The 72,089-nt window shown below is 36.2% G+C and overlaps 2 protein-coding genes across 4 annotated transcripts; both read left to right on the top strand.

The window, feature by feature from the left end:
• Positions 1 to 16,600: 16,600 nt before the first annotated feature.
• On the top strand, positions 16,601 to 32,710 carry LOC123640606 (natural killer cells antigen CD94-like). The gene is made up of 7 exons (XM_045555197.1): positions 16,601 to 16,672; positions 27,048 to 27,147; positions 28,412 to 28,558; positions 28,705 to 28,776; positions 30,510 to 30,661; positions 31,558 to 31,661; positions 32,470 to 32,710. Exons 1-7 carry the CDS (start codon positions 16,601 to 16,603, stop codon positions 32,588 to 32,590), a joined length of 768 nt encoding a protein of 255 aa, XP_045411153.1. The 3' UTR covers positions 32,591 to 32,710.
• A 22,287-nt stretch (positions 32,711 to 54,997) lies between these two features.
• On the top strand, positions 54,998 to 58,996 carry LOC123640015 (natural killer cells antigen CD94-like). 3 transcript variants are annotated; one of them, XM_045554339.1, is made up of 5 exons: positions 54,998 to 55,142; positions 56,464 to 56,556; positions 56,710 to 56,772; positions 57,927 to 58,137; positions 58,893 to 58,996. In XM_045554339.1, the coding sequence occupies exons 1-4, from the start codon at positions 55,136 to 55,138 to the stop codon at positions 58,088 to 58,090; spliced, it is 327 nt and encodes a 108-aa protein (XP_045410295.1). In that variant the 5' UTR covers positions 54,998 to 55,135; the 3' UTR covers positions 58,091 to 58,137; positions 58,893 to 58,996. The 3 variants fall into 3 exon arrangements, with proteins under 3 accessions (XP_045410295.1, XP_045410294.1, XP_045410296.1); XM_045554338.1 differs by lacking the exon at positions 58,893 to 58,996 and having other exon boundaries at positions 57,927 to 58,484; XM_045554340.1 differs by lacking the exons at positions 56,710 to 56,772; positions 58,893 to 58,996 and having other exon boundaries at positions 57,927 to 58,484.
• Positions 58,997 to 72,089: the final 13,093 nt, after the last annotated feature.

Genomic DNA, 72,089 nt, shown 5'->3' with positions numbered 1-72,089 from the left:
AAATTCACATGAAACCTGGCTCCAGGGCTACTATTTCAAGAAAAAGATGTTCTTGTCAGTCATCAGGGAGAAGTTTAAGTTCATTCTCTCCTAAGAATGTAGTTAAGAGTTGGGTGTTGTGGGAATTAATTGATACATGAGAAATCAGGTATTTAGACTTCAAAGTCATAGTGGTATGCTCTTTTAGTCACAGTTCTAATATCAAGTGAGATAAATGTGAAACATGGCATTTGTATATTCTCCATTCTTTTTAAGATAAGCTTTTATGATAAAAATTATAAGTTAAATAAGGTAACTAATTAGAATTATTTTCCTCTGAAATATGACAAGCATATAGAAAATTGCAGAAAACACATATGTAGAGGTCAATGAGTAATGATAAAATAAATGCTAGATGAAATTAGATATTACTACATTTCAGAGTGTCTCCAACATTGAACCTCTTCCTTACTGCAGCACTTCCAGAGCTAACCATTCTTCGGATTTTCTCGCTGCTTATGCCTGCTCACCTGCCATAGGAAAGATGGTTTAAGGACAGTGATGAAAATTTGCAAAGACCAAACCAAAACAAAACAAAAAGCCAACCTGCTCTTGAAAATGGCAAAATTTAACCAAGAATAAGTAAAATAATTATCAATTGCCACTGATAAGGTGACATTTGAGAGCCTGGTGTGAATTAGCACCAGGCAGTTTGACCTTCGTCATCAGATATATGCAATATGGGCGCAGAAAGGGAGGAGATGGAATCAAATTTAGCTAAGAGCAACAGTTAATTAGACATATATAATGGAAAATTGCCAGTTAGTGGCATTAAAATCAATTAAGTGACTCACCGGTAGGTCTAGGTTTGTGTGGTTAGAGCATGGCAGTAATGATGAGTAAGAAGATAAAAGTCAAGAGACAGTGCTTTAATGATATTGAACACAAAATTAAGCAGAATGAATAAAGTTGATAGGAAAGATAAATGTTGTCGTCACAGATTTTTAAAAAAATAGTTGATAATGTGAAGGTGGGGTTGCTTTTCATCTTCTGTCTCAAACGTGTACTGTACAGGGGACAAAGGCTCATTTTTCTGTACCCACACTACTGGTTCTAAACCTTGGGTGAAATATTTAGAACTTTCATACATTCGCTGAGTTAAAGGAGGGAGGCAGGGAATGGGAAAGGGAAAAAATAAACAAATGTTATTGTTTGACCCCCTAATTAATATAGTCACTTTTCATTTTAAAGGAGAGCTCAGTACCTAAACAAATCAATTGCCATTGGGGTTTTGCATAGTTTGTGTTTTTTTTTTTTTGTAACTCAGTTCATTATTATTTCTCCCACCTTATGGTGGAAAGGAAAGAGAGTAGAATTTGGAAGCTGAATTTGTGAATTAGGGACTCAGTTCTAATTAGCTAAGTGCAATTAATCATTAATTGATTATGTTATCATATGCAGTCTGTAAAAATGGTTTTCTTAATTCACTTTTCAAATTATTTTCTAAAATTGGGTAAAATTTCACAGGTGGTTGTGAGAATCATGATAAAAATGTGTTTAAATGCATTCTTTACAGTAATATGCTCTATAAACGTTACATTTATTTGTTCTACAATTTTGCTTCAACTAGTCCTTCTGCTTTTTTTTTTTAATAGACTTTGTTTTTTTAGAAAAGTTTTAGATTACAGAAACAATTGAGCAGAAATTTTTAGTTCTATAAGTATAAACAGTTCCTTACATGCTTCCAAGTTTTGGCAATTATAAATAAAAGTGCTATGAACATTTGTGTGTTTTATAGCGTTTTGTCCTGCCAAACCTGCTGCTGGAATTGCCCCAAAAGCAGCAGCAGCAGGGGGGTTCCCGCCCACAAGGGGGTGCCCAAACCGGCCCCAGATGAAAGGAGCAGTAAACGCCAGGGTGATGAGTCTAAGGCAGCGGTCCCCAATCTTTTGGGTACCAGGGGCCGGTTTCATGGAGGGCAATTTTTCCACAGACGGGGGGGAGGGGAAGGGGGTGGGGAAGGGGGAAGGGGGAGGAGGAGGGGGAGGGGGAGGGGAAGGCCGGGCCGTGGGGGAGAGGAGCGTGGTGGTGGAGGCAGCCCAGCTCTGTGGCCTGGTCTGCGGGCTGGGGGACCGCAGGTATGGCATTTATTTTAGGAACTTCCTTAAACAGGGTTGCAGCAATCCTTTCAACAGAAAGAGAAAAGGGGTGTGTTCTACCTAGGTATATCCCAGACAGAGGGGCAGGGTATGGAGTTGACGTGATTGTTTAAGGAATTTGGCTCAGGGGTGGGGCCAGTTTCTTTCAGTGTTTTGAGAAACAACCTATGTGCCTTCATCAGGGTCTGGGGTTTGGGTTGAAGCCTGCTGAGAAAAACCGGCAGCTGGTTGGGTCACAGAGTGGTCAAGGTACTCTGGATTTTCGGTCAGGACACAAGAGAGAAGGGGGGATTGGTGATCCCTACATATAGCTTAATGTCTTATGCTGCAAAGATGTTCATTATTTTATAAACTCCACAAGCATAAAGCCTTCTATATGCGAAAGACTCTAGTATATATTAAGAAGCTACTCTAGTAGCTATTCTATGTTATAGAAGATATAAAACTATAAATAAGACGTGGTCCAGCTATTAAATAACTTATGTTCTAATTGGATAGAATTTTGTATAACTGATTTAACTACAATGTAAGAATACAGAGGTAAACTCTTCTTAAGGATGCATGTATAGTTCCACAGATTTTTAGAAGAGTAGAATGAATTATCACTGCAGGCCATCTGTGATTTGAGAGAAGACTAAAAACAAATGTTTTAATTTCCAATTCATAATTTAATTGCAACTCATTTTTGTCATTTTAGATAATGTTACATAAAGACCAAAATTATACCCGTTTGCAAAGTTAGACTTGGGAATCTATTTAATGCAATGACAGAGAACCTTGCCTAGGATTTAATTGTCATTCTTATCCAAAGTATTGGGTTTGGTCAGTATTTTGTTTTTGGTGACTTGGGGCTTCATTTGGCAGCCCTACTTGTAGGGCCAGATTTGCAGATGCGAAGATCTGTTCTCTACCACCTTCATGGATTTCAGTTAGGTTTTTCTGCAGTGACATTTACCCTGGTTTGATAGAGGATAAAACTTTAACATTTTAGGATCTTCATGACTTGAGCCTTCTCTGAGAGCCAGGTCTTATGAGCAGAATTGACAGTGAGAATCTGGAAGTAGAGCAGCAGGGTGAAGGACGTCAAAAGAATTAAAGCAGCAAACTGAGTTTAGAATCATAAAAGTTCTCCCTCCAGTCCACAGGGGGTTCCAGAGAGCAAAACAAGAGATTAAACACAGCAGCAAAGGCAAGATGTCCACACAGATAGTTGTTGATTCTTCTGTAGCTAACTTTGTACTTAATTCCAATAAGCCTGAGTGGTGTCATGTTAGAAACTTCTGTTTAAGTTAATTTTACACAGGTGATAGTTTATGAAAGCCGAAGAGTGCTTTTCTACCTCAATTTTTGTTAGGAATTTCCTGTGTTGCCTGCCCCAAAACTCAGATTCCCATGTTCCCCCCCCAAAATTGGATGATATCTGACCCTCACTTGTAGCTATCAGCTGAGCCTCACTGCTGACAGCACTTTCCCAGGTGAGGTGATGGTATTGCTAGCCCAGTGTGATCAGCAAACTCCAGCCGTACCATTCGAACTGTGAAAATAATCTGTGTCAGGTTTTGAGCTTTCCAAACCATTTACAGTCTGACAGTGGTGCACATCTTAATACAAAAGTTGCTCAAAGGCTAATATTGAAAGTATCTGATGGACTTCCATCCTCTCTGTGGTCCATAGGCATCTGGTACTATTGAGCTTTGGTATGGCCTCCTCAAAAATGAAAGCAATTTCTGACTTTGCCTTCCTCTCACACTGTGTATTCAAGAACAGTCCCTGAAGTAGTGCTGTCTTGATTCCTCTTTATTTTTTGACAATCTTGCTTCTCTTGAACATCCTATATGGCCTGTGTTTAATGGTAACCATGGATTTAAAAACCCTTAGTTTTATTTATAAAATAAGTCCTCAGTTTTAAATTATATTCTTCCAGAAACTGCCATTTTAGTATAGAGTTTTTGCCACTTATTACTAAGGATAGGTTGCTTTTTTCAATATGTTCTGCAAATCTTGGATGTTTTATTCACTTATTTCAGGAATTATTTTTATCATGGTCCAGCTTTCTGTTTCTCTGACATAAATGTTTGAATGTGTCTTCCAGAAGCCTTATTATCAAATCACATTTTCTTTTTCTTTTTTTTTTTTTGAGGCAGGGTTTTGTTCTGTTGCCGGGACTAGAGTACCATGGCGTCAGCCTAGCTCACAGCAACCTCAAACTCCTGGGATCAAGTGATGCTCCTGCCTCAGCCTCCCTAGTAGCTGGGACTACAGGCACTCACCACCACACCGGGCTAATTTTTTTGTTTGTTTCTATTTTTAGTTGCCTGGCTAATGTTTTCTGTTTTTAGTAGAGACAGGGTCTCGCTTTTGCTCAGGCTGATCTTGAACTCGTGTCCTCAACTGATCCTCCGGTCTTGGCCTCCCAGAGTGCTTGGATTACAGGTGTGAGCCACCATACTAGGCCTCATATTATATTTTTCAAGGAAGGATGAATTCAAAATTTAAAAAGATTTGGATTTATATAAATAAGCAGTATGGAAGGTAGTCAGGGGTTTTCTACATATGCATACACTCACCCATTTATTCCTGTTACAAAATATGTTACCTAAATACACCCAATTGAGATGAAATTTCAAAGAAATGCATATTTAGAACATGGCTATAACATTTATATAGTCGTACGTATGACTTACATCAATTTTTCCATCCTCGTATTATTTCTCATTCTCATTACGGCAATGATTTTCCAGCCTCATGTTATTTCATGTTATCTGTCTCTTCATTCCTCCCTTGTTCCTCTTTCTACAAAAAATCCTTTCATGATTCTGAAGCTAATGTTACTTGTGGTCATGCTTGTCCAAATGACACTAATGTGACAGAATGGTAGTGGTCACTCACATCCAGTCTTGTAAATGTCAATTTTAATTTCACTCCCTGTTAAGCTAAACCTATTATTTCTTTGTCCTGATACACATATTTGATTTCTAATATCTCATGTAGTAGAATTTTATTATTTTTCATCAGAGGTGGCTTTCTGTTTTCCCAGAATCTGTAAGAATCATTATAAAAACAACAAAAGTGGTCTGGGTGCTAAATGCTCTTTCAGGTACTGGCAGCACTGTGGTTGGAAATATTCTGTACAGAGGAGGGTACAGTGGATGTGTCAGCCACACCTTTTACACAATTACAGTGTATTGACCAGATGTGTGATGCTACTGTTAAAATTAATCACTGGATTAAGTGCAGAAGAAAATCTATTATTCTTTCTGAAAAAAAAAAATTCAACACAGGCCATATTGGAGCAGAGATGGTATATTTATTTAATAATTATATGGTAAACATTTTTTTAGCAGTTGATATTCTTAAAAAAAAGAGTACTTTATCAGAACCTATTTTTTATTTCCTTATTATTAATGAAAAATAGATTTTTTATCTACCTATACTCTAGACAACGTTGTTGTAGGGCAGCAGGGTAATGACCACACTGTGTTCCACGGTTGAGTGTCAGAAGATGCCAAGAGATTCTAGCACAGATTCTAGCCTTTTCCAGGAGCTGATCAAATAAGGAGACTTAAAGAACTGTTGTGTGTCAACAGGCACCATAGTGATTTTTTACGTGGTGTTATTTAATGTCTTCCTCCACGGTAGAGTAAGGGTTTTTCATTTTTTTCTGTCCTTCTGTCCATTATTTCCATCTACCAAGTACACTAATCACTCTATCAGAAGAAAACCCCAGGTAAAAATAGTCTCATGGAAAATATGACTCTGGTATGTGTAGTCCAATCAATGCTGCTTTATGATCTTTATTTCATTTTTCGCTGTGTTTGACTCTTTCCTCTTCTGTCCCTTCTCTTCATAGGTAAATATTGTCATGGCTCTGAGTTTAGTGTTGTTTCCTGTGGTCACACTTGCCGGAATAACAAAAATAATGCTTGCAGACCTCAGTTCTGGTCCCCTTCTCTCCTCCCTAAGCTGTGTCTTCTTCTGCTTCAACTCCCAATATCCTCTGCAGTAGCATCTTACTCTTTCCATCAGACACGCTGTTCCTCTGCCCCTTACCCACCCACTTCATCCCCGAGATGGTGAGGTCACATCAGGACTAGTGTAGGCGTTAACTGGTATTTCAAGCAGCAACTCTGCGCTTGGAAATCTGTACTGTACAGCGTCATGTGTCAGCTGCACCTTTCACACACAGAGTGTACTGAGCTGATGGCTGAGGTCTGACCGAACGGTGGGCAGGGGTCATATCAGAATCCAGAGATTTCCATTAAAGTTTAAAGTTCAATCCCCAAATTGACTGTAACTAATGATTAATGACCTCTATCCTAGGGCACCAACATATTTATGTGTATGTTTTTGAGCATTCGTTAGGTGTCGAACACATTTAAACCATTTTCACAAACATATTTCCAATAAACTATTTAGTTGCATTTTACCTTTTTACACATGATAGAAATGAATCTCAAAGGAATTCCGTAACCTACTCTAGTTTACAGATCTACCAACAGCAGACTCAAACACCTGAAACTACTGACTTTTGACACCTCAGATTTAGCAGGTTAAGGAAAGAATGATCACCTGATCAGGATTGATTAGAAATTAGTTTGGAATGCTAAATAGCCTATCTTTGAATCATCATTTTATATAGATTTGTGCTACTATTTTTCTAGATCTCTGTGTGCTTGGTTCTCGTTAGATTGCCCCACTGATCCCATAATCATCACATTGCTGAGAGAGTTGTGTTGATTCTGACTTTAGATCATTTTTAAGTGTCACTAATTTTTATAAATTACCTATTGCTTGGCTTCATTTATATATTCACCTATTCATTCATTACATGCATAATTATTTTAAAAAATTCGCTATGTTTTAGGCATAGTTTTAGGAGCTATAGATACAGGAGTAAACCAAGACAGCTTAAATTCCTGCCCTCAGGTTACTTTTTCTGGTAGGTGTGACAGAGCTAGATAATGACAAGGCAGGCCCTATTTTAGAGTCAGAGTTCAGTAGAATGCATGTGTATGTTCCTCACTTCTCCATCTTTTCCATACACATGGAACTATATTGATAGAAATTCAATTTGTCACACAGTAGAGGGTGTAGCAATTCCTTCATCTGAGCATGCTTTTGTCTTTTTCTGTGTTTTAGCTTCTGGTTTCCATGACTGTTTACAAACAGCTTTGTTTTTATGATGAGCCCCACTGGAGTTTTCTTTGATGATTAAAAATCTTGGAGAGACTGTATCTAAATAGATATGCATTGTGGGGCACAGGTTTGAAGTTAGATTAGAGAGCCATTGGGAGAATAGTATGTAAGAGATTAGCACATTTATTAAATGAGATGTTATTTATAAAATACTTTGAAGAGTGCATGGCATACAATAAGTATTTGTTGGTGCTTGTTACATATATGAACACATGCGTAAATGCAAATCACTGAAAAGGCTTTTTGACTTACATTTATACTTCTCACAATAAGTCGCAAAAAATGTTTTACAAATTATGAGAACATTTGCCCTTTCTGTTCCATGGTACAATAAACACACAAAATGTCAGAAGCATTTTTTCCAACAGTTTCTTTAGCAAATAGAAGCCTTATTGGCATTTTCTGAACAAGGAAATATCTTTTCTACAAAAGGATGCAATTCCCAGCATTCTCATGTCAGTTGTAAATTTCCCTCAGCAGCAGCAGTGGTGCCTTAGACAGGATCTGGCAACGAAGCTTTCGATAGCAGATGTGATTAAATACTACTTCAGCAGCCAACCAAGGGAGATAATTTGTAAGAGAGTCAAAAGACCTATTTTGAGGTGAAGATACAGATTTTATTAACAATAATATAAATTAAAAAACATATTTTTTAATATATCTAATTTAGGACTACTGACTGAATTTTGGCCATTCTTTTTTAGTATGGCTAGATTTAGTATAAGGAAGCACTTCTAGGATTGGATTATACGTCTTAGTAACAGTTTGAGGTCTATTCCAAAAAATAAACAAGAAAGGAACCAAATGAGTATTTGTCCCTCAGCTGTGGACAGCAAGGGCGTGCTTGCACACTGCCTCCTTCCGTGCCTTTGCACAGAGAGTTCCCTCGCAGGTGGCCTTTCCCGACCATCTGATGTAAAGTTTTATCATCACACTTCATACCTGTCCCAGCTTTTCCAATCCCCACTCTTTGTTGTATATTTCTCCACCTGACAAACTCTTTTATGCATGTGTGTTCTTATTGTCAGACTCCTGTAATGGAGTTAAAATACTTCAAAACAGGGATTTTTTGTGTGTGTGTGTGGATGCTTTATCCATAGCATCCAGAAGGGTACCCAGCACTTAGTAAGTACCCACTATTCATTTCTTAAATAAATAAATTGATTGTAGCCTGAAGTATGTTCAAAACCAGTTTTGATGCTTGTTGTTATAATAGCTGGGAAACATCTTAATAATCTGATTATAACATATCTTTCAAAAAGTTATTTATTTTTAAAATGTGGATTTTAAGCCATTCTAATGTCAGCCTTACTTTTTTATTACAGCTGTTTCTGATTTGTATTGATGCAAGTCTTATAATTTTAATACAAGGGAAAATATTCTGTTCTTTATAGAGTGTTGAAGGGGAACAGTGAAAATCATTCAGATTAACTAGTGGCAGATTTCAAATATTTAGCATATCATTTTAAAGACATGACCAAGTAAATTGCACAGATGTGACTTCTTCGGTACCTCCACATGTTGATAAACATTCTTGCAGTTTTTCATAGAGGAATAACAACACCCCAAACTCACTTTCTTCTCCTGTCAGTCACTGAAAAGAGTCAAGAGAGCCAACTACATTTAAAGGACCTGGGATAGAGTATAACGAGATACAGGCCATTTCTTTTTTTCTTTTTTGGTTGTCAGAACTCTGAAGAGTTCAATAACCAAGAAAAAAGTCACATTAAGCAGGTAAATTACAAAACTTAGTAGATAGGATTTACTTTTTTGACTATCCTAAGGTAATGTTACTGAAAGCTCAACCACTTGTCCATGACGCTGAATCAGAAGAACGAGGAAGGAAAAAGAAGGGTTTACTTTGTTGACAAAGGAGGAAATATGGTAGACCTTCTCATCTCAAAATCCCAAATTTTCTGAACATAGGCAGAAATACAGAGCTGTTAAAGGGAGGGTTCTCTGCTTCAGGCAATTATTGTGGTTAACTATTCTAATCATCCCATCTCTGCCAAAGACAAAGGCTGTGAACTCTCCCAGTGCCCAACTGGGGGCTGGCCCCACCTGGGAATTTTAACTAAAGACTTAACCTGTCTCAGGGATGCAGGCCAGAATGCAGGTCCCAGAAGAGTGGGGGAATTTTTCCAGGCCATTCCTTCTGTTACAGTAACAGTATAAAATAAAACTCTTTAGTATGACAAAGAAAGTTTTTCTCAGCTGAGACATAATTTATACTTTGTCTCATGAAGCTGACTTATGGTACCTAACTCTACTGTCTTGGAATGTGAACATGTTGTATGTATCTCCATTATGTTATTAATAAATTGAACTGTAATAAACTTTTTCATTAGACAGAGATTTTAAAATAAGAGATTTTAAAATAAGAGATAACATTTATTCACATCATTCTATCCCTCAATGTCTGCCTGGGACATTGTAAACATGACAACCACATATAGTGAATAGTGAATATGCTTCAATGTACTTCAGTCAAATTATAATGCTTACGTTGTACTTACATCTTTCTCATCAAAGATTTCTCATCTCTCCCACCACACACATACACACTCATAATAAAAGGAAGAAGCAAGTTAGAATTACTTTCCCCCATGAAACCTAACTTCAAACAAATTTGAATAAGTTCTAAATTCTAAATTTTAAGAAGGACCATCCACCTTGGTGTCAACATCCTCTTCAAGTGGATTATTTTATATCCTGAAGTATCAAAATATTTACAAAGAAATATAGGTGTATATAGATACTTTTTAAAATTAAATTATGCTTCTTTGAAGGCAAAAGGCATGAGAATAAGGAAACCAGGAAATAAAATATATAACTAAAAGCTTACTAGGACTTTAAAACCCATCCCTAGATTATACAAAATTATAGTGACAATTTAGTTTAATTATATGTCTAAATATGGAAGTCTATAAGAAAGATCAGATAGTACATGGTCAAGTGTGTGTGCATGTATATATGCATATACATACATATGCAAATATATGTTATTATATTACAAATATTCATTCAATACATCGGTGGTAATTTATGTGTCTGAATTTAAACAAAGACTAAAAATTCCTAGGATAATTGAGACAAAATAAAATTTAATTTCTTCAACTGTGCAAAATGACTCTCTACATTTTAATCTGTTAGAGGTAGGCAGAGGTTAGTGAGATTCAGCTCAGCCATTGCTAGCTTAGTTGACTTTGAGCATGTTTCCTTGATAATCCTCCATGTCTTCAACTATGAAATTTAAGAAATAGAACTGTCAATATCATGGGGTTGATGAAGATTGGATGAGGTAGATCTAACAAAAGAATCAAACACAAAGCCTGACATACAGTAAACTCAAAAATTGTTAACTGTTTTATAGACAATTATTAAATACAATCAATTATATAGACTACTTCCCTATTAAAGAATTAGAGGGGAATTATAATATGTTAACAACAATCCTTTGTATAACACTTTTTCTCAGATTTCTTTCAGGCTACTGGAGCTTGGGAATGTATAAATTGTTTAACACTCCCTGAATGAGAGACTAGTCACAAAAGTTAAAAGGTGAGTTGGTGAGACTGACAGATTTTAACTGTTTTGATTCTTCATCTGCTCGGGCACTGGTGTGTCTTACTGTTCTTAGGAAATCCTTTATTACTTCCTGCCTCTTTTTTTCTTTATACTCAAATTACAGCAGCAAATTTTGACCACAGAGCTTTGCAATGTAGATATTTTTGCCTAAAGGCCAAGAAAGAGCCTCAATGCAGCTTCGCTGATAGTGAAACTATTTGGGCTTTGAACTTCAAGAAGTGATCAATCTGTCCACTTTGGTTTGTTATTTCAGAACCGGAACCCAAAAGGCCACCCAACACCTCACCACAGAGAAACTGTTTCCAGCTGCATAGAAGTTGACAGGCCACAGCTCTAGCCGAGCTCTTTGCAACAGTTTCATGAGGTTCTTACACCTTCCTTAAGTCCCATGTGGTGCACAAACCTATTATTTAGAAAAGATGTACAGTAAGGACTAAAATTAAGAAATTTTGAAACAAGTTATATGTTTTTTCCATTCTGGCTTTATAAACCTCTTTCTACCCTAAACAATCTGGGATAATGCCAGTTTTATTCAAAATATATATTACCAATATGTCACACCATTTGGATGCTTCTTTTACTGGGTAGACATGTCATTTAGTAAAATAGTTATTAGACAATGTCAAGTGCCATGAAAGATCTATGTATATTCATTCATAGCTTGCCCTTCATTTTGTTTCTTCTTGAGTCTGAATAAACAATTCCTGAACCACATGCAGACTTTGTTCCTGCTTTGTTTTTGTTGTTTGTCTATATGCTTATTTGTTTTGGTGAGAAGCTGTTCTCTTGGTACTTTTAACTTGATGCAGATGCAAAAAAGTGGAAACTTGTCAAATGACTCTGGTCAGTCTCCATGAGTGATTTTGTAACTTTCAGTTACAATTGCAACTGTAAAATGATACCATATTTGTAACAACAGTAGCAGCAAAGCAGTATCCAAAGCCCAAAATATCCAAGCCCAATGCAAAGACATTGGATAGCATGTCACAGATCAAATTAAAACGGTGTGTTGAATAAGAACTACAAGTTAACTTTCTACTGTGGCAAATATTTTCTCACTTGGATTGGAGCTACAAGGTGGTCCTTGCTACTCCTTAGAAAAGGCCAGAGCAATACTTATAAAGTCAACTCTTGGAAAAGTTCCATGGGTGGAATGAACGACCAATAAAAAACTGGCTACTTAATTTAAAATGATGTCAGGATCTTTAACTCTGGGACAAGAATATTCAGAGGTTAGGCAGACTCTAAATGATTTCCTTTTGCTAGGTATATCTGGGTGATTTTATTTACATTAAAGAAAGTATTGAACATAACAATTTCTGACATACACACACATACACATTGAAATGAGACATGCACATCAAGCACTAGAATTGGCATGTAATGTGTGCTCAATAAATGTTAAAATTCTCCCACACAGAACAAACTTATTAAAATGAAATAGGTAAATAAAGGAAAAGTTTCAGTATTTATCTCACCCATTCCTTAATAACCATACTTCAGAGTAATAAAATAATTGGTGGTAATTATTTTCTAGAATACAAAATCAGAAGTTATGTGGTAGTGGTTATGTAAACTTACATATTATAAAATCGCACAAAATTACCTATGAACACACACACAAGCAAATGAATGCATATAAAACTAGTAAAAACTGAATAAGTTCTATGTACAATACCAATATCCATATGTTGGTTTTCATATTCTACTCTAGTTGTGTAAAATACAAGCGTACCTTGGAGATATTTCAGGCTGTGATCTAGACCATTGCAATAAAGCTACTGTTGCAATAAAGTAAGTAACAAAAATTATTTTTGGTTTCCCAGTGCATATAAAAGTTATATTTACACTATTTTGTAGCCTAAAAGTATGCAATAGCATTATGTCTAAAAAACCCAATGTACATACTTTAATTAAAAATATGTTATTGCAAAAAAAGCTAATAATCAGCTAAGTTTTCAGGAAACCCTAATCATTTGCTGGTGGAGGGTCTTGCCGCAATGTTGATGGCTGATGACTGATCAGAGTGGTAGCTACTGTAGGTAGGGATGGCTGTAGAAATTTCTTAAAATAAGAAAACAGTGAAGCTTGCCACATCAATTGACTCTTTTTCATAAAAGATTTCTCTGTAACATATGATGCTGTTTGATAGCATTTTAACCACAGCAGAACTTCTTTCAAAGCTAGAGTCAATCCTCTCAAACCTTGCTACTGCTTTATGAACTAAATATATGGAATGTTCTAAATTCTTTTGTTGTCATTTAAAAAGTGTTCACAGCATGTTCACCAGGAGTAGATTCCATCTTAAGAAACCACTCTCTGCCCATCCATAAGAAGCAACTCCTCATCCATTCAAGTTTTATCATGAGATTACAGAAATTCAGTCACATCTTCGGGCTTCGCTTCTAATTCTAGTTCTTTTGCTGTTTCTACCACATCTGCATTTACTTCTTCCATGAAGTCTTAAACCCCTCAAAGTCATTCCTAAGGGCTGGAATCAACTTCTTCCAAATTTATGTTAATATTGATATTTTGACCTCCTTTCATAAATCACAAATATTGTTAATGGGATCTAGAATAGTGAAAACTTTCCAGAGGGTTTTCAATTTCCTTTGCCCCAATCCATCAGAGGAATCACTATGGATGGCAGCTGTAGCCTTATAAAATGTATTTGTTAAATAATGAGTTGAAAGTTGAAATGATTCCTTGATCCATGGGTTGCAGAATGAATGTTGTGTTAGGAGGCATAAAAACATCATTAATCTCATTGTACATCTCAAGGAGTTTAGAGTTTTTGGATGACCAGGTGTATCATCAATGAGCAGTAGTAAAGTTTTTGGTATAAATGTCTATATTTTAATTATTATATTTTATGTGTTGATGCATATATTTAGATATGATATATATTTCTTTATATATTTAATAGTACTCATAAAAATGAGCAGCAGTATTTTAAAATAAATCTTTTTTCTGAGCACTATGTCTAAACATTGGTCTTAAATATTTAGTAAACGATACTGTAAACAGTTGTGCCATCATCTAGGCTTTGTTGTTTCATTTATAGAGCACAGGCAAAGAATATTTATCATAGTTCTTAAGGGCCCTCAGGTTTTCAGAACAGTAAGTGAGCATTGGCTTCAACTTAAGTCAGCAGTTGCACTAGCCCTTAACATGAGAGTCAGTCTGTCCTTTGAAGCTTTGAAGCTTTGAAGCCTGGCATTGATTTCTGCTTTCTAGCTATGAAAGTCCTAGATGGCATCATCTCCAAATTTAGGCTTTTTTGTCTACACTGAAAATATGTTATTTAGTGTTGCCAGCTTTATCTAGATCTTCTGGATGACTTGCTCCAGCTTCTGTATCAGCACTTGCTACTCACCTTGCACTTTCATGTTATGGAGGTGGCTTCTTTTCTTAAACCTCATGAACCAACCTCTGTTAGCTTCCAACTTTTCTTCTGTGGTTTGCTTTCCTCTGTCAGCCTTCATGGAGTTGAAGAGTTAGGGCCTTGCTACGGATTAGGCTTTCGCTTAAGGGAATGTTGTGGCTGGTTTGATCTTCTATCCAAACCACTAAAACTTTCTCTACCTCAGCAATAAGGATGTTTCCTTTCTTATCATTTTTGTGTTTGCTGCAGTAGCACTTTTAATTTCCTTCAAAAACTTTTCTTTGCATTCACAACTTGGCTAGCTGTTTTGTGAAAAAGGCCTAGTTTTCAGCCTATCAGAGCCTTCAACATGCCTTCCTCACTAAGCTTAATCACGTCTAGCTTTTGATGTAAAGATAAAGATATGTGACTCTTTCTTTCTCTTGTACAGGTAGAGGCCACTGTTGGGTTATTAATTGGCCTAAGAAGAGGGACAGACGGTGGGGAATGGTTGGTCAGTGAAGTGGTCAGAACACACACAAGGTCATCTTCTATGAGTATGGTTCTTGGCACCTCAGAACTATTGCAATAGTAACATCAAAGACCAGTGATTACAGATGTTAACAAAAGACCAATGAGATTTGCACAGGGAGGTGAAAAGAGAACTTTATTTTCTAAAAGCAATTTGCAGATTTAGAGATTACTAAGGTAATTACAGGGCAGGGGAGGGGTGTCAGGGGCCTGAGGAACAGAGTCCTGATTGGATGACATTTGAGCCCCAGTTTACCAGTCTCTCTTAATTGGCTTCTTCCAAATGGTGGGTTGGTTGACACCAGGTGGTCTGTTGGTGGTCATTTGGGGAATTTCCAGCTGCAGTCAACAAATAACAGGAACTGGTTTGGCTTGATTGTGGAAAGGGAGGTCCTGTGACACTTTTGCAGCATTTTTCTGAGAACAGCAAGTAAGTGACCACTTTCACCCCCAGCCATGGCCACTTCCTTCTGTTGTAACTTTGAGACCCTCAGTTAGCCACGGGGAGTCCATTTTGTCTGTGAGCTGGGGCATACTTTAACACCGATCAGCGTAACTGGCATAATAATATGAAAAAGCTTGAAATATTGTGAGAATTACAAATGTGACAGAGAGACGTGCAGTGAGCACATGTTGTCAGGCAAATGGTGCTGAGAGACTTGCTGGCTGCAGGGTTGCCACAAACCTTCAGTGTGTAGAAAACACTGACTGGGAAGCACAACAAAGCGAGGGCAATAGAACGAGGAAGCTTCTATTCATCCACATAGAGGGTGGATTGTCTTCAGATGTTTACTCCACTCCCACAGTGATTCAGGACATGGATGGAGGGAAGTGCTAGTCTCAGTGGCACATGAGTGTCATCCAGTGCACCTCTCATTCTCCTTCCTGTCAGAGCCATGCTGTCCTGGTTCTCTGATGTCTCCCTGTCACCTGCCTGCCCTCATCCACCACTGCACTTTTATGCTTCTTCTCCTTCCTCTCATATAAGGGGAGTTTTTCTTAGTCTTGGGGATGGGGAACAACTTTTTCACTTTGTAAGGGAGGGAGAAATGGCTTCTCTTCAGCTTCACAGATTCCTTGGCAAGACTACAAATTAAGTTGACATAAAATAGATCAACAGCGAGAAAGCCACCAGGGTCCCACAGAAATAGGAGACTCTTAGACGGGCTAAGTGATGGAAGCTTCTACAGCATCCTGAGCTACTGGAAGGAACAGGGATTCTGGGGTAGGGAGGGGAGACCAGTTGTGGGAAGGGGTGGAGAGAAAATGCTTGGTCAATAAAGGTTTCCTTGTTATGCAGGTGAGAATCTCTCAGGCCATGAAGGTGGTCTAGGAGCAGTCCTGTTCTGAATATAGATCAATTTGCTAACATAAATTTCCTTTATAGATGTAAATTTCCTTACAAAACAGCGTTTTTTTTGTTTGTTTGTTTCTTTGTTTTTATATAAGCTACTCCTGTGCCATAATGTCTCATAAGAACCAGCTTGAAATATGCCAAAGAAGAGCATCATGGGGTGGCATATTCTGGTCTCCTCCAGTCATATTTTGGAGTGGTGTGTTCTGAGCTGCAACGATGCCTTTCTTTTTTAAAACATGAATCTCCAAGCAGCCCTTGCATCTTAGAGAAGGAAAAGTGCTAAAATGTTTATCTATCAAGTCCTGAGATTCCTTGATGTGAGGGCAGCAAAGCTGTCATCAGCTCCAGGGGAAAAGAAGGCTCTAGTCCTAGAGATGCAGAAGTTTGCCAAGTACAACAAAAGTTTCGAGGGGTATGAGAGGGGCAATGGCAACTTCTGCTGTCCGAGAAGATGAAGAGGCATTTCATATGTTTGAATGCGTGTTTGATTGTATACATGTAACTATGTGCATATTTCTCATTATCCATCCAGACAAAACTTACCATTTTCTCAAGAAGTTATCACCAAAGACTAGTCAAGTCAGATTCACAAGTGTCACTAGAGATTCACCCAGTATCAAGCTTTACTAATAATCTCAGTGCTATGATAGCTGCAAGATGCAGGAAAAAAACAATGAAAAGTGCAGGCCTGCCAATGCAGCTACTCAGGTCCCCTGTCTTTCCTCTTAGGACATTCTCTGGCCAAGAGTAACAGATTAATACATGAGGTCTCTAAATGGGGTTTGTGACAGCATCCCTTACACAAAAGGAGATGTTTGGTCAAGTCACATCTTCATTTTATGCTCCGATGGTTATATACCTTATGTGACATTTTTAGGAAGCCCTGTACCATAAATCCATAGATTCTAGTTTTATCTTTTGTTTTGTTTTCACCATAAACAATCTAGATGGTCTAATATATCCTGCTAATAATATTTCATAGGTAAGTATTTTGGCAAGTGAAACCCACTATTGTTTGCTAGTTAGCATGTTTACCAGGAGACTTAATCAGGTCAGAATCATTTTCTTCCTTTTCAGGGATTCCTGTCTCGCTCTTAAGAAGAGACTAATTTGTAGCATGATGTTAGCAATTTTCTTTCCACTCAGAATATGCACACATTTTCCTAACCCAATGAGATCAAAATAAATTTCTCATTCATGGCTACTGGAATGTATACTGTGTGAACTGAAAGTAAAATCCTAAGTCCCCGTTGACTGAATGGACACCTCTTGGCCAAGGAGACCCCAGAGAATTTCCAGCCATGTGGGGATGGGAGATATAAAGCACAACTGCATATGCGCTTTTTTTCTCTTTTATAAATATCCATAACTTATAAAATATGTATACTTAGCCATCCTGCGAAGTAAAAATTCTTGTTCCCGTTGTCCCTGCCTCAGAGCATGTGTTCCTGGCTTGTGGCGGGGAACCCTGCTGTGCAGCCCTCTGGAATAGCCGTCCTAGGCTGTTACCCTTTATAAAACATAAAGCTGTCCTTTCCAAGTTATAAACTTCATTATTTGTTTCAGTTAACAAATTGGTAACCGAGAAGGGATCCAGGAAGATCCCTGGTTTCCTCCAGCATGATTGGAAGTCCATGTACCAACCTCTGGACAAGCCAGTTAATAGCTCAGTTGTCCCTCCAACCTCGCTGGGAGGAACTTGGAGAGCTCACCCAGACCAAGATCTCCTGCTTTTAGGATAAAGATCTCCAAGCCTTTATTTCTCTCCACCCCTTCTCTTTATTTCTTCCCATTTCCAGCTACCTCCCTTCTAGACCCAGGAAGGAATGCCTTTGTTGGCCATGGGTTTGTGGGGGGCAGATCTAGTTGCACTCAGCTGGTCCATAATGTTTGTGGGGACCCTCACATTAAGGGTACAGGGGTGATGCTGATAAGGAAAACCCCCATCTATTACCTGGCCCATCAGCCCCCTGAGACCCCACCCCTCAGACCATCCCAACCTAATGAAAGTGGGAAAAATCAGGTAGGCAGTGCTCAGAATTTGGTGATGAGACCCCTCTGAGCTCGCTGGCAAATAAACCTTGATTCTCCTACTCTCCCTGTGCCGCTTGGTTTGTCGTTGGAACCACCTGCTGTAACAATGCCTTCATAAGGTAAGTACAGTTATAAAAAACCTTAGTTCTAAGGGGATAGTCTCTGATCCACCACCATCAGACACTGCAGTGGCTAACATCCCTAAGAACTATGGGAAAATTCTTGAAAATATTTGGGAACCTATATAGGGCTAACATATAAGGATTGAAAGTTTTGCTGGCAACAATAAAAATGTTAGGAGACCTCTAGTTGATCTATGTGCTCAATTCAAATAAATAGACTATCCAACCTTATAAAACAATGAATACTCTATAAGTAGTATTTCAGGTCTTCTAAGTAAAGTCAGGAGTCTAGATAGCCTCCCTTAATGAAAATAATTTAAAATTTAAAGAGACTCCATAAACTAAAATTTTGAAAATGGCACATGTGAAATATTTAAAGTTTAGTCTTTCTTTATTCCAATACTGCCTCCCCTTCTTCTCTCTTTCACCCCTCCTTTCATCTCTGCTCCTAAAACTATTGTTTTTCTACCCAGCTAATTTAGTACTTGCTGCGAATGCTAACCTTTGTTGTTTAAAAGCTCCTGTACAATCCCAGCTCCTCAGATGGGACACAGCTGCTTAACTGATTTATGCACAGAACTAAGAGACTGACTAAAGAAGATATGGAACAAAATGTTGAAATTTACTTTTTGTTCCTTGTTCATCCCGGTTTGTTTTCTTTTTCCCTCCTCAGTCCTTTTTCTGTCTCTAACAACCTCTACCCAAATTTCTCCAATACTATCAGCCTATCTTTTAATATGTAAAACTTTTCAGTTTGAAAATAGAGAGTAAAGGACATTAGAAATCTTTTACCCCAAAATATTAAATATATTTCTTTGGCATATTTTAAAATAGCTGCCATGAGCCTCACAGATAAAAGTAACATTGCAAAGCTGCCTTTTGTGGGGGAAAATGTACATCTCTTTAAAAATGCAGCCAGGACTATCCTTTCGTCATCTAGAAAAGATTCACTTTGAGTCTGAAACCTTTAAAGGTATAGAAAAAAACACTTGCCATCTGTTCTCTCTGAGGGCTTCTACCCACAAGGCTTCGTTTGCATAACAGGACCATCTTCTGACTAGTCAAGAAAGCTTTTCTCATCTCTCTCCCAAAACCTTTTTTTCTGTTTTCAAGCCATAAACAACCTTTAATTTCCTGTTTTCTTCCACCTATGAGAGGCACAAGAGCCCTTTAGACTTCTGTATGCTAAGGGTCCTGTTACAGCCCAGCTGGGTCCCCTGCCCACTGCCCAGTGGAGGCCAATGGACTGAGACAGCAGGGGTCACAGCAGAGAAAGAGTTTATCTCCCAAGGTACCAGGTGAGGAGATGGGAGTACTTTCTCAAACCCATCTCCCTGAGAATTTGGGAGAAAGGGCTTTTAAGGATAGTTTAGTGGGAAAAGGGCCAGGCTATTGGGTCTGTTCATTGGTGGGGGAATGAACTCAGAGAGATTATCTTCTCCTGTGGCAGATTGCGTCGATAGGGGGTCACCAGGCTGTTGGATCCATGTCCACACCTATCCACAGGTCCCCTTGGTGTCAGTGGGTCCCCCCAGAATGCAGAGTCTGAAAAATACTTCAAAGACCAGTCTTAGGCTCTACAATAGCAATGTTATCTGCAGAAGTAGTGGGGGAGTCACAAATCTTGTACCTATCAGGGAGGACAGTGCCATGAGGCAGTAACCTGTTACAGCAGTAAGGAAGTTAGGGAACAATGGGTGGTTAATTTCTGGCTATATCTATACTTTTATAAAAATCTGACTTTGATTACCATTTATACTTTATGACTCTACCTTATTTTAATATAGACAGTTTTGTCAGGTTTCAATCTGAAATGTCGGTTCTTTGTGCGCTCATAGCTGAAGAATGACCAGACACGCCAAAGTAAGGCAAGCACTGAAATGAGGTTTATTGAGGAGAGAAAGATGGGATTATAGAGCAAGAACAGGATATAGGTTTACAGCATGACATGGATGATGACTGGACCGATTGTCACAGCAAAAGGAGAGCAAAAGGAAGGGGCCAAAAAGGGGTTATGGTCTGCATGTTGTTTTATAGTGCCCAGATTGGGACTTCCCTCTTGGTTCAAACGTCACCATGGAACCACTTTGATTGGACAGTCGGGAGTTATATGACCCGAGTCTTACTGTGCATGCAGATCTCCCATGAGCCTCTCTGAAAGCCCATTTGTGGGGATGAATCACAGCAGCACCCACTTTTGTCCCTAGGAGCCCCAGAATCCCTTGCTAACTACCTAACAGTTTTACTCCTATTAAAAAGCTGGAGGGGACAGTCACCAATAAAACCAGACAGGTTTAAAGGTGATTAAGAATGGTTGTTTATGGCAGGTGGTTTTTACTACAGAGGACTGCTCATTTTTTTTTTTCTTTTTTGTGCTTCTAGATAGAAAAGATGTGATTTATACATTTAGAGCAATTTCTTTTTTAAAAAATGTATTATAAAAGCATCGTGTGGAGTGGTCCTACGGCATCTCTTGTTACCAAAAACTTGGCATTTGTCCAAGAGGCTGAATCAGAAGAAGGGGGAAAAGTATTTGTGGGATGAGGAATGAAATTTTACTTTGCAAAGGAAGAAAATGGTAGACCTTCTCATCTGAAAATCCAAATTTCCTGAACATAGGTAGAAATACAGAGCTTTTAGAGGGAGGGTTCTCAGCTTCAGGCAATTACTGTGGTTAACTATTCTAATGTCCAATCTCTGCCATAGAAAAAGCCTGTGAACTCACCAGCTGCCCACCTGGCGGGGTGGAAGCTAGTGCTTCCTGGGAGTTTTAACAAAAGACTTTACCTGCCTCAGGGATGCAGGCCAGGCTGCAGGTCTCAAAATGAGTGGGGAACGTTTTAAAGAGACAGAATTTTTTTTTTTTCTGACCATTCCCTGTTACATATCCCCCACTCTCAATTTTACCCTTTCATATCTATTGGAGGAGGTGCATCATAACCACCTTAGCAAAGCAAAATCTCTTTCCTCCTCCCCCAAACACTTGCCCTCCTTCTTCTGATTCAGTGTCCTGGACAAGCACCCAGTTTTTGCTAACAATCTCTCTTTTTCTTATTTTGGAGAGTCAAAATTCAATGTTAGCTATATAAATAAAGTTGGTCTCCTTATAAGTCCAATGACAAATTGCTATGATTTCATGTTGTCTTAGAATCCGTTTTGGTCTTTCTTCCAACATAGCCAAACTCCTTTTTAAAAGGGCTTAGTTTTTTCTCTCTCTATGCTTTGAAACATAGACTGCTACCCTGTTTTCTCTGAGAGGGCTTTGGCCGTATCTAAAACAAGTAGACTCTATATTGTCTTATTTTGAAGGACATGGTTTAAATCCAGCTATTCTTGTGGACTGTTGAGTTTTCCCAGTCTTGTGGCTAGAGTATTAAAATCAAAGCTACAAAATCTTCATTATATTTGATTGTATGTCTATATGTTCTTATGTATTTGTCTATTTTCCATGGTACCAAATTAACTTATAAGTGAGTATTCATAAAGGGAAAAAAACTAGCACAAAGGCTTTTCAAATTCATGTGACTTTAATAGTCTACGATGAATAACGATAATTTTAAAATCATTGGCAAAATAAAATTAAAAAATCTTCAAAATTTAATTTAGACATTTTCACCTGAACCTGTTGGTCAGGCAGGTCAAATATGTCTGCTATATGTTTTAAGGTCAAATTATTTACTTCCTGGGTTTTTTCCTAAAATTATAATTACTAAGAGTTAACATTGGATTTAATACATGTAATTAAAACTACCAGATATAAATGAAACCATTGTATATATAAACTATATGAAGAAAATAAGATTTGTTTTTGTGAAAAAGGGGCAAAAAACAGAAAAATTTGTTTTTTGTGGAAAAAATAATTTTGCCTAACTTAAAGTTTTTAAAAATAGGTTTAAATTAAATGAATAAAAATGATAGATAAAACTAAATGGATATAAATTTAGGGAAAATTTGATATAATTATAAAACGTTATAGAAATCTATCTGTATGGTCAAATTAATTAAGATTAAATAGATATGTCTGTAAGTTTTTATTAAAATTAGCTTTACTATTTAATACATTAATGCAAAAATAAAAAATTGGTTTTCTCTTTGAAACAAGATTTTCAAGTAATATTAATAGAGATAGTAAAACTTTTTATTCACGTTTTTGAGTAAACTACAAATAACAAAGGAGAGAGACACATTTTTTGTCTTTATTAGATCTTATTTATTTGGGAAACTGAGTCTCCTCTCTATTAAAGAATAAAATTTTTGGCCTTAAAATCTTTAAATTATTACTTTGACTGAATAAATGGCTATTGTATCATAGTAACCTATGACCTTGTTTTATGGCAAGTGTTTTAGACCTTTGATATTTGATAAACTTAACAAAATCAAAATTCTAAATTCAGTGTTTTTGACTGCACACTAGTTTTTGTTTTTTTTTTTTTTTAAATATTAGAGCCACTGAAAGACCAAGAGAGAAACATTCAGGTTATTTGCTACATTGAAACTATACAGGAAGTGGTGAAACATTAAATGATGTTTAAATTTCTTTGGGTTATAGTTATATAAACATGTTTTTAATATATATTCCAAAATTGTATGAGCATCCTAAAATTATGATATGTCTTGATGTATGTTACAGTAATAATTATAGTTATTAAGTTAAAATTTTATGTGCCCCTAAAACATTTTGACCAAATTTCTTTGTCCATTTTCTCTTTAACCATGACAAATCTAAGACTTTTGTCATCCACAGCTGTTGTTTTACTTTGATTCTTCTGAAAAAATGATTTTTAAATGACTATAGTCCAAAATTTGCTTTGTCATGGAAATTTTTAGAAAGGATTCTTACAGGCACCTTTAAATATAGATGCAGATGATAATTTAGGAGATCATACCATTTGAACTAATAAAATTTTAATTAAAAGATGATGGCTTCATGAGGATTGCTAACCAAACCTCAAACAGAAAAAATATTACTTACATAGAACTAAACCAATTTTGTTAATGTCTTTTGTTTAAACATTACTGATTCTTTTTCTATTTGCTTTCCAGAAACAAAAGAACTTTTTTTCCTTCTTTGAAGCTATTTATAGCTTACAACAAATTGGTAAAGTATATTTTTGAAACAATTTGAAACATGTATTTTTCTCTCTATTTGATTTTCCAAAATTTGCAAACTATTTACAAATATTTTTATTTTATGGCAATAGAATCATTTGCATAAGTTCAACACGAATTTGTTTTCTTTTCTAACAGGACAGAATTAGAGATGCTGTTTATTCTAGCAAGGCTTTGACTGGAACAGCATATTTTCAGAAAGGCTCAGACTGCTTTGAAGAATTAGATTGACTTTACAAGGCCCATAAAAGCTCTCTGGAAAAATTGGCCTAATATTGCATCTATAAGATTTCCTGATGTGTGGTAAGCAAAGAATGTCACTTTTTGACAGGCCCAGGTACCCCAAGTTACTTTGGGACCTTGAGAAAAAAAGAATTTACCCAGTTCATACAGGTCTCTACAGGCAGTTACGTCTTTGGCTTAGCTCAAGAGGCTTTAAGTCTAACCTACAATTTCTTACAGAAAACAAAGAAACAAACAAACCCCAGAACAACAAAACAGTAAAGCCAACTTTTTTAAAAAAGAAAGCCTCTACGGCCTGATTAACAATTATTACTCTGTTCTGCAACATTTTCATTATAAATTTCTAGGTAAGAAAAAGACCTCGCTGTTCAGATCTTAAGTGGATATGAGTTTCTTTTCCCAACTCTTTGCTCAGTTTATATTTATTTTAGTTATTGAAGTCATCACTTGCTTGGAACAAAGGCACAAGTAAATTCCAGGGGAGGAAGGTGGTGGTTGTCTGCGTGGCCACGGGGGAGGGGAGATCCTACAAAGAGAGATGATATTTTGGAAGAAAACCTAACTTTTCAAAAACAAATCTATGTAAGTGAAGATGGACATTTCAGTGGAATTTCAACCTGGTTTCTCTCTGCCTTGGATCCTGAAGAAGGTTTTGAATGCCAAGTTTATTTGGGATGTGTACTGCATAAATGCAGGAAAGGGAGTGTTAATATGGGAAAGGGAAGGAGGTATGCAATAAAGGTTGTTTTATTAATTTAGCTACTAGAGGAGGCGCTTAGAGCTTAACACCATTGAGTGATTCTGGGAAATGGGGCAAAACACAATGTTCAGAATCTCCTCACCTTGGGGTCAAAAGTGCTGGAGTACACCAATGCTATATCCTGAGATTTGTTGTTTGAGGCCCATCCTGGTGATCATTATTCAGCACTTCTGGATGGCTATATGAGATAGAAGCAAGGCTGTCAGCAGTTATAAGAGAAAAAAAAAAAATCTCATAGTGATGCAGGCACTAGTTGGCCAGAGCTCACCAAATATCCCCAGGGGCATGGGCAGGGCAGTGCTGCCCTTGACTGCAAGTGGAGATGAGTGGGAGGGATACCCTGTGTGAAACCCATTCAGCTACCTATGTACAAATGGAATCAAAGGAGTAACCGTGGTTGGCAGTTCAGAAAGAGTAAAAGGAGGGTTTATACACACACACACACACACCCCTACACACACACACACACGTATGAATTTGTGTGTGTGTTCAGCTTTTGTTTTTTTTTTTTATTTTGAAACAGAGTCTCCCTCTGTCACCCCTGCTTGGGTGCAGTGGCATCATAGCTCACTGCAACCTCAAACTACTGGGCTCAAGTGATCCTCCTACCTCATCCTCCTGAGTAGCTGGTACTACAGGTGTGTGGCACCACATCTGGCTAATTTATTTTTTTTATTTTTTGGTAGAGACGGGGTCTCACTCTTGCCCAGGCTGGTCTCTGACTCCTAGCCTCAAGCAATTCTCCAACCTTGAATTCTCAGAGCCCTCAAACTATTAGGATCACAAGCATGAGCCAACATGCCTGGCCAGTTATTTTATTGTTGACTTGAGCCTGGAGTTCATGGATTCAAACTGTCTTTGCTGGATTTTTATTTCAAAGTCAGTGAACTCAGATTTTAAAACAGGACAGGGATTGATGTACTCTCACCAAACATGGTTCTGAAAATTGAGAATAATGTCTAAATAAAGGTGACTGTGTTATGTTGCCAATGTAGTAATAATCCCTACTGTATATTCTGTCATAAATTCGTATTATTTCGGAACAAAATTAAGAACAAAATCCTAAACTCCTACTGAGTTGAGGCAATTTTACATGGGGCAAAAAGGAAGCAAAATCAGATAGTTTTCTGGTAGTTCAGTTTTTTCTAACACAAAAAGTGAAAAAGGATAGACTTCAAGTAAGCAAAGGATCATTTATAAATCCCTTCTCTCAAGTAAGAGTTGCATAAAATCTGGATTAAGTTGTTTTCATGTTTATATTCTCCAGTAAAGATTTATATTTCAACAACTTTGGTGGTTCAATGAAATCAGCTCTATGCATGCAAAACAAATATATTATAAAAAGATGGAAAACTTTTGACTTCATGGACTTTGAAAAATCAAAGTAGTCCTTGTTCTTTGTTTTTGTTTTTTATTTTCTCTTTTTCTGTTGCTGATTAAAAACTCATCTTTTATTATCAGGTTTATCTATAGTAATGGCATAATGCTTAAAAATAAACTCTATTAAATTTAAAAAACTTATGCAGGAGTCAGCTTTTATACAGGGATGAATGGTAGATTGCATTTCCAAATACTAAATTGTAGATCAAGATCTCTCCTCTCAGGACTCTTATAATGTCAATCTGTTCCTGAAATTGCCCCATAAGGTTACTTTTCTGAGAACTTTAAGAACAAAACAGTGTATACTAAAGTATTACTATATTATCTGAATGAGATAACACACTAAACAATTATAATAATTAATATTCATAAAAATAATGAGTCTAGAGTAGCTGAAGTCATGATCAAAGGACTTAAATGGAATTGAGCAGTCAGGTTGTAGAGGAAACTTCAAAGGTTAACATGACTTACCACCGAAGTGTTGTCCTAAAGCTAGGGCAGTTTTTTAGCATAAGTGTATGTGGGTGTGTGTCTGTGTGTTGTGTATGAGTGTGTGTGAGTGTACGTGTGTGTGCACATAGAACAGTAGTGGGAAGCCTCTCCATTCTGCCTTTTGAAACTTTGCCCTCCATGGCTGGGTTAGTGCAGCAGGGATGACAAGCACAGAGTGAGGTATGGGGATACCAACTTAGTGACCTTGGGCAAGGTGCTTAGTTCTATGTGCCTCAGTTTTCTCATTGGTAAAACGAAGATATTTATGTATCTTCATTTTGAACCTATTTTTAAAAAACAAATGAGCTAATGTATACCAAATTCTTTAAACTGTGTTGAACAAAAGGTAGATAATAAATGGTTGTTACTGTTTAAAGACGAATATTCTGCATGGAATTTTATTATACTAAGTAAATTTACCTTTGGTTTGCCCACTTTCCCCCCATTTTCCAAGTAACATTTTAACATGATTTTGATGTTCAAACATAAAAAACATAAACAACAAAAACTCCTCTCAACTTTTTTGGTGCTGGTCGAAGTGTTATCAGTACAAAAGTACAGTGCGGATTTCCTGTATTGTCGTTCCTGGAGCACTTCAGAAGCTTGTGATTTTATTGCTTTACTGCTTCATGCCATACAAACATGTCTCACCAATAGATGACTCAAGAGCATCATTTAAATATACAATTTTTCTTTTTCTTTTTATGTTAAATTTCTTCATATCCAACGTTAGGATTCCTTCACATCACCTCCAATAACCCAGCACCGTTCTTCCTCAGCAAGTGCACCGTGTCTTCTCTGCGTTGACCTTGGAACATCATTTCTCATGGCAGGTACGTGTGACTCCAGTTACAAAATTAAAAAATAAAAAGTAACCAGAAAAGATATTTTTGTGGATTGGCTAATTTTGGGGCAGTGCTTTAAGAGAAAAGGACATGGTTAACAGTGGATATTTTGGGGCTTTTCATATGTCAGCACTTTGTAGATTCATTTTATTTTCCTGATTCTTGATTCTGTAATTTAGATATGATTTTGTGAAACTTTTCCAACAGGTTTAAAAAGTGGCTTTTGATGGGGATACCTCTAAATTCTGAAGGAGATCAAACTTATCGGGTTAAATATTGAGCATGATAATTCTAGCATAGAAATAAAGTGCCAAATATTAATATCACAGTGGTTAAAAGCTTTTAAAATTTATTCTTCTTGTGATGACATGCAAAAATTATACAGATTAACAGTTTGACACATTGTACTATTGTTAACAACATCACTTCTTGAGAGTGTGGCAATATTAATGTAGACTTCCCAATGTTAAAATATTTTAGGGGGAAAACTTTTAAACAAGTAATTATGAGTATGAGTAAATTTAATGTTCTTTGAAAAAAAGATTATTCATGTGTCATAATTCAATATACTGTGAAATGAACCCAGGTCCCCAAGATAGTACCCATACTTTGTTTGTAGATCCAGTCACCACACCAAGTCCAGAATGTTCCTGTGACTTCTCTTCCCTGTAATACCTCAACAAGCCTATGAGAGCTAGACATTTATCAGAGCAGAGCCTGTGAGATTCGGAGAGGGCACACTCCTAAGTAATCTTATTGTGACAATGATGGAATATGTGAAATGAAAGAGTCTGGGCCTAGGCCAACTTTCATTTGATTTCTGGCTTGGATACTTACTAGCTTTGATACCTTGAGAAAGTGACATTATTATTGGGCCCTATGTTTTCTCATCTACCTAATGGGAATCATACTATCTTATGATTTTGTTGAGAGAATACAAGTAAATATCTGTTATAGAAGCCCATGGAACACATATTGGTGCCTGTCTGTGTCTTCTTAGTCCAGATCTTTATGCTTCTCACAAAATCTAAAAATAGATGGCAAATGTACTTCACTGGGACAGAGCTGGCAGAGAAGAAAATGTATGTATAGATAAGCACACTGAAGAACAAGGTACTCTGCATAAAAATGTTGATATTGGGTGAAGTCTTGAATGGAATGTCTTTGTTTTTCAGTGTTTAATTGACAAGATGACTGTGTTATGAAATGAAAGAATGTTTTGGATCCTACATCAGTGATTTCTGTTTTTAAGAACTTCAGCTCCTTTGTTTGTTTAAGTCATTATTCCATTTGTCTTTCTCTACAGTGTCTCAGACCACTCGGTGGAGGCTGATTTCTGGGACCTTAGGAGTAATATGCGTTTTGTTGATGGCTACTTTGGGAATTTTGTTGAAACTTTGTAAGTTTTTCTAGACAAGTCTACACAAAAATCAAAACTTTAAGGAAATAATTTAATAATAAAAGTTTCATTTCACTAATGTGTAATATTTTGTTATTTTATAAACCTATACCTCATTAAAGCAAATTTCTAATCATTTCCTATAGCATTTCTACCATTTACTGAACTAAGTATTGAACCAACACTCTCTCCAGGACCCAACATAGAATTCCACAAAGGTAGGTTAGACAGTTTCCTGTTTTTTTACTGTTAATGGAAAAAAAGCCAAGCTCTGTAAAATAATTTTAAAGAGATTTATTCTGAGCCAAATTTGAGGATCATGACCTGAAGCCACCCGCAAGAAGCCTTGAGCAAGTGGACTTGCTGTGGTTGGGTTACAGTTTGGTTTTATACATTTCAGTGAGACAGGGGTTATAAGTAAAGTCATAAATCAATACATGGGAGGCATACATTGGTTTGGTCCAAAAAGGTGGGCCATCTCGAAGTGGGGGGGGTGGAGGGGGAAGTTACAGGTTGTAGGTGGGTTTAAAGATTCTTTGACTTGTAATTGGTTAAAGACATGAAGCTTTGTCTAAAGGCTTGGAATGTTTTAACATAGGGAGCAGTTTATCAGAGATAAGCCACTGCAAATATATTTTTTGTGTAAATTGAGGACAAGCAGGTTTGTCTTGCATACCCTTAGGCCAGTTAATGGGTTACAAAGAATGTCCCCAAGAAGGCAGGGGGGCATGATGAGGTATGTCTGACCTCCCCACCCCTGGCAGAAAATTTAGTTTTAGGATATTCCTTTGGCCAAGAAGGGGTCCATTCAGTCAGCTGGTGGGTGGTGAGCCTTAAGATTTTATTTTACTTCACATTGTATACAGGAGAGAGATGAAATAAATATTACACTTGGTAATAAAAATTTGCCTACTAATTGTAGGATAGTATTTTCTTGTTATCTAATGTAAGAATGATTAAATTACATTGATGATGCATCATTTAGATATTAAAAATAAGGAAAATAGTAGCCTAAAATGACATATATTTCCTGTATGAGTGCTCATGATTAAGTAACAAATAAAAAATATTCTACAGTAAATATTACAGCTAATCCTAATTACCTGTGTTTGTGTATAAGCTATACTTTTCTATCTCTTTACCTTACTTCTGCTTCTTCTATGACTCAGAATATACTGCACAGATTTCTGCAATTCCAAACCTTAGTTATCCGGTGAATACAGTTCAAAGTCCAATTTTTAAAGTGTATTTTTTCCCAAATGCTCCTCATGTTTTTCGTCATCTTCTATGACCATAGAGTAGTACTTAATTTATATTTTTTATCTTACCTCAACACCTTCACCGCCATTTATATGGCAAAGATTTGTCTACCATGTGTCATGACTATAATTACTGTGCCTAATTACTGTTGCAGACATTACTGATAAACTGTATAATCAGATCAAAAACTAATTAACTGGTTTATCTTCCTTTCTGAAAAATAAAATATCCAAACCTATATCACAATTCTCCCAATGTACCATATTCTTCTCTTACTCAGGAAATATGCTACATATTTTCCTCTCTAACTTTGTCATCTGGTTAACTCCTATTTGTACCACAGTGCTCAGCTTCGGATCATGGCTTCAAAAGAGTTCTTCTAACTGTCACCTACCCCATAGGTTACTATGTGCTGTATTAACCTACAGAATTTCTTTTGTAAACTCATCTAAATTATCATTATATGTAGTTAATAAAAGATTAGACATTATATAATTCTGGATCTAACCTCAGAATATATTCTCCATGAGGAAAAAGTGTCATATATAATCTGTTCATGATAATAGCCACTGAACAAGGAATATTTGTAGAAATAATGAATAAATAGTAAATTATTTTGAATAATTACATTGCATTGGAAAAAATTTTAAATCTCCAATGTCATTTGTGGTGTTTTATTTTTTTCTCTTAGGCTCTGACTGCTGTTCTTGCCCAGAGAAGTGGGTTGGGTACCGATGCAACTGCTACTTCATTTCCAGTGAACTGAAAACTTGGGAAGAAAGTAGGAATTTCTGTGTCTCTCAGAATTCCAGTTTGCTTCAGCTGCAAAACAGAGATGAACTGGCATGTACTTAATTCTGGCTTCCTACATTTTCTTTGATCTAGAAAAATATACTATCTAAATGAGCTAAACACTTTCATTCAATCTTTAATCAGATAGTAAATGGATAGTTATTTTTGAACTAATGACCTATCATTTCCATGTACCTTGAAACTACCATTGTAAACCCTATACCAAGTTCTTCAAAGATTTACATCATATGGATAAAGATTAAGATGGGTGCCAGATAAAGTACAAGAATCTTTTTAGGGAGAATTAAAAGAAGAAATAATAAGTTATTAGTTTGGACTTTGTAATTTTTAGTTCTTTTAATGAAATTTATAATTTCTCTTATAACTATATAGCTTTTGTCATCTTTCTGAGATATAATATGAAACCAGTATGGAGAGTAAAATCATAAAAATTACCCAGTTCTTAGGAAAAAGTGAAAAATTTCTCCAGCTACATCTAGCATCTGTGCTGAGTCTAGATTGTACCCATGAGATTTATCCTTCAAGGTACTGCTAATTTGGGATCACATCTGATCATTTTTTTTCTTTTGTATTTCAGCATGCCATGGGGCTGTAAATGTTTAGTTTACATACATTGCCCTTGCCCCACCCCACATTTGATCATTGATGCCCTGTGAAGGAAATGTACCATGAAAACTATCTCCCTTTATGGGGTTTCTCATTCCTTTAATAAGTGAGATTTTGTGATATTTTTCTTGGTAAATGAGTGGCCTTGATCAATGAGAACTTTGAGGATGTGACTATACTTACTAAATTAGCAGTTCAAAATCATGTGTTTGTATGATGGATAGGGTGAATGTTATTCGGAACACTGATGTTGTCAAAAGTATGCTATACCTAGAATAGACTAAAATCAGGTTAATATGTTTGTCTTTGACTCCAAGCAGGGTTTTATGCACTCCAGCGAACGCTTTTACTGGATTGGACTCTCTTACAATGAAGAACGTGGGGACTGGCTGTGGGAGGACGGCTCTGCTCCTTCCCGGGATCTGTAAGTTTCTAGGACCTTTTTTTGATCTTTGTGAATTTATCCTTAGATCTGACAAGGAAAGGCAGCATCCAGGAGCAATGAAGCTAAAATCACCTACCTAGAGCATGAGAACACAGGAAAAAGAGAAGGTTTGACAGAATAACAATTTTGGCTCCACCTAGAATATCCAAGTTTATGCTCAAGTGACATGAAAGTTGGTGAGATTGTGGTCATGAAAGAACTTTTGCCATATGGTTTATTTTGCCTTAGTTCCATACTTGAAGGTATATGTGCCCGTACAGACAGATGCTCACAAACACAGGGGCAGCCAGAGAAAATGGTATATCCATTATTCTCTTTATTCTGGTGGAGCCCATATTCTCGGCATCCTCTCATCTTTAAAATATTCTGGGCTTAGTTTCTGTATATTTGTAAACTTTGGATCTCGTTGTCCTTGTTAAGTGTGGGATTTGTAGCAGCACACAATGTCAAAGTTTATGCTCTGGTTTGTTTCCCTAGACTAGATCAGCCAATACATCTAAAACAAAACAGAAGTAAAGCATTTCATACATCATATCTGTTACTGACAACAACAAAGACTAAAAACTCCCTGGCCTCAATGCTACTGATTAGTAAGGGAATAACTGAGTGTTTTATGGTATTGTACTCTAGATTCTTGAGAACTGTGGTTATTGAAAGAAAATAATAATGATTCAACACGTTAATATCTGACTTAAATGCTTTTAAAATTCTATAATTTAATGAAAAGATCACCCCTCAACATCTCACTTCCTTTTCCCGTGTGTTAACATTTTCTTCTGCATTACAGATTTTCATCACTTGAAACTCCAGGCCCAAAGAATTGCATAGTGTATAAGCCAATGAATGACGTTGTGGATGAACCGTGTGAAAGAGAGAATCGTTACATCTGTAAACAACAGCTTATTTAAGTGATTCTTGGGACAGAGAGGTGGGGACTACAGATCCAGGATTACTAGGCATAGTATTTTCACCTCCTATTATTACTATTAATAATTGTCTATTTCTTAGTTCTGTAAAATATTTCAAACTTTCTTATCACACTATTTTCATATATTTGAAAACATGTGTTTTAAAATTTATGAAATTTTTACACCTACACCTGAAATTATATAGTGTAAGATAAAGAAATTTATGAATGTTTTGATGTATTTTAATGCATATGGTTCATACAAAATTCAATGTAGTTTTAGTGCACATTTGAGTGGTTTTATTTACATCTTTATAAATTCTCTTGGCAGAAATTTAAATAAAATTTAATTCCCACTATATAATATATTACAACATCACTTCAGTCCTTTGTATGGCACACTAAATTGGGAAGTTGCCGTCTCACCTCACTTTCCTGGAAGTAACAACAATGTTAATGTTTTCCATGGATATCTGTGTATTTATGTGTTTTAATTTAGAGCTGAAAGTGCCATATGACAATATTCTCACTTTTACCTCCTGCTTCAGATAAGAACACTTGTGTGCCTATGCATCAGTGAAGGAGTCACTTACGTGTACAATGATGATCTTATTCCCTTTTCTAAAAGTTACGTGTCTAATATGGAACAATTCCATTTTTGGAGGGGAGGGGCACTCCATTTTACTGAGGGGTTTCTGAACATGTCAAAGAAGGGTTGGGGACAACAATGAGTTCCAATGCTGTAACTTAGATGGGACATTCCTGATGTCACCATTATCAAAAACCAACTCCATTTTATAACTGTCACATATATAAAGCCTAAAAAATTTATATTGGCATCTCTATTTGCTTTATTGTTTTATATTTCAATTAAATGGCAATAATTAAGAACAAAGTTGTTTGTAATATACAAAGGCCTAGAAGAGGAAAGGACCTCCTAGATTTTATTTCTCAAAATATAAACAGGACTATGAACTGAACTCTTCATAATCTTCAATGATGATTAAATTAGGAAAAATGCATTAAGTTACATAATGAAATATACAAGGTAGAATATAACAACTTTCAAATGTTTAACTTGAACTGAGAGAGCTTATGCATTACACTTTCTGGAGATTTGAAATGTTTTGGATTTTTTTCATTACAAAATAATATATTTTTAATTAAAATTTAAAAATAGTAGGTAAGCTTGTAAGGAAAATCAATAATTTCTCATACCAACTATCTCATTTCTCTATTCTCTACCCAGAAGGCAATGTCTTCTATTTGGGTTTTGATACGTAGAGTGGTTTTCTCTGTAATGAACCAAATCTGCTCAATTTTCATCATTTTTGTCCGGGATGAATCTCAACTGTGTCCATTTAGCTACACCAAAATATAGGTTCCAGTTATTACTTTTCACGTCATTACCCCATCAGCTGTCCAGAGCCCAGTCTTCCTTTATTTTCCAGAGAACTCATGAACATTGATCACAGTTTCAAGAGCAGTGAGAAAACAGAGGTGTTAAGTGTGATGAATGATGTCTAATTTCAGAGAGAAATTTAGGCCAAGAATATTTTCCCCTGGGAGTTGAAAATTCCTGTTGCCTCCCAATTGTAGCTCCGATGTTATTTTTCAGTTCCTACATAATGTCAGGGCTTTTTGATGGAAGGTGTTGCCTTGAATGGAGGATACTGGTCACCCCAGGGTGTGTCTTTCTCACAACATGGTGCTATCATATTAATCACACTCAGTCCAGGCCCATCTGACCTGTTTCATTTTTACTACTCTTCCTCCCACTCTTACCTGCATTCTGCTGTTCTTCATCCTGAAAATATCTTTGTAGTCTTTGGATGGGAAAGACCTCTTTCATATATAAGAGTTTCTACCAAATCTCTTTTTATCCCCTCTGATATAAGATTTATGATATATTCTCTGGGGAGAGACACATTATGTTCTTTTGCTCTCTGGTTTTTTTTTTGTTGTTGTTGTTATGAAATGGACTAATGCGCATGGAAGGATCCAGTTGAGTGACACCCTATATATTTATATAGAACAGGAAAGGGTAAGTAAACATGAAAAACACACAGTAGCAAAAGAGTACTGCAAGAATCAGTTTATATTTCCTTAATTTCATTTTGATGCCCTGAAGATGTTATCCTAACGGTATGCAATACTTGCTCTGTACTGTTACATAACAAATTACCATAGAATTACAGACTTAAAACAACATGTTTAATATCTCACGGTTTCAGTGGGTCAGGAATCTGTCATAGCTCAGGTTGGTTTCCTTGTGCAGGGACACACAAGGCTGGAATCAGGGCTTGGCCAGGCTGCATTCCCACTTCAAACTCAGAGTCCTCTGCCAGGCTCATTCAGGTTGTTGACAGAATGTTTCTGTGGGTATAGAACTGAGACCCTCAGCTCCCAGAGGTGGCCCCTGTGCTTAGGCAGTGACACCATGGCTGCTTGCTTCTTCCAGGCCAGGAAAAGAACATCTCTGACTTCCCCTCTCTCTGCCTTTACAAGCTCTTTCAAAGTGTTCAGTTCATTAGCACAGGCCCACCCCGAGGGACAAATCTCTCTTTTCATTAAGTGAAGGATTAGGAACCTTAATCACATATGAAAAATTGCTTAACCTATGTCCTTTAGTGTAAACTAAACACAGAGTAACATTCTATCTTATTCACAAATCCTGTTTAAACTCAAAAGGAGGAGATTATAGAGGTGTACACCAGGTGATGGGAATTTTGGAAGCCCCTTGGGTTCTGCCTACCACACCAACACACCCCTACAAATGTGTTACAACTGCTACTTCATAGTTCATGTAGTTTAAACATTGTCTTTTGATTCCTAAGTTAACTGAGAACTTAATTCACATATGCCAGGGAAAATAATCATTTTCTATTTTTATGAATATATTAATTCTCAGTTCCTCCATTATTGACACATACAAGCTAACATAGTATACATAAGAAAGATAGTTATTTTATACCTGTACTGGGACAGCTCTTTGCTGATTTCAGGAGATGCCTAAGAGTCTGTTTTTAGTGCTTGGCTATGATATGAACAGTGGGCTGACTGACTAGCTAATTAATCATTTATGATGAGTTGATTAAAGTACAAAATACCCAAATAGAATCTAGACCCAATTTGTTTATTGATGGCTTGCACGTACAATAATCAATTAGATGTCTTGTCTCTGCTCTGTGGCCAAATGGGTGTAAAAGACTCTGTAGGAGACTTCAGCCTCAGCTCTCCTCAAAGCAAATTTTATTACACAAACATCAGCAGATTTATTCGGCGATGAAGCATGACTTTGCGCAAATAGGAAGAATATTGTGCTTGTCCCTGAATGTCCCTTCGTCCCCTGCTGCTTATCTGAATTCTCGTTTTCATGGAGGATCATAGTTTTTGCCCGTATTGAGAGCCTTGCATGCGTGTGCTTACTGCAGCCTTAGGATTCCTTTCAGTTTTCTGCATGTGCAAGTCTGGAGTACTTAATCTTTTTTTTCTTCCAAATTTTGTGACTTCTGAAAATTTTCTCCTTATATCCTGGTTCAAGGGTTGAAAAACTTTCTCTGAAGAACTAGATAGTAAATATTTTCAACATTGTGGACCTGTCTCTGTGGAAACTACTCAACTTTGCCATTGTAGTGCTGAAAGACATAGCTAATACCTAAATGCCCGGTTTGCCTGTGTTATGAATGAATTTTATGTACAAAAACCTGTGGTGAGACAGATTTGGTCCACAGGCCACAGTTTGCCACCCCGGTTTTTGTGTGTAAGATGACACTATCTCACACACATCAATCCTATTGTGTGCTTTGCTTTATCCTTTTGCAGGTCACATCTACCAGTTGTAAATACACTTACAAATTTCATTGTATAAGAATAGTTATGTCTTATATTATCTGTTTATGTTTATTGTAAAAGGTGAAAATCTATCAATTATGTAATAATAGCATGATGTCCGCCCCTGATTCTCACGTTCTGGGATAAATGCCTTTGTATAATTTCTTTCCTGGTTGTATCAGGGTTGATCTGTGTGACCGATCGAATAGAGTGCAAATATGTCACTTCTGAGCTAGGTCATAAACAATAGCATGGATTCTTCCTCTTTTCTCTCTCCAATGTCACTTGATCTGGGGAAGTGAGCAGCCCTGTTAAAAGGACCATGTGGCAAGGAACTGAAGTGTCTTAGGGACAGCCAGCAAGGAACTGGAGTCTAAGTCCCACAGCCATGTAAGGAGCCTTCTTTGCAGGCCTAGTCAAGTCTTCAGATGACGACAGCCCCAGCCAATGTCCTGAAAGCAACCTCGTGAGAGCCCTGAGCCGGGGCCATCCTGGTACACTGTAGAGGAATTCCTAATGCTCAGAAACTGTGTGAGATAGTACCATTTATTCTTTTAAGCTGCTAAGTATTGGAGTAATGGGTTGCACAGCAGTAGATAACTAATACATATTTTGATACCAAGAAGGAAGGTATTGTCGTACAGAAAAAAAAAATATCTAACTTTTAGAGTGTTTTAAAATTGGAAGTGGATGAAATCCTCCAAAGGACGGGGAATACTAAACCTTCTAGTGAGGGCTATGGGAAAGTGGAAACATGCTATTGGAAAGTGAAGAAGGTAATATTCTTTCTATTTAGCGCCATGGTGTTTAGCAACACAATTGTCTATAGTTTTGTGGAAGGTAGAAAATGTACTTAATGAATTTGGAGAAGTAGCTAAAGGCATTTCCTGTCAGAATGTGGAAGATCCTGTCTGATTTCTCCCTGCTACTTGTATTACAATGCTATAGAACACACATAAGCTAATGGAAGGATTTTAAACAAAAATGACCAATGACTTGTGGCTTTTAAACAAAATGGAGCCAGAGCTTGCTGGTTTTGAGATTAGTGGATTCCTCAAATGTCAAAAAATGCTACAATTTAGAAATAGATTCTGTCAAAGACCAAGTCCCTAGTGCTCTTGAAAATAAGGGTCTAAAAAGAAGGTTTGGGTGTGCCTGTAACATTTCTTGTTAATATTCCAAAAAGAGCAGAAATGGTGTCTCAATTCGGTCAAAGGATCTATAAAGGGTGTAGTTTACAGATTGTCTTAGTCAGACATTACAGCTTCTAGGAAGCTTTAGGGTTGCAGTTCCCAACCCCGGGTCCTGGACTGGTACCAGTCTGTGGCCTGTTAGGTACTGGGCTTCATTGCAGGGGGTGAGCAGCGGGCCAGTGAGCAAAGCTTCATCTGTGTTTCCTGCTGCTCCCATCACTCACATCACCACATAAGCTCCGCCTCCTGTTAGATAAGTGGCAGCATTAGATTCTAATAAGAGGGAGAACTCTACTGTAAACTAGGCATGCATAGATCTACGTTTCATGCTCCTTTGAGAATCTAATGCCTGATGATCTGAGGTGGAGCTGATTTGGTGATGCTAGCGCTGGGGAGTGGCTGCAAATACAGAGTATTGTTAGCAGAGAGGTTTGACTGTACAAGAAATATAATGCACCTGAGTCATCCCCAAACCATATGCACTCCCCCCACCACCAGTCTGTGGAAAAATTGTCTTCCATGAAAGCAGTCCTTGGTGTCAAAAAGGTAGGAGACTTCTGCTTTAGGGCATTGTCCCTTAGAGATTTCAGCAGAAGTTCCATGTAGAGAAGCTCAAAAAGATTTATGTGTCTGGATTTTGTGAATGAAATGAACCCCAAAAATACTCAAAGGAGATCCCAAAACATTTTTAAGATAATTATATCAGTAGAAACATGGCCAGCTTAGACTGAACAGGACAGAGACAGTAAAATAAATACATACATACATACATGCATTCATGCCTGCCTACATATATACATACATATTTTTGGTCCCTTAACCTTTTGCAAGCAGGAGCACACTAAAAAAACTACAAAATCACAATTAAGTGCTACCTTTTTTGAAAAGTAGGGGTGATTCGGAGGGCAGAAGCAAGAACCTACAAGGTGGATCTAGGAATTATCGTCATTTTATAGCACAAATAAGACTAAGTCCCATCATTTTCTATGCTGGCTTTTAGAATTACTATGCATCAGTGACTACATTCTGCTTCTCATTTGTCTCTCTCTTTTTAATAAGAATGTCTACTTAAGTTTGTTTTTTTGGATGTTGAGTGTATAGGGAAAGAAAATATCTAGCATAATTAATTCCACAGATATTCAGTTGAACAGAAATTTTAACTCAAGAAGCTAAACTTAAGGAACTACACTTGATGAGCCTCACCCAACCTGGCTCTGACCAGCTTCTGCACTTTGAGCTGATGGTGTAATGGAATAAGATTTTGTGAGGTGGGGTAGGTGTGCATTTTGCGTGGGGGAGGGACATAAATTATTTGGGGCTAAAGACTCTCATAGACAGCTTCCTAAATGCTCCCAATGATGCCTGCCTCTAGGAGTCCAACTTTTTAGAAATAATCCACCACATTGTGTAAAGATTGACCAGTGTGACCAATAGAATAAAGCAGAAGTCACAGTGTGTCTCTCTTGAGGTTAGATGATAAAAGACAGGGTGTCTTCTGCCTTACTCTTTCTCAGATCACTTGATTTGAGGGGAGCTGGCTATCCCATTATGAGCAATGCTATGACGTGGTCCACGTGGCAAAGTACTGAGGTCTCTTATGAACAGCCAGCGAGGGACTGCAGCCTCTACTCAACAGACATACGAGGAGCCTTCTTGGAAGCAGACTGTCCAGCCAGTGTTAAGCCTTCAAATAATTGCACCCCAACTTGCATGTGACGGTAACCTCATGAGAGGTCCTGAGCCAGAGCACTTCGCTCAGCTGCTCCTATTCCTGATGCTCAGAGACTGTGTGATGTGATCAATATTTGTTGCTTTATGCTAATAAATTTGAGGCTAATTTGTTCTGTACAGTGGTTAGCTAGCACAAGATAGTTTATCACCATGACCCTATGAATAGAGGACATTTGAAAGCCCAGTAGTAAGCTAGGATTATATCTCCTTCTTTGAGGTTCTGTTGTTATAACCATTATGACATAAAAAGCAAATTAATTAATGTTTTTTTTTAAGTCCTCAATAATATTGTATAATCCATGAACGTCACTTTGTTCTCCTTGAAAATATCCTTCCAGGAGCCTCTGTCCACCTGCTGGTATTGAACTGGCTCCTCACAGACCTGATCCACAAACTGTTCTCATGAAATTTTTCATCATTGTTCTCTTTATTTACAATAAGTATTTCATTGATTATAGCTCACCTCTTTATACATTTTTAATTGAGAGAAAACACAATAAAGTATAACAATCTTAAATGTACATTTAATTTTTAACCTATGTCTACACTGATGCAATCACCACCAATTATAATATAGATTGTCTGCCACCACCAAGACTGTTTCATGCTGCTTGCTGATTGATACTGTCTACCCTGTTCCAAGAAAACCACCACTCTGTTTCAAAAATATGCATTTCTTTTGCCTGTTTTTGAATTTGTACAAATGGTAAGTTAACATATATGGTCTTTGTGGCTTCTATTTTTTTTTTCTTTTGAGACATGGTCTTGCTGTATTGCCCCAGCTAGAGTGCAGTGGCATTGTCACAGCTCACTGCAACCTCAACTTCCTTGGCTCGAGCTATCCTCCTGCCTCAGCCACTCAAATACCTGGAACTACAGGTGCACACTACCATGCTGAGAGAATTTTTCAACCTTTTGTAGAGATGGGGTCTTGCTCTTGCTTAGGCTGGTCTCAAATTCCTGGTTTCCATCCATCCTCCCTCTTTGGCCTCCCAAAGTGCTAGGATTACAGGCATGAGCCGCTGTGCCTGGCCCGTGCCTTCAATGTTAAGTGTTATGTCTTTGAGATTCATCCATATTTTTTTTGTATGGCAGTAGCTCATTATTTTTATTGTCATGTAGAATTATTAAGAATATACCACGGTTTGCTTACCCATTCTAATGTTTTTCAATATTTGCTTTGTTCCACTTTTTGACTCTTATGAATAAAAACAGTATAAACATTTTTGTATATCTCATTGTTGGACAGATGCCCTCATATCTTTTGAGTATATGTTTAGTTACTGAATTTCTTAGTCATAGGTTGGTATATATTTAGTTCTTTTAGATAATGATTTAGAGCATTTATAAAAAGTTACTTATAAAATTTATTTATAACCTCACCAGTGGTTTATGTGAGTGTGTTACTCTACATCCTTGCCAACACACAGTATTGTCATTTATTTTAGTCTAAAGACCTCTGGATGATATGTGTTTGTATATAACCATACATTTAATTTCCATTTGTCTAATAACTAATGATGCTTACCCCTAATATTTTTCATTTTTATATCCTCTTCTATGTAGAGCATGTTTTTATGATTTTTAGTGATTATTTTTAGTAGTTTAATTTCAGCATAATCCATATACAATAAATTTCACATACTTAGACTGGAAGCAGTGAGTGGCTTTTGCCTGTAATCCCAGCATTTTGGGAGGCTGAGGCAGGAGATCACTTGAGGTCCTGAGCTCAAGATCAGCTGGGGCATCATAGCAAGACCCTGTCTGTACAAAAATAAATGAATAAATATGACAAATTAGCTGGGTATATTGGAATGTACCTGTAGTCCCAGCTACTCAGGAGGCTGATACAGGAGGATATCTTGAGCCCAGGAGTAGGAGCCTTCAGTGAGTTATGATGGTGCCAGTGCACCCTAGCCTGGGCAACAGAGTAAGACCCTGTCTTTGTAAATAAAAAGTAATTTGATGTATTTCCATATCTATACATATATGAAATCATTACCTCAATAATATAGAGAACATATATCACCTCAAAAAGTGTCCTTTGGCCCCTATGTAGTACTTTCCTCTTGCTCCCCCTCATAGGTATGTATTACACTGTATTCTGTTACTATAGATTCACATTTCTACTATTTTATAGAAGTTGACACATATAGTGTATAAATCTGTTGTATGGATTTTTAACTAAGCATAATTATTTTGATATTCACATTGTTAAATGTATTAATAGTTAACTCCTTTTTAGTTTTCAGTCTTCCTATCCTTAAACAAGGTATATGCCTTATACCTCAATATTCTTAAATTACATTCAGCAATATTTTGCAGTTTTTGGTATGCAAGTCTTCTACATGTTTATGAGAATTCCCCCCAATTATCTTATTGTGTTTGAAGCTATTATAAATTGCATTTCCCAATTTCAATTTTTAAAATTTTAATTGTAATTATACATATACACATAATTGATTTCATATGTAACTTTAATCTTGCAACCTGTCTACACTTCGTATTCTAGTACTACTTCTGTAGATACTATTGGACTTTCTGCAAAGATGAACAAAGACAGCTCTATCACTTTCTTTTCAAAATTCAATGCCTTTATTTCTTTTTCTTCACTAGTCACAGTAGTGAGAAGATTCAATACAAAGTTGAATGTCAGTGGTAAGAATAAACATCCTTGTCTTGGTATTTGTCTTACAGGGTAAACATTCACGTTTTCATCTTTATACTTCATCTTAGCTGTAGGATGTTCATAAATGGCCTTTACCAGATTGAGGAAGATCTCCTTCTATTCCTAATGTGATGAAAATTTGTATCAGGGTGGACATTCATTTTTACCAAATGTTTTATTCTGTCTCCATTGAGATCCTATCCTCTTTTATCCCTAGTTTGTTAATATGTTGATTTACTTTCTAATGGTAACTAACCCTTCATTATTGGGATAGACCCCAATTGTTCATGATATGCTATACCTTTTATGTATTTTTGCATCCAATTTACTATTCTTAATTAATTTTATTTTATTGCAGTAAGAACACATGAGATCTACCCTCTTAACAAATTTTCAAGTGTACAATAAAGAATTATTAAAAATAGGTACAATGTTTTATGGTAAGTCTGTAGAAGTTGTTCAGCTTATATAACTGAGACTTTATGCCCTGTGTTTAGCAACTCCCCATTTTTTCCTCTATCCATCCCTGGCAATCATAATTTATACTATAATTCTATAAGCTTGACTACTTGAGATACTTTATATAAGTAGAATCATGCAGTGCTTATCCTTCTGTGACTTGCTTATTTCACTTAGCATAATGTCCTCAAGGTTCATCTATGTATCTATGTTGTTACATAATTCAGGATTTTATTTTTGAAGGATGAGTAATATTCCATTGTATGTACATACTATACCTTGACTCCTGTGAATACTGTTCCAATAGACTTTAGTGTGTGAATATCTCTTCGAGACTCTCATTTTGCTTCTTTTGGATTAATACCCAGAAGTGAGATTGGTGGATCATATGGTAAATCTTTTTTTACTTTTTGAGGACTCTCCATAGTTTTTTCCATAGCAACAGCACAATTTTGTATTTCCACCAAAAGTGAACAATTCTTCTGATTATATCCTCATCAATGCTTTTCTTTTGTTTGATAATAGCCATCCTTACAGGTGTGAGGTGATATCTTATGATTATAATTTGCATTTCCCTGATGATTAGTGACATTGAGCATCTTTTCATAGATCTTTTGACCATTTATATGTTTTCTATGGAGAAATGTCCATTCTATTTCAGTGCATTTTTCATTTGGGTTATTTGGGTTTCTATGATTGAGTTGTAGCAGTTCCTTACATGTTTTGGATATTAATTCCTTATATAGTATATGATTGCAAATATTTTTTTCTCTCATTCTATAGGTTGTCTTTTCACTCTGTTGGTTGTTTCCTTTGGTGTGAAGAAGCTATTTAGCTTTGATGTCATCCCATTTGTCTATTTTTTATCTTGTTGCCTGTGCTTTTGGTGTCAGATCCATGAAATCATTCCCAAAACCAATGTCATAAAGGTTTCTCCCTATGTCTTTTTCTAGGAGTTTTACAGTTTCGGTACTTACATTTAAGCCTTTAATCCATTTTGAGTTTATTTTTGTGTGTAATGTAAGATAGGTGAATAGTTTTATCCTTTTGCATAGGGATATCTATTTTTACCGTCATCATTTGTTAAAGACAGTTTTTTCCCCATTGAATGGTCTTGGCACTCAAAGATCATTTAAGTATATTCACAAGAGTTTATTTCTAAGTTCTTTATTCTGTTTAATTGGTCTATGTGTTTGCCTTTGTGCCAGTATCATACTTTTTAGTTATTGTAGCTTTGCAATATATTTTCATGTCAGAAAGTTTGAAGCCTCTGGCTTTCTTCTTCTTGCTCAAAATCAGTTTGGCTATTCAGGGTCTTTTTTGGATCCACATAAATTTTAAATTCATTTTTTCTACTTCTGTATAAAATGCCATTGAGATACTGATAGCAAGTCCACTGAATCTGTAGATCAGTTTGTATAATATGGACATTTTAACTGTATAAAGTATTCTGATCAATGACAAGGAGAGCATTTTGATATTAGAGAAAAAGTTATGTCTGTTCAAATTTTCTATTTCTTCATAATTCAGTCTTGGTAGGTTCTATGTTTTTACAAATTTATACATTTCTTCCAGGTTATCCAGTTTGTTGGCTTTTAATTGCTCTTAGATATTTCTTATGGTCCTTTTTATTTCTGTGGCATTAGTTGTAATATCTCCTCTTTTATTTCTGATTTTATTTATTTGAAGTTTCTCTCTTTTTTAATTAGTATGGCTTAATATTGTGAATTTATTTATGTTTTCCAAAAACTAATCTTAGGTTTGTTTACTTTTGTACTATTTTTCTATTTTCTATTTTACTCATTTCTACTCTAATCTTTATTGTTTCCTTCATTGTGCTAAATTTGGGCCTACTTTTTTCTTTTTTAATTTCTTAAGATGTAGTTAGATTGTTTTAAATTTTTCTTCTTGTTTAATGTAGGTGTTCATTACTATAAACTTCCCTCTTAATTCTACTTTTGTTATGCCACATAAGGTTTTGTATTTTTGTTTTCGTTTACTCCAGTTCCTTTAAAATTTTCCTTTTGGTTCATTCTGTGACCCACTCACTGGTTGTTCAACAATGTGTTGTTTAATTATCACATATTTATTAATTTTCAAGTTTTCTTTCTGTTGGTTTCTAGTTTCCTTCTTTTGATGTTTTCAGAGATACTTGGTGTGATTTAAATCTTCTTAATTTTTTAAGACTTCTTTCATGACCTAAAAAATGATCTATCCTGGAGAATGTCCCTTGTGCCCTTGAGAAGAATGTACATTCTGTTGCTGTTGGATGGAATGTTCTGTACATATCTGTATTTGATGTGGTTTGCAGTGTCGATTAGATCATCTGGATAATTGTTGATTTTATATCTGGGTGTTCCATCTATCATTTAAAGTGGAGGATTGAGGTCTCCTACTATTTTTGCATTTCCATCTATATCTGCCTTAAGTTCCGTGACTGTTTGCTTTATACGTTTAGGTGCTCTGATGCTGGGTATATATATTATTATAACTGTTACATCCTTCTGGTGAATTGACTCCATTATCAGTATATAATGTCTTTCCTTGTCTCTTTGTGACTGGTTTTGAACTAAAGACTTTGTTCTGATTTTAATATAGCCATTTCTTCTCTTTTTCTTACCTGTCTCTCTCCTTCCATCCCTTCACTTTCAGTATATTTGTTCTGAAATCTACTGTGGGTTCTTATAGACAACATATAATTGGATTTTTAAGAAAGTCCATTCAGCCAATCTGTATCCTTTGATTGCGGAATCTAATCCATTCATATTTAGAGTGATTATTCATAGGGAAAAGTTTATTATTGCCATTTTGTTAATTATTTTCTGTTTGTCATACAATTCTTATTTTTATTATGTACCTCTTTTTTCTCGATTTAATTTTTTTCCAGAATATTTTGGGGTACAAACACTTTGGTTATATATATTGCCTTTGTACCCCCCAAGTCAAAGCTACAGTGTGCCCAACCCCCAGTGTGCACCACACCTGCTAGATATGAATTTACCCATCGCCTCCTCTCCCCCACCTGCCTGACACCTGATGAATGTTACTTCCATATGTGCACATAAGTGTTGAATAATTAGTACCAATTTAAAGGGGAGTACATATGCTGCTTGTTTTTCCATTCTTGTGATAATTCGCTTAGTAGAATGGGCTCCAGCACCATCCAGGATGATGCAAGATGTATTAGTTCACCATTTTTCTTTATGGCTGTCTAGCAGCACTTTGGTTGTTTCCACATCTTTGCGATTGTGAACTGTACTGCAGTGAACATGTGAGTGCAGTTATCTTTCTTACAGAATGATGTTTTTCCTTTGGGTAAATACCCAGTAATGGGATTGCCGGATTAAATGGTAGGTCTACCTTTAGTTCTTCGAGGTATGTCCATATTATTTTCCATAGAGGTTGTACTAATTTACAGTCGCATCAGCAGTGTATGAGTGTTCCTATCTCTCTTCATCCACACCAATATTTGTTGTTTTGGACTTCTTGATAAAAGCCATTCTCACTGGAGTTAAGTGATATCTCACTGTGGTTTTGATTTGCATTTCCCTGAGGGTTAGAGACATTGAGCATTTTTTCATATGTTTGTTGGGCATTATTCTGTCTTCTTTTGAAAAGATTCTGTTCATGTCCTTTCCACACTTTTTAATGGGATTGTTTGGTGTTTTCTTGCTCATTTTCCTGAGTTTTATATAGATTCTAGTTAGGGCCTTTTTATCAGATGTGTAGCATGCAAATATTTTCTCCCATTCTGTAGGCTATCTGTTTGCTCTCATAATAGTTTCCTTGGCTGTGCAGAAACTTTTTAATTAGATCAGCTCCCTTTTATTTATTTTTATTGTTGCTGTGATTGCTTTTGGGTTCATCTTCATAAATTCATTGTCTAGGCCAATATCCATAAGAATTTTTCCAACATTTTCTTCTAGGATTCCTATGGTTATGCCTTAGGATTAGGTCTGTTATCCATTTTCAGTTGAGTTTTGTGAGAGGTGACAGGTGTGGATCCTGTTTCAGTCTTCTACATGTGGCTATCCAGTTTTCCCAGCACTATTTATTGAATAGGAATTCTTTTCCCCAGTGTATGCTTTTGTCTGTTGTGTCTAAGATCAAATGGCTATATGAGGATGGTTTTATGTATGGGTTCTCAGTCCTGTTCCATTGGTCAATGTCTCGGTTCTTGTGCCAGCACCATGCTGTTTCAGTTACTATAGCCTTCTACTACATCTTGAAGTCTGATAGGTTAGTGATGCCCAATTTATTCTTTTTGCTTAAGGTTGCTTTAGCTGTACAGGGTATTCTCTGGTTTCCTATAAAGCACAGAATTATTTGCTCTAGATCTGCTAAGAATGATGTTGGTATTTCAATAGAAATTGCATTGAATCTGTAGGTCACTTTGGGTAATATAGCCATTTTAACAATATTGATACTGCCCATCCATGAGCATGGTATGATTATCTATCTATTTACATCCTCTGCATTATAAATGAGCAGTACTAAAGTTTCTGATATACATATCTATATTTTAATTATTATGTTTTATGTTGTGATACATATATTTAGATATGATACATACTTACTTACATATTTAATAATACCCATAAAAATGATCAGCAGTATTTTAAAATGATTTCTTTTTCCTGAGTACTAGCTCTAAACCTTGATCTTACATATTTAGTACCATGCTGTAAAGGGCTGTGCCATCATCCAGGCTGTTGTTTCATTTATAGAGCACAAAGTATATTTATCATAATACTTAAGGGCCCTAGGATTTTCAGAATGATAAATGAGCATTGGCTTCAACTTAAGTCAGCAGTTGCACTAGTCCCTAACATGAGAGCTAATCTGTCCTTTGAAGCTTTAAAGCCTGGCATTGATTTCTGCACTCTAGTTATGAAAGTCCTAGATGGCATCTACTCCAATTTTAGGCTGTTTTTCTACATTGAAAATTTGTTCTTTAGTCTGCAATTTTGGCTAGATCTACTGGATGACTTGCTCCAGCTTCCACATAAGCACTTGCTGCTCACCTTGCACCTTTATGTTATGGAGATGGCTTCTTTCCTTAACGTCATGAACCAACCTCTACTAGCTTCCAGCCTGTCATCTGCAGCCTGCTTGCCTCTCTCAGACTTCATGGAGGTGAAGAGTTAGGGTCTTACTTTGGATTAGGTTTTGGATTAAGGAAATGTTGTGGCTGGTTTGACCTTATTTCCAGACCACTAAAACTTTCTCTACCTCAGCAATCAGGATGTTTCCTTTCTTATCATTTTTGTGTTTGCTGCAGTAGCACTTTTAATTTCCTTCAAAAACTTTCCTTTACATTCACAACTTGGCTAGCTGTTTTGTACAAATGGCCTGTTTTTCAGACTATCTAGGCTTTTAACATGCCTTCCTCACTAAGCTTAATCACTTCTAGGTTTTTATGATAGTTAAAGATATCCAGCTCTTCCCTTTACTTGTACACTTAGAGGCCATTGTAAGGTTATATTAATTGGCCTGATTATAAACTTGTTGTGTCTCAGGGAATAGGCAGGCCTGGGCAGAGGGACAGAGGTGGGGATGTGTCAGTCACTGGAGCATTCAGAACACACACAACATCATCTTCTATGGCTATGGTTCTTGGCACCTCAAAACTATTATGATAGTTACAGCAAAGACCATTGATTACAGACAGTAAAAAAGACCAAGAATTTTGCGGAAGGAGAGGAAAAGAGAACTTTATTTTCTAAAAGCAATTTGCAGATTTAGAGATTACTAAGGCAAGAACTACAGGGTAGGCGAGGGGACTCAGGGGACTGAGGAACAGAATCTTGATTGGATGACATTTGAGCCCCAATTTACCAGTCTCTCTTAATTGGCTTCTTTGAAATGATGGGTTGGTTGACACCAGGTGGTCTGTGGGTGGTCAGTTGGGGAATTTCCAGGTGAAGTCAACCAACAACAGGGACTGGTTTGGCTTTATTGTAGAAAGGGAGGTCCTGTGATGCTTTTGCAACATCTTTCTGAGAACACAGAGTAAGTGACTGCTTTCACACCTAGCTCACAGCACCCTCATGCTCCTGGGCTCAAGCAATCCTACTGCCTCAACTCCTGAGTAGCTGGGACTACAGGTGTGGACCACCATGCCCAGCTAATTTTTTGTACATATTTTTAGTTGTCCAACTAATTTGTTTCTATTTTTAGTAGAGACGGAGTCTTGCTCTTGCTCAGGCTGGTCTTGAACTCCTCAGCTCAAAGAATCCAACTGCCTTGGCCTCCCAGAGTGCTATGATTACAGGCATGAGCCACTGAGCTGACCTAGAGCAATTTCTTTTTTAAAAAATGTAATCTAAAAGCATTGTGTGGAGGTGTCCCATGTCATCTCTCGTTACCAAAAACTTGGCATTTGTCCAGGAGGCTGAATCCGAAGAAGGCAGACACGGGTTTGTAAATTTTACTTTGCAAAGGAGGAAATATGGTAGACATTTTCATGTCAAAATCCAAATTTCCTGAAAGTAGGCTAAATATGTAGCTTTTAAAAGAAGGGTTCGCAGCTCCAGGCAATTGCTGTGGTTAACTATTCTAATTATCACATCTCTGCCAAAGACAAAGCCTGTGAAATCTGCCAGCCACCCATCTGTGGGGGGTTGGTGGCCAACTGGGAGTTTTAGCAACATTTAGCCTGCCTAAGGGATGCAGGCCAGGCTGCAGGTCCTGAAATGAATGGAGGTCATTTTTAAGAAACAGAAAATCTTTTTTTTTCTTTCTTTCAGGCCAATCCGTGTTACATATCCCCCACTCTCAATTTTATCCTTCCATATCTATTGGAGGAGGTGCATCATAACCACCTTAGCAAAGTAAAATCTCTTTGCTCATCCCCCAAACACTTGTCCTCCTCCTTCTGATTCAGCCTTCTGGACAAGCACTTGGTTTTTGCTCACAATCTCTCTTTTTCTTTTTTTGGAGAGCCAAGATTCAATGTTAACTATATAAATAAAGTTGGTCTCCTCATAAGTCCAATGATAAATTCCTATGATTCCATATTGTCTTAGCATTCATTTTGGTCTTTCTTCCAACATACTCAAACTCCTTTTTAAAGGGCTTAGTTTTTATCTGTCTGTGCTTTGAAACATAGACTGCTACCCTGTTTTCTCTGTGAGGGCTTGGGCCATATGTAAAACAAGTAGACTCTATATTGTCTTATTTTGAAGGACATGGTTTAAATCCCACTGTTTTACCAATCTTGTGGCTAGAGTTTTAAAATGAAAGCTATGTAATCTTCATTATGTTTGATTGTTTCTTTATACCCACATATGTATTTGTCTATTTTGCATGGTACCAAATTAACTTATAGGTGCATATTCATAAAAGGAAAAAACTAGCCCAAATGCCTTTCAAGTTCATGAGACTTCAATAATCTTTAATGAATAAAGATAATTTTAAAATAATTAGCAAAATGAAATTAAAATATCTTCAAAATTTAATTTAGACATTTTCACCTGGACCTGTTGGTCAGGCAAGGCTAATAAGTCTGCTACATGTTTTAAAGTCAAATCATTTACTTCCTGGGTTTTTTAATAAAATTAGGATTACTGAGAGTTAACATTGTATTTAATATATGTAATTAAAACTACCAGATATAAATGAAACCACTGTATATATAAATTATATGAAGATAATAAGATTTGTTTTCATAAATAAGGGGTGTAAAAACATAAAAATTTGGTTTTTGTGGTAAAAATAATTTTGCCTAATTTAAAGGTTTTAAAAATAGGTTTAAATTAAGTGAATAAAAATGATAGATAAAACTAAATGGATAAAAATTTAGGAAAAAATTGGTAAAAATTATAAAACGTTACAGAAATCTTACTGTATGGTCAAATTATTCAGATTAAATAGATTTGTGTGTAAGTTTTTATTAAAATTACTTTTACTATTTAATACACTAATGCAAAAATTAAAAATTGGTTTTCTCTTTTAAACAAAATTTTCAAGTAATATTAACAGAGATGGTAAAAATTTTCATTCACTCTTTTGAGTAAACTATAAAAAACAAGGGAGAGAGACACATTTTTCAGTTTGTCTGTATTAGGTCTTATTTATAAGACCTGAGGAGAAGCTGAGCCTCCTCGCTATTAAAGAATAGAATTTTTGCCCCTAAAATCTTGAAATTATTACCTTTACTGAATCAATGACTATTGTATCATAGTAACTTATGATCTTGTTTTATGGCAAGTCTTTTAGACGTTTGATATTTGACAAACTTAACAGAATCAAAATTCTAAATTTAGTGTTTTTGACTGCAAACTAGTTTTAAAAAAAAATTAGAGCCATTGAAAGACCAAGAGAGAAACATTCAGTTTATTTGGTGTGTTAAAACTATACAGGAAGCAGTGAAATATTAAATGGTGTTTATGTATTTTTGGGTTCTATTTATATAAATGTGTTTTAAATATATATTCCAAAATTGTAGAGCATCCTAAAATTATAATATGTCTTGATGTATGTATCTATAATAATTATGATCATTAAGTTAAATTGCTGTGTGCCCCTAAAAAATATTTGACAAAATTTCTTTGTCCATTTTCTCTTTAACCAGGACAAATCTAAGACTTTTGTCATCCACAGTTATTGTTTTACTTTCATTCTTCTGAAAAAGTGATTTTTAACTGACTGCAGTCCAAAATTTGCTTCTTCAAGGAAATTTATAGAAAGGATTCTTACAGGTACCTTTAAATATATGTGCAGATGATGACTTAGAAGAGCATGCCATTTCAATGAAGAATACTTTAATTAAAAAGATGATGCATTCATGAGGATTACTAACCGGACCTCAAATAGAACAAATATTAATTACATGAAACTCAGCCAATTTTTAAATGACTTTTGTTTAAACATTCCTGATTCTTTTTGTATTTTGTTTTCCAGAACTCAAAAGAGCTTTTTTTCTTCTTTTGAGCTATTTATAGCTTACAACAAATAGGTAAAATATATTTGTGTAAATAATTTGAAAGATGTATTTTTCTCTCTACTTGATTTCTCCAAAATTTGCAAACTATTTCTAAATATTTATATTTTATGGCAATGTAGTTATCTGCATAAGTTCAATAAGAATCTGTTTTTTTTTCTAACAAGACAGAATTAGAGATGCTGGTTATTCTAGCAAGACTTTGACTGGAACAGCATATTTTCAGAAAGGCCCAGACTGCTGTGAAGAATTAGGTTGACTTTACAAGGCCCATAAAAGCTCTCTGGAAAAATTGGCCTAGTATTGCATCTATAAGATTTCCTGATGTGTGGTAAGCAAAGAATGTCACTTTCTGACAGGCCCTGGTACCACAAGTTACTTTGGGACCTTGAGAAAAAAAGAATTTACCCAGTTCATACAGGTCTCTACAGGCAGTTACGTCTTTGGCTTAGCTCAAGAGGCTTTAAGGCTGACCTATAATTTCTTACAGAATAAAAAACCAAACACCACCACCACCACCAACAACAAAAAAAAGCCCAACAAAACAAACAGCAAAGCCAACTTTTTAAAAAAGAAAGCCTCTATGGCCTATGATTAACAATTGCTACTATGTTCTGCAACAGTTTAATTTTAAATTTCTAGGTAAGTAAAAGACTTCACTGTTCAAATCTTAAGTGGATATGAGTTTCTTTTCCCAGCAATTTGGTCAGGTTTATAGTTATTTTAGTTATTGAAGTCATCACTTGCTTGGAACAAGGACACAAATATGTTCCAGGGCAGGAAGGTGGTGGTTGTCTGTGTGGACACAGGGGAGGGGAGATCCTGCAAAGAGAGATGATATTTTGGAAGAAAACCTAACTTTTCAAAAACAAATCTATGTAAGTGAAGATGGACATTTCAGTGGAATCTCAACCTGGTTTCTCTCTGTAGTGGATCCTGAAGAAGGTTTTGAATGCCAAGTTTATTTGGGATGTGTACTGAATAAATGCAGGAAAGGGAGTGTTAATATGGGAAAGGGAAGGAGGTATGCAATAAAGGTTGTTTTATTAATTTAGCTACTAGAGGAGGCGCTTAGAGCTTAACACCATTGAGTGATTCTGGGAAATGGGGCAAAACACAATGTTCAGAATCTCCTCACCTTGGGGTCAAAAGTGCTGGAGTACACCAATGCTATATCCTGAGATTTGTTGTTTGAGGCCCATCCTGGTGATCATTATTCAGCACTTCTGGATGGCTATATGAGATAGAAGCAAGGCTGTCAGCAGTTATAAGAGAAAAAAAAAATCTCATAGTGATGCAGGCACTAGTTGGCCAGAGCTCACCAAATATCCCCAGGGGCATGGGCAGGGCAGTGCTGCCCTTGACTGCAAGTGGAGATGAGTGGGAGGGATACCCTGTGTGAAACCCGTTCAGCTACCTATGTACAAATGGAATCAAAGGAGCAACCAGGGTTGGCAGTTCAGAAAGAGTAAAGGGAGGGTTTATACATACACTCACACCCCTATACATACACACACACACATATAAATTTGTGTGTGTGTTTGTGGTCAGTTTTTTTTTTGAGACATTGTTTCCCTCTGTCACCCTGCAGGGGTACAGTGGCATCAATAGCTCACTGCAACCTCAAACTCCTTGGCTCAGGTGATCCTCCCACCTGATCCTCCTGTGTAGCTGGTACTACAGTTGTTTGCCACCACATCTGGCTAATTTTTCTTTCTTTCTTTTTTGGTAGAGACGAGGTCTTGGTCTTGTCCAGGACTACTGACCTCAAGCAATCATTCCACCTTGGCCTCTCAGAGCTCTCAAAGTGTTAAGATCAGAGGCATGAGCCAACGTGCCTGGCCAGTTATTTCATTATTGACCTGAGCCTGGAGTTCTTGGATCAAACATGTGTTTGCGGGATTTTTATTTCAAAGTCTGTGAACTCAGATTTTAAAACAAGACAGTTATTGATGTACTCTCACCAAACATGGTTCTGAAAACTGAGAATAATGTCCAAATAAAGGTGGCCGTGTTATGTTGTCAGTGTAGTAACAATCCCTACTGTGTAATCTGTAATAAATTCATATTATTTCAAAACAAAGTTAAGAACAAAATCCTAAACTACTGAGTTGAGGCAATTTTACATGGGGCAAAAAGGAAGCAAAATCAGATAGTTTTCTAGTAGTTCAGTTTTTTCTAACACAAAAAGTGAAAAAGGATAGACTTCAAGTAAGCACAGGATCATTTATAAATCACTTTTTTCAAGTAAGATTTGCATAAAGTCTGGATTAAGTTGTTTTCATGTTTATATTCCCCAGTAAGGATTTACATTTCAACAACTTTGGTGGTTCAATGAAAACAGCCCTATGCACACAAAGCAAATTATTATAAAAAGATGGAAAACTTTTGACTTCATAGACTTTGAAAAATCAAAGTAGTCCTTGTTCTTTGTTTTTTATTTTCTCTTTTTCTGTTGCTGATTAAAAACCCATCTTTAAAACCAGGTTTATCTATAGTAATAGCATAATGCTTAAAAGTAAACACTATAAAATTTAAAAAGCAAATGCAGGAGCCGGCTTTTATATAGGGATGAATGGTAGATTGCATTTCCAAATACTAAATTGTAGATCAAGGTCTCTCCTCTCAAGACTCTTATAATGTCAATCTGTTCCTGAAATTGCCCCATAAAGTTACTTTTCTGAGAACTTTAGGAACAAAACAGGGTATACTAAAGTATTACTATATTATCTGAATGAGATAACACATTAAACAATTATAATAATTAATATTCATAAAAATAATGAGTCTAGAGTAGCTGAAGTCATGATCAAAGGACTTCAATGGAACGAGCAGTCAGGTTTTAGAGGAAACTTCTATGGTTAACATGATGGAGTCACTGAAGTGTTGCTCTAAAACTAGGGCAGTTTTATAGCATAAATCTGTGTGTGTGTGTGTGTGTGTGTGTGTGTGTGTACATAGAACAGTAGTGGGAAGCCTCTCCATTCTGCCTTTTGAAACTTTGCCCTCCATGGCTGGGTTAGTGCAGCAGGGATGACAAGCACAGAGTGAGGTATGGGGATGCCAACTTAGTGACCTTGGGCAAGGTACTTAGTTCTATGTGCCTCAGTTTTCTTATTGGTGAAATGAAGATATTTATGTACCTTCATTTTGAACCCATTTTTTAAAAAAATAAGTGAGCTAACATATGCCAAATGCTTTAAACTGTGTTGAACACAAGGGAGAGAATAAATGGTTGTTACTATTTAAAGAGGAAAATTCTGCATGGAATTTTATGAAACTAAGTGAATTTATCTTTGGTTTGCCCATTTTTCTCCCATTTTCCAAGTAACATTTTAAGATGACTTTGATGTTTGAACATAAAAAAGAACAACAACTAATAAACTCCCCCTCAACTTTTTTAATGCTGGTCAAAGTGTTAGCGGTACAAAAGTACAGTGAGGATTTCCTGTATTGTCCTTCCTGGAACACTTCAGAAGCTTGTGATTTTATTGCTTCACTGCTTCATGTCATAGAAACATGTCTCACCAATAGATGACTCAAGAGCATCATTTAAACATAAAATTTTTATTTCTCTTTTTATGTTAAATTTCTTCATAATCAATGTTAGGATTCCTTCACATCCAGCTCAGCTCCAATAACCCAGCACCGTTCTTCCTGAACAAGTGCACCGTGTCTTCTCTGCATTGAGCTGTTGAGCTTGGAACATCAGTTCTCATGGCAGGTATGTGTGACCCCAGTCACAAAATTAAAAAATAAAAGGTAACCAGAAAAGATAAATTGTGGATTGGCTAATTTTGGGGCAGTGCTTTAAGAGAAAAGCACACAGTTAACAGTGGATATTTTGGGGCTTTTCATGTATCAGCACTTTCATTTTATTTTCCTGATTCTTGATTCTGTAACTTAGATATGATTTTGTGAAATTTTTACAAGTTTAAAAAGCGGCTTTTGATTCAGATACCTCTAAATTCTGAATGAGATCAAACTGACCTGGTTAAATATTGAGCATGATAATTCTAGCATAGAAATAAATAAAAATGTCAAATGTTAATGACACAACGCTTAAAAGTTTTTTAAAATTTATTCTTCATGGTATGACATGTAAAAATGAAACAGATTAACAGTTTGACACATTGTACTATTGTTAACAACAACATCACTTGAGAGTGTGCTAATATTAATGTAGAGTCTCCTAATGTTAAAATGTTTTAGGAGAAAAGACATTAAGCAAGTAATTTTGAGTATGAGTAAATTTAATGTTCTTGGAAAGAAAGATTGTTTATGTATCATAATTCAATGTACCGTGAAATGAGCCCAGTTCCCCAGGATAATACCCATACTTTGTTTGTAGAACCAGTCATCACACCAAGTCCAGAATGTTCCTGTGACTTCTCTTCCCTATAATACCTCAACAAGCCTATGAGAGCTAGACATTTATCAGAGCAGAGCCTGTGTGAGATTCGGAGAGGGCACACTCCTAGGTACTATTATTGTGACAATGATGGAATATATGAAATGAAAGAGTCTGGGCCTAGGCCAACTTTCATTTGATTTCTGGCTTGGATACTTCCTAGCTTTGATACCTTGAGAAAATGACATTATTATTAGACCCTATGTTTTCTCATCTACCTAATGGGAATCATACTCCCCATCTTATGATTTTGTTGAGAGAATACAAGTAAATATCTATTATATAAGCCCATGAAACACAAATTGGTGCCTGTCTGTGTCTTCATAGTCCAGGTCTTTATGCTTCTCACAAAATCTAAAAAATAGATGGCAAATGTACTTCACTGGGACAGAGCTGGCAGAGAAGAAAATGTATGTATAGATAAGCACACTGAAGAACAAGGTACTCTGCATAAAAATGTTGATAATGGGTGAAGTCTTGAACGGAATGTCTTTGTTTTTCAGTGTTTAATTGACAAGATGACTATGTTATGAAATGAAAGAACGTTTTGGATCCTACATCACTGATTTCTGTTTTTAAGAACTTCAGCTCGTTTGTTTGTTTAAGTGATTATTCCATTTGTCTTTCTCTACAGTGTCTCAGACCACTCAGTGGAGGTTGATTTCTGGGACCTTAGGAGTCATGTGCCTTTTGTTGATGGCTACTTTGGGAATTTTGTTGAAACTTTGTAAGTTTTTCTAGACAAGTCTGCACAAAAATAAAAAGTTTCAGGAAATAGTTTAATGATAAAAGTTTTATTTTACTAATGTGTAATATCTTCTTATTTTATTAATTTATAAACCTATACCTGGCTAAGCAAATTTGTAATCATTTCTTATAGCACATAGTAAAAGAGATATCGAACCAACGTCCTTTCCAGGACTCAACATAGAACCCCAGAAAGGTGGGTCAGACAGTTTTTTGTTTTTTACATAGAGGAGCAAGATTAAATAATTATTATACTTGGTAATACAAATTTACCTACTAATTGTAGGATAGTCTCATTTTATTGTTCTCTAATATAAGAATGATTAAATTGTATTGAATATGCATGATATTAACTAAAAAGGAAAATAGTAGCCTGAAATGACAGATGTTTCCTAATGAGCACTCATGATTAAGTAACAAAATAAAAACAATCTATAGTAAATATTACAGCTAATCCTAATTACCTGCCTGTGTTTGTAGGTAACCTGTACTTTCCTATCTCTTTACCTTTACTTCTGCTTCTTCTATGACTCAGAATATGTTGCGTAGATTTCTATAATTCTAAACCTTTCTTATCTAGCGAATGTTGCTCAAAATCTAATTTTTTTTTCAAAATCTAATTTTTAAGTGTATTTTTTACCAAATGCTCCCCATGTTTTCTCATCATCTTCTGTACCCATAGAGTAGTACTTCATTTATATTTTTTATCTGATCTCAACACCTTTACCACCATTATACAGCAAAGATTTGAGTATCTACTATGTGTCAGCTATAATTACTGTGCATAAGTAGTGTTGCAGACATTACTGATAAACTGTATAATCAGACCAAAAACTACTTAATTGGTTTATTTTCCTTTTTGAAAAATAAAATATCTACACCTATATCAGAATTCTCCCAATGTGCCATATTCTTCTCTTACTCAGGAAATATGCTAAATATTTTCCTCCTTTAGATCTCTCATCTGGTTAACTCCTGTTTGCACCACAATGCTCAGCTTTGGGTCATGTCTTCAAAAAAGTTCTTCTAACTGTCCCCCACCCTATACGCTACTATGTGCTGTATTAACATACTGAATTTCTTTTGTAAACTCACCTAAGTTGTCATGACATATAGTTAATAAATGATTGGAAATTATATAATTCTGAATCTATCCCTGGAATGTAATCTCCATGAGGGAAAAGTGTCATATATAATTTGTTCACATTAATAGTCCCTGAAGTGTGGTATATATCAAAGAATATTTGTAGAAAAAAAAGAATAAATGGTAAATTTTTGTTGAAAAATTAAATTTTTTGAAAAGAATTTTAAATCCCCAATGTCATTTGCATGTTTTATTTTTTCTGTTAGGCTCTGACTGCTGTTCTTGCCCAGAGAAGTGGGTTGGGTACCGATGCAACTGCTACTTCATTTCCGGTGAAGTGAAAACTTGGGAGGGAAGTAGGAGTTTCTGTGTTTCTCAGAATTCCAGTTTGCTTCAGCTGCAAAACAGAGATGAACTGGCATGTACTTAATTCTGGCTTCCTACATTTACTTTGATCGAGAAAAATATACTATCTAAGTAAGCTACACACTTTCATTCAATCTTTAATCAGATAGTAAATGGATAGTTATTTTTGAACTAATGACCTATCAATTCCATATACCTTGAAACTACCATTGTAAACCCTATACCAAGTTCTTCAAAGATTTACATCATAGGGATAAAGATTAAGATGGGTGCCAGATAAAATAAAGTACAAGAAATTTTTTAGGGAGAATTCAAAGAGGAAATAATAGGTTATTAATTTGGACTTTGCAATTTTTAGTTCTTTTAATGAAATTTATAATTTCTCTTGTGCCTGTATAGCTTTTGTCATCTTTCTGGGATATAATAGGAAACCAATATGGAGAGTAAAATCATAAAAATTATCTAATTCTTAAGAAAAAGTGAAAAATTCCTCCAGTTGCATCTAGCATCTGTTCTGAGTCCGGATTGTACCCATGACATTTATCCTTCAAGATACTGCTAATTTGGGATCACATTTGGTATTCGATCCCCTGTGAGGGAAATGTACAGTGAAAACTATTTCTTTTTATGAGATTTCTCATTCCTTCAAGAAGGGAGACATTCTGGTATTTTTTTCTCTGTATATGAGTGGGACCGATCAATGAGAACTTTGAGGCATGTGAATATACTTACTAAATTAGCAGTTAAAAATCATTTGTTTGTGTGACAGACAGGGTGAATCTTATTCTGAACATTGATGTTGTCAAAAGTATGCCGTACGCAGAATAGATTGAAATCAGGTTAGTATGTTTGTCTTTGTATCCAAGCAGGCTTTTATGCACTCCAGTGAACAGTTTTACTGGATGGGACTCTCTTACAATGAAGAACGTGGGGCCTGGCTGTGGGAGGACAGCTCTGCTCCTTCCTGGGATCTGTAAGTTTCTAGGACCATTTTTTTGATCTTTGTGAATTTATCCTTAGATCTGACAAGGAAAGGCAGCATCGAGGAGCACTGAAGCTAAAATCACCTACCTAGAGCATGAGAACACAGGAAAAACAGAAGGTTTGACAGAATAACAATTTTGGCTCCACCTAGAATATCCAAGTTTATGCTTAAGTGACATGAAAGTTGGTGAGATTGTGGTCACGAAAGAACTTTTGCCATATGCTTTATTTTGCCCTAGTTCCATACTTGGAGGTATATGTGCCCGTACAGATAGATGCTCACAAACACAGGGGCAGCCAGAGAAAACGGTATATCCATTATTCTCCTTATTCTGGTGGAGCCCCATGTTCTCAGCGTCCTCTCATCTTTAAAATATTCTGGGCTTATTTTCTGTATATTTTTAAACTTTGAATCTCATTTTCATTCATAAATGTCGGCTTTGCAGCATCACACAATGTCAAAGTTGATGCTTTGGTTTGTTTCCCTAGACTAGGTCAGCCAATACATCTAAAACAAAGCAGAAGTAAAGCATTTCATACATCAGTCTGTTACTGACAACAGCAAAAACTAAAAACTCCCTGGCCTCAATGCTACTGATTAATAAGGGAATAACTGAGTGTTTTATGGTATTGTACTTGAGAGTCTTGAGAACTGTGGTTATTGAAAGAAAATAATAATGATTCAACATGTTAATATCTTACTTAAATGTTTTTCAAATTCTATAGTTTAATAAAAAGATCACCCCTTAACATCCCACTTCCTTTTCCCATATATTAACATTTTCTTCTGCATTACAGATTTTCATCACTTGAAACTCCAGACCCAAAGAACTGCATAGTGTATGAGCCAATGAAAAGTGCTATGGATGAACCGTGTAAAACAGAGAATCATTACATCTGTAAACAACAGCGTATTTAAGTGCTTCTTGGGACAGAAAAGTGGAGACTACAGATCCAAGATTACTAAGAATAGTATTTTTACCTCATATTATTACTATTAATAATTATCTATTTCTTAATTATGTAAAATGTTTCAAACTGTCTTATACAATTTTCATATATTTGAAGACATGTGTTTTAAAATTGATGAAATTTGTACACCTACACCTGAAATTATAAAGAGCAAGTTAAAGGAATTTATGAATATTTTGATGCATTTTAATGTATATGGGTCATATAAAAGTCAATGTAGTATTAGTGCACATTTGTGTGGTTTTATTTACATCTCTATAAATTCTCTTGGCAGAAATTTAAATAAAATTTAATTCACACTAAATAATATATAACAACATCACTTCAGGCCTTTGTATGGCACACTAAATTGGGAAGTTGCCATCTCACCACACTTTCTTGGAAGTAGGAATCATGTTAATTTCCTTTATTGATATGTACATATCAATATATAGATATCAATATCTATATACATATGTATCTGCCCACTTCAGAGAACACACCTGTGTGCTTATGCTTCAGTGAAGGAGTCACTTACATGTACAATGAAGATTTTATTCCCTTTTCTAAAAGTTACGTGTCTAATACTGAACAATTCCCTTTTTGGAGGGGAGGGGCACTCCATTTTACTGAGGGGTTTCTGAACATGTCACACAAGGGGTGGGGACAATGATGAGTTCCCATACCGTGACATGGATGCAATTTTTCTGACGTCACCGCTGTCAAAAACAAATTCCATTTTATAACTGTCACATATATAAATCCTAGAAATTTATATTGGCATCTCTTTTTGCTTTATAGTTTTATATTTTAATTAAATGATAATAATTAAGAACAAAGTTGTTTTTACTATACAAAGGCCTAGAAGAGGAAAAGATTTCCTAAATTTTATTTCTCAAAATATAAACAGGACTATGAACTGAACCCTTTATAATCTTGTATGAAGATTGAATTGGGAAAAATGCATTTAAGTTACATAATGAGATATACGGGATAGAATAAAACAACTTTCAAATGTTTAACTTGAAATAAGAGAACTTATGCATTATACTTTCTGGAGGCTTGAAATGTCTTTGTTTTGTGATTACAAAATAATATATTTTTAATTAAAATTGAAAAATGCCAGGTAAGCTTGTAAGGAAAATCAATAATTTTTGGTACCAACTATCTCACTTCCCTATTCTCTACCCAGAAGGCAATATCTTCTATTTGGCTTTTGACATTCAGGTGGTTTTCTCTGTAATGAATCAAATCTCAATTTTCATCATTTTTGTCCAGGATGAATCTTAACTATGTTCATTTAGTAACACCCAAATATAGGTTCTAGTTGTTACTTTTCACATCATTACCCCATCAGCTGTCCAGAGCCCAATTTTCCTTTATTTTCCAGAGAACTCATGAACATTGATTACAGTTTGAAGAGTAGTGAGAAAACAGAGGTGTTAAGTGTGATGAATGATGTCTAATGTAAGAGAGAAATTTAGGCCAAGAATATTTTCCCTTGGGAGAAGAAAATTCCTGTTGCCTCTCAGTTGTAGCTCAGATGTTATTTTTCAGTTCCTACATAATGTCAGGGCTTTTTGATGGAAGGTGTTGGCTTGAATGGAGGATACTGGTCACCCCAGGGTGTGTCTTTCTCCCAACATGGTGCTATCACATGAGTCACTCTCAGTCCAGGCCCATCTGACCTGTTTCAATTTTACTACTCTTCCTCCCACTCTTACCTGCATTCTTCTGTTCTTCATCCTGAAAATATCTTTGTCGTCATTGGGATGGAAAAGACTTCTTTCATATGTGAGTTTGTACCAAATCTCTTTTTATCCCCTCTGATATAAGATTTCTGATATATTCTCTGGGGAGAGACACCTTATTCTTCTTTTGCTCTCTGTTATTTATTTATTTGCTATGAAATGGGCTAATGCTCATGGAAGGATCTAGTTGAGTGACACCCTATATGTTGTATATAGAACAAGAAAGGGTAAGTAAATATGTGGCACACACACAGTAGCAAAAGAGTATTGCAAGAATCAGTTTATATTTCCTTAATTTCCTCTTGATGTTCTGAAGGTATTATCCTAACGGTATGCAATACTTGCTATGTACTGTTACATAACAAATTACCATAGAATTACAGACTTAAAACAACATGTTTAATATCTCCCAGTTTCAATGGGTCAGGAATCTGTCATAGCTCAGGTTGGTTTCCTTGTGCAAGGTCTCACAAGGCTGGAATCAGGGCTTGGCCAGGCTGCATTCCCACTTGACACTCAGAGTCCTCTTCCAGGCTCATTCAGGTTGTTGACAGAATGTAGTTTCTGTGGGTATAGAACCGAGACCCTCAGCTCCCAGAGGTTGCCCCTGTGCTTAGGCAGTCACACCATGGCTGCTTGCTTCTTCAAGGCCAGAAAAAGAACATCTCTGACTTCCCCTCTCTCTGACCTTCATTCTCTTTTTCAAAGTGTTCAGTTCATTAGCACAGGCCCACTCCTGAGGGACAAATCTGTCTTTTGATTAAGTGAAGGATTAGGAAACTTAATAACATCTGAAAAATTGCCTCACCTGTGTCCTTTAGTGTAATCTAAACACAGGGTAACATTCTATCTTATTCACAAATCCTATTCAAACTCAAAAGGAGGGGATTGTAGAGGTGTACACCAGGGCATGGGAATTTTGGAAGCCCCTTAGGTTTCTGCCTACCACACCAACACACCCCTACAAATGTGTTACAACTGCTACTTCATAGTTCATGTAGTTTAAACACTGTCTTTTGATTCCTAAGATAACTGAGAACTTAATTCACATATGCCAGGGCAAATAATCATTTTCTATTTTTCCAAATATGTTAATTCTCAGTTCCTCCATTATTGACATGTATAAGCTAACATAGTATACATAAGAAAGATAATTATTTTATAACTGGACTGGGACAGCTCTTTGCTTATTTCAGGAGATGCCTAAGAGTCTGTTTTTGGTGCTTGGCCATGATATGAAGAGTGGACTGACTCGCTAGCCAATTAATCATTTATGATGAGTTGATTAAAGTACAAAATACTCAAGTAGAATCTAGACCCATTTGTTTATTGATGGCTTGCATGTACAATAATCAATTAGATATCAAGTCTCTGCTCTGTGGCCAAATGTGTGTAAAAGACTCTGTAGGAGACTTCAGCTTCAGCTCTCCTCAAAGCAAGTTTTATTACACAAACATCAGCAGATTTATCCAGCGATGAAGCCTGAATTGTGCAAATAGGAAGAACATGGGGAGTTTGTTCCTGAACTTGGTCTCCTGCTGCTTATCTGAATTCTCATTTTCATGCAGGATTATAGTCTTTGCCCGTATTGCAAGCCTTCCATGCATGTGCTCACTACAGCCTTAGAATCCCTTTCAGCTGTCTGCACGTGCAAGTCTGGAATATTTAATCTCTTTTTTTTTTCTTCCAAATTTTGTGACTTCTGAAAATTTTCTCCTTATATCCTGGTTCAAGGGTTGAAAAACTTTCTCTGAGAAACTAGACAGTAAATATTTTCAACATTGTGGACCTGTCTCTGTGGAAACTACTCAACTTTGCCATTGTAGTGCTAAAAGACATAGGTAATACGTAAATGACCGGTTTGCCTGTGTTATGAATGAATTTTATTTACAAAAACCTGTGGTGAGACAGATTTGGTCCACAGGCCATAGTTTGCCACCCCAGTTTTTGTGTGTAAGATGACACTATCTTACACACTATCTTACAAACATCAATCCTACTGTCTGCTTTGCTTTATCGTTTTCCAGGTCACATCTACCAGTTGTAAATGTACTTACAAATTGCATTGTATAAAAACAGTTATTTCTTATATTATCCATGTATGTTTATAGTAACAGGTGAAAATCTATAAATTATGTAATAGACATCTATAAGATGTCCACTCATGATTCTCACGTTCTGGGATACATGTCTTTATGTAATTTCTTTCCACGTTGTATCAGAGTTGAACTATGTGACCAATGGAATAGAGTGGAAAAATATCACTTCTGAGTTAGGTCATAATCATGGATGGATTCTTCCTCTTTTCTCTCTCCCATGTCACTTGATCTGGGGGAAACTAGTTACCATACCATGAGCAGCCCTGTTAAAAAGACCACGTGGCAAGGAACCGAAGCCTCTTAGGGACAGCCAACAAGGAACTGAGGTCTAATTCCAACAGCCATGTAAGGAGCCTTCTTTGCAGGCCTAGTCAAGTCTTCAGATGACGACAGCCCCAGCCAACACCCTGAAAGCAGCCTCATGGGAGCTCTGAGCCGGGGCCATCCTGCTAAGCTTTTGAGGAATTCCTAATGCTCAGAAACTGTGTGAGATAGTACCCATTTATTCTTTTAAGCTTCTAAGGTTTGGAGTAATGGGCTGCACAGCAGTGGATAACTAACACATATTTTGGTACCAAGAAGGAAGGTACTATTGTAAAGAGAAAAACATGTTGAACTTTTAGAGTGTTTTAAAATTGGAAGTGGATGAAATCCACCAAAGTACAGGGAAGACAGAACCTTCTAGCAAGGGCTACGGGAAAGTTGAAACATGCTATTGGAAACTGCAGAAGGTCATATTCTTTCTGTTTAGTGCCATGGTGTTTAGCAACACAATTTTCTATAGTTTTGTGGAAAGTAGAAAATGTACTTAATGAATTTGGAGAAGTATCTAAAACCATTTCCTGTCAGAGTGTGGAAGATCCTGTCTGATTTCTCCCTGATCCTTTATTACAATGCTATAGAACACGCATAAGCTAATGGAAAGACTTTTCAATGAAAAGGAGCCAGGGCTTGTGGCTTTTAAATAAAAAGGAGCCAGAGCTTGCTAGTTTTGAGATAAGTGGATTCTTCAAATGTCAAAAAATGCTACAACTTAGAAATAGATTCTGAGCAAAGACCAAGTCCCTAGTGCTCTTAAAAACAATGGTCTAAAAAGAAGGTTTGGGTGTGCCTGTAACATTTCTTGTTAATATTCCAAAAAGAGCAGAAATGGTGCCTCAATTCGGTCAAAGGATGTCTGACCATAAAGGGTGTCTTTACAGATTGTCTTAGTCAAATGATCCAACCTCTAGGAAGCTTTAGGGCTGCAGTCCTCAACCCCGAGCCCTGGACTGGTACCAGTCAGTGGCCTGCTAGGAACTGGGCTTCACTGCAGGGGGTGAGCAGCAGGCCAGTGAGCGAAGCTTCATCCATATTTCCTGCTGCTCCTGTGACTCACATCACCACATAAGCTCCGCCTCCTGTCAGATCGGTAGCAGCATTAGATTCTCATAGGAGAGAGAACCCTACAGTGAACTGCGCATGGATACATCTAGGTTTCATGGTCCTTTGAGAATCTAAAGCCTGATAATCTGAGGTGGAGCTGAGGTGGTGATGCTACCGCTGGGGAGAGGCTGCAAATACAGAGTATCGTTAGCAGAGAGGTTTGACAGCACAATAAATGTAATGCACTTGAGTCATCCCCAAACCATATGCCCTCTCCCCACCACCAGTCTGTGGAAAAATTGTCTTTCATGAAAGCAGTCCCTGGTACCAAAAGGTTGGAGACTATTGTTTTAGAGCATTGTCCCTCAGGGATTTCAGCAGAAGTTCCATGTAGAGAAGCTCAAAAAGATTTAAGTGTCTGGTTTTTGTGAATGGAATGAACCCCCAAAATAGTCATAGAAGATATCCCAAAATATTTTTAAGATGATTACATCACTAGAAACATGGCCAACTCAGATTGAATGGGACAGAAACAGTAAAATAGATAAATGCATACATACATATGTGCATTCATGTGTGTCACATATATACATACATAGTTTTGGTCCCCTAACTTTTGCAAACAGAAGCGCACTAAGAAAACTACAGAATCACAATTAAGTGCTACCTTAATAAGGTTGATTCAGAGGGCAGAACCAAAACCCTCTAAGGAGGAACTAAGAATTATAAAGAGTCATTTTGTAGCCAAAGTAAGACTAAGTCCTAACCAAGGAAATCCCATCATTTTCTATGCTGGCTTTTAAAATTACTGTACATCAGTGACTACGTGTGTGTGGATGAGAACATCCACCTCTCCCTTTTTAATAAGACTGTCTACTGAGTTTGTTTTGGGGGATGTTGAGTGTATAGGGAAAGAAAATCTCTAGCATTATTAATTCCACAGATTTTCAGATGAACAGAAATTTTAACTCAAGAAGCTAAACTTAAGGAACTATACTTGAGGAGCCTCACCCAACCTGGCCCTGACAAACTTCTGGACTTTGAGCTGATGGTGTAATGGAATGAGATTTTGTGAGGTGGGGTAGGTGTGCATTTTGCGTGTGGGAGGGACATAAATTATTTGGGGCTAAAGACTCTCATAGACAGCTTCCTAGATGCTCCCAATGATGCCTGCCTCTAGGAGCCCAACCCTTTAGAAATAATCAGCAACATTGTATAAAGATTGATCAGTATAACCAGTAGAATAAGGCAGAAGTCACAGTGTGTCTCCCTTGAGGCTAGATGATAACAGAGAGTGTGTATTCTGCCTTACTCTTTCTCAGAGCTCTTGATTTGAGGGGAGTCAGGTATCCCGTTTTGAGCAACTCTATGGCATGGTCCATGTGGCAAAGTACTGAGGCCTCCTATGAGCAGCCAGCGAGGGACTGCAGCCTCTACTCAACAGACACGCGAGGAGCCTTCTTGGAAGCAGACTGTCCAGTCAGTATTAGGCCTTCAGATTACTGCACCCCAACTTGCATGTGACGGCAACCTCATGAGAGGTCCTGAGCCAGACCACCTCGCTCAGCTGCTCCTATTCCTGATGCTCAGAGACTGTGCCATGTGATCAATATTTGTTGTTTTAGGCTAATAAATTTAAAGCTAATTTGTTCTGTACAGTAGTTAGCTAGCACAAGGCATTTTATAGTCATGACCCTATGAATAGAGGACATTTGAAAGCCCAATACTAAGCTGGAATTATATCTCCTTCTTTGGGGTTCTGTTGTTATAATCCCTATGACATAAAAAACAAATTCTTCTGTCAAATTGATGGTTTTTTATGTCCTCTATCATTGCATAATCCATGAGCGTCACTTTGTTCTCCTTGAAAACATCCTTCCAGAAGCCTCTGCCCACCTGCTGGTATTGAAATGGCTCCTCACAGACTTGATCCACAAACTGTTCTCATGAAATTTTTCATCATTGATCTCCTTATTTACACTAAGTATTTCATTGATAATAGCTCACCTCTTTATATATTTTTCACTGAGAGGAAACAGAACAAAGTATACCAATCTTAAATGTACATTTAATTCTTAACCTATGTCTACTCTGATCCAATCACCACCAGATTATAATATAGATTGTCTACCACCACCAAGACTGTCTCATGTTGCTTGCTCATTGATACTGCCCCCGCTGTTCCAAGAAAACCACCACTTTATTTCTAAAAACATGTATTTCTATTGCCTGTTTTTCAATTTGTATAAATAGAAAGTTAGTGTACATGATGTTTGTGGCTTCTATTTTTTTTTTTTTTTTGAGACATGGTCTTGCTCTATTGCCCCAGCTAGAGTGCAGTGGCATTATCACAGCTCACTGCAACCTTAACCTCCTGGGCTCGAGTGATGTTCCTGTCCCATACTCTTAAGTAGCTGGAACTACAGGTGCACACTATCATGCTGGGTGAATTTTTCTACTTTTTGTAGAAATGGGGTCTTGCTCTTGCTTAGGCTGGTCTCAAACTCCTGGTTTCCATCCATCCTCCTTCTTCGGCCTCCCAAAGTGCTAGGATTAGAGGCATGAGCCACCGTGCCTTGTCCATGCCTTCAATATTAAGTGTTAATGTCTTTGAGATTCATCCATATTTTTTTGTGTAGCAGTAGCTCATTATATTTATTGTCATGTATAATTGTTAAGAATATACCACGGTTTGCTTATCTATTCTAATGTTTTTCAATATTTGCTTTGTTCCACTTTTTGACTATTATAAATAAAAACAGTATAAACATTTTTGTATATCTCATTGTTGGACAGATGCCCTCATATCTTTTGAGTATATGCTTAATTATTGAATTTCTTGGCCATAGGTTGGCTTATATTTAGTTCCTTTAGATAATGATTTAAGCCATTTATAAAAAGTTACTTATAAAATTTATTTATAACCTCACCAGTGGTTTATGTGAGTGAGTTACTCCACATCCTTGCCAACACACAGTATTATCATTTATTTTTGTCTAAAGACCTCTGGATGATATGTGTTTGTATATAATTACACATTTAATGTCCATTTCTCTAATAACTAACAATGCTTACACCTAATATTTTTCATTTTTATATCCTCTTCTATGTAGGGCATGTTTTTATGATTTTGGGTCATTATTTATTTTGAGTAGCTTAATTGCAGTATAATGGATACACAATAAATTTCACATACTTGAGCTGGAAGTAGTGACTTATGCCTGCAATCCCAGCTGTTTGGGAGGCCAAGGCAGGAGGATTGCTTGAGGTCAGAAGTTTGAGACTCGACTGGGCAACACAGGAAGACCTTGTCTCTACAAAAATAAATAAATAAATAAATAAATAAATAAATAAATAAATAAATAAATAAATAAAATAAATAAGAAAAATTAGCTGGGTGATGTTGAGCATTTTTTATATGTTTATTGGCCATTATTCTGTCTTTTATTGAAAAGTTTCTGTTCATTTCCTTTGCTCATTTATTGATGGGGTTGTTTGATTTCTTCTTGTTGATTTTTTTAAGTTCTAGATAGACTCTTGTTATCAGCCCTTTATCGGATGTGTAGAGAGCAAATATTTTCTCCCATTCTGTAGGCTGTCTATTCACTCTAATGATAGTGCCGTCAAATTGCACTAACTGATCAACACTATAGTGCTCACATGGTAATAATATTCTCCAGGGATTAGGGGGTTGGGGGGTAAACTCACAACTAATGGATGAGGTGAGCATTGTAGAGGGGAAGGGCATACCTCTACTCCTCACTTGGGTGAGGCAAAGATATAAAATGTAACCAAAACATTTGTGCTCTCATAATATCCTGAAATAAAAAAATAAAAAAAAAATTTAAAAAATTAGCTGGATGTGGTGGAATGTACCTGTAGTCCCAGATGCTCAGGAGGGTAAAGCAGGAGGACAGCTGGAGCCCAGGAGTAGGAGCCTTCAGTGAGCTATGATGTTGCCACTGCAATTTAGCCTGGCAACAGAGTAAGACTGTGTCTTTGAAAAAAATAAGTAATTTGATGTGTTTCCATATTTATACATATGTGAAACCATTATCTCAACATTATAGAGAACATGTATTACCTCAAAAAGTGTCCTTTGGTCCTTATGTAATACTTTCCTCTTGCTCCCCGCCATAGTTATATATTACACTGTAATTGTAAACACAAATTGTTACTATAGATTCACATTTTCTCATGTTTTATAGAAATAGAATCATACAGTGTATACATATGTTGTATGGATTTTTCACTAAGCATAATTATTTTGATATTCATGCTGTTAAATGTATTAGTAGTTATCTCCTTTTTATTTTTGTTTTCCTATCATTAAGGTATATGTATCTCAATATTCTTAAATTGCATTCAGCAATGTTTTGCAGTTTTTAGCATGCAGGTCTTGTACATTTTTATGAGCATTCCCCCCAAGTATCCTATTGTTTTTTAAGCTATTATAAATTTGCAGTTCCTGATTTCAGTTTTTAAAACCTTCATTGCAATCATACATATATACACAATTGATTTTGTATGTATCTTTTATCTTGCAACCTGTCTACACTCACGTATTTTAGTACTATTTTGTAGATTCTATTGGATTTTCTGCAAAGATGAACAAAGACAGCTTTATCTCTTTCTTTTCAAAAGTGATCGCCTTTATTTCTTTTTCTTGCCTAGTCACAGTAGCCAGAACATTCAATACAAAGCTGAATATCAGTGGTAGGAGTAGACATCCTTGTTTTGCTATATATCTTACAGCATAAATATTCACTTTTTCATTTTTATACTTAATCTTAGCTGTAGGATGTTTATAAATGGCCTTTACCAGATGGAGGAAGATCTCCTTCTATTCCTAATGTGATGAAAATTTTTGTCAGGTGGACATATATTTTTACCAAATGCCTTATTCTGTCTCTATTAAGATCATATCTTTTCCCCCCAGTTTGTTAATATGTTGATTTACTTTCTAATGGTAAGTAACCCTTCATTATTGGGATAGACCTCAGTTGTTTGTTATATGCTATCCTTTTTATGTATTTTTGCATCCACTTTGCTATTTTTAAATAATTTATTTTATTGCAGTAGGAACACATGAGATCTACCCTCTTAACAAATTTTCAAGTGTACAATAAAGAATTATTAAAAATAGGTACAATTTTTTATGGTAGGTCTCTAGAATTTGTTCATCCTGTGTTATTTAGACTTTATGCTCTTTGTTTAGCAACTCCCCATTTTTTCCTCTCTCCAACATTGGCAATAATAATTCTCTGCTATAATTCTATAAGCTTGACTACTTTAGATATCTTATATAAGTGGAATTATGCAGTGCTTATCCTTCTGTGACTTGCTTATTCCACCTTGCATAATGTCCTCAAGGTTCATCTATGTTGTTACATATTTCAGGATTTTATTTTTTTAAGGGTGAATAATATTCCATTGTATGTACATACTATACCTTGGCTACTGTGAATACTGCTGCAATGGACAAGAGTGTGCTAATATGTCTTTGAGATTCTTATTGTAATCCTTTTGGATTAATACCCAGAACTGGGATTGGTGGATCATATGGTAAATCTGTTTTTAATTTTTGAAGACTCTCCATACTTTTTTCCATAGCAACAGCACAATTTTGCATTTCCACCAAAAGTGAATAAGTCTGATTATATCCTCATCAATACTTGTCTTTTGTTTATTTGATAACAGCCATTGTTACAGGTGTTAGGTGATATTTTATGGTTATAATTTGCATTTCCCTGATGATTAGTGACATTGAGCATCTTTTCCATGTATCTTGTGACCATTTGTATGTTTTCTATGGAGAAATGTCCATTCTATCTTCAGTCCATTTTTCATTTGAGTTATCTGGGTTTCTGCGATTGAGTTGTAGCAGTTCCTTACATGTTTTGCATAATCATTACTTATATGGTGTATGATTGCAAATATTTTCTCTCATTCTGTAGGTTGTCTTTTCACTCTGTTGGTTGTTTCCTTTGGTGTGAGGAAGCTATTTAGTTTTGATGTCATCCCATTTGTCTATTTTTTCTCTTGTTGCCTGTGCTTTTGGTGTCAGATCCATGAAATCATTCCCAAAACCAATGTCATAAAGGTTTCCCCCTATGTTTTTTTCTAGGAGTTTTACAGTTTCAGTACTTACATTTAATCCATTTTGAGTTTATTTTTGTGTGTACTGTAAGACAGGTGAATAGTTTTATCCTTTTGCATAAGGATATCTATTTTTACCATCATCATTTGTTAAAAACTGTTTTTTTCCCCATTTAGTGGTCTTAGCACTCAAAGATCACTTAAATATATTTACAAGAGTTTATTTCTAGGTTCTTTATTCTGTTTAATTGGTCTATGTGTTTGTGCCAGTATCATAATTTTTCAGTTATGGTAGCTTTGCAATATATTTTCATGTCAGGAAGTTTGAAGGCTCTGGATCTCTTCTTCCTCAAGATTAGTTTGGCTATTCAGGGTGTTTTGTGGTTCCATATAAATTTTAAATTCATTTTTTATAATTCTTTATAACATACCATTGAGATACTGATAGGAAGTTCACAAAATCTGTAGATTACTTTGTGTAATATGGACATTTTAACTGTATGAAGTCTTCTGATCCATGAAAATGGGAGAACTTTGGTATTAGAGGAAAAGTTATGTATGTTCCAATTTTCTTTCTCTTCATAATTCAGTCTTGTTAGGTTATATGATTTTATGGATTTACCCATTTCTTCTAGGTTATCCATTTTGTTGGCTTCTAATTGCTCTTAGTTGTTTCTTATGGTTCTTTGTATTTCTGTGGCATCAGTTGCAATATCTCCTCTTTTATTTTTGATTTTATTTATTTGAAGCTTCTCTCTTTTTTTAATTAGTCGAGCTAAAATTTTGTGATTTATTTATATTTTCAAAAACTAAT

The sequence above is a fragment of the Lemur catta genome, chromosome 6 (genome assembly GCF_020740605.2).
Source record: "Lemur catta isolate mLemCat1 chromosome 6, mLemCat1.pri, whole genome shotgun sequence".
NCBI classification, from domain to species: Eukaryota; Metazoa; Chordata; class Mammalia; order Primates; family Lemuridae; genus Lemur; species Lemur catta.
Note: the sequence above shows the minus strand (reverse complement) of the source record. Positions and strands in the feature narration are given on the sequence as shown.

Coding starts and splice junctions, on each gene's coding strand:
- LOC123640606 (XM_045555197.1), top strand. CDS start 16,601: ATGGCAACTTCTGCTGTCCGAGAAGATGAAGAGGCATTTCATATGTTT. Junction 16,673..27,047: donor GCGTGTTTGATTGTATACAT/GTAACTATGTGC, acceptor ATCCAACGTTAG/GATTCCTTCACATCACCTCC. Junction 30,662..31,557: donor TGCAAAACAGAGATGAACTG/GCATGTACTTAA, acceptor GACTCCAAGCAG/GGTTTTATGCACTCCAGCGA.
- LOC123640015 (XM_045554339.1), top strand. Junction 56,557..56,709: donor GGGAATTTTGTTGAAACTTT/GTAAGTTTTTCT, acceptor CATTTCTTATAG/CACATAGTAAAAGAGATATC. Junction 56,773..57,926: donor CAACATAGAACCCCAGAAAG/GTGGGTCAGACA, acceptor TTTTTCTGTTAG/GCTCTGACTGCTGTTCTTGC.